Source organism: Eucalyptus grandis, chromosome 8 (assembly GCF_016545825.1).
Source record: "Eucalyptus grandis isolate ANBG69807.140 chromosome 8, ASM1654582v1, whole genome shotgun sequence".
NCBI lineage: Eukaryota > Viridiplantae > Streptophyta > Magnoliopsida > Myrtales > Myrtaceae > Eucalyptus > Eucalyptus grandis.
Genome location: NC_052619.1, coordinates 22,431,419 through 22,503,507, shown reverse-complemented (window position 1 = coordinate 22,503,507; position 72,089 = coordinate 22,431,419). Strand labels below are relative to the sequence as shown.

Genomic DNA, 72,089 nt, shown 5'->3' with positions numbered 1-72,089 from the left:
CAACCCTGGGGCCTTTAAGTTTCGCCTTCGACTTCAATCCCATGTCGAAGGTGCGCGCATGAGGATGTGGATATGTATTTGTGTGCTGAGCCATTTTCTTTTTCGGTCGGCAATTATCTGAACGAAGGCTTCCATGAATTGATGGCAATGGAAGAATTTTCAAAAGAGCTTTAAGTTCGAGACAGTGTTTTACTTGGCCAAATGGCTGATGTTGCCCTCAATCAATGGAGTAGACCCCTGGACTGAGGGAAACGGTCTCTTTGGGGAATCGAAATCTTCTGGCAAGTTGCGTGTTCAAGGCCATTGATTGCTCCATCCGTCTCCTTGACAGGACGGGAGGAAAATTGTCAAAAAAAATTTAAAAAATAATTATACGAATATAAATTTAATTCTAAACATATTAATTTATCCAATTTATCTTTATATTTTTTTACAATTCAGCAATACCGACGGTACTGCATAGCATACTTAGTCCTTATGTAAATAATTTTTATAATTTGTTTAAAAAGTTTCCAAATATATGTATTTTTATTTTATGTACTTTTTTTTTCCAATTATAACCAACAATATTGGATGAGAGCTTGTAGGCCATTAGCAATCTAGATAAGTGCAGCCTCGCTTGAGGCCGACCCTGCCCTCATCCAGTGGTCAATGAGCGCTAGCTGTAATGAAATAAAAAATAACATATCAAAAAATACAAAAAAAATTTGTCCGCATCAGATGTCAATTGTGCCACGTAAACTAATTAGTGTTTATATCAACAATTTTCAGTCAAAATTGGATTGAAGAATTGTATTAATTTTCAAAATGTTTAAAAATTTTAGAATTGAATTCACGTTCATATATTAGATTTAGAAGATTTATTTTTATTATTATCTCGGTCGATGGGAAGCCCAGCTTCCGACCTTGCAATTAACTCTTTTTTTTTTTTTTGGGGTCTAAAACGGTAGTTCTATTAACAACGCAAAGAAGAGGAACCGTTCAACAGGATGTCCGAATAAATAAGATCTAGCAGATAAAGAGGAGAAGAAATAGGCCGGTTAGGAGGAAGTAAAGAAGTCCCATGGGCTTTGGCGGCCCAATCAGCAACACCGTTCGCTTCTCTTCTGCAGTGTCAAACCTGCAAATTAGGGAAACATGGCAAAAGTGCCGTGTAGTCATCGAATAGAACTCTATTTTCCCAAGGCGTCAAGTTAGGGTTACGGAGGGCTTCCACAAGAACTCAGCAGTCAGATTCCAACACCATGTGATCTGTGGATTTCCCTTGCTGCCGCAGAAATTGAAGAGAGAGATAAAGGGCGAGCACCTCTTGCTTGCAGGGCTGAGAAGGCAGTAACGGTGCTTGTGACGAACACCCCTGGTCAAAAAGGCCTTCATGGGAAGAGTCAAGTCGTGATCCCTTTTTTTGTCCTTTTCCTTCTTCTTTTCCTAACAATTGCCCATTATGACATGTTCACGAAAAGGACCCAAACACAAGATTTTGGAGAAGTCTTCCTCATGAATTTGACTCACCGCAGCGCAGGATAAAATTCGATACTACATGGTATATACCCGGAGTTAATCGAAACCACAGAAAAAGAAGAACATCGTCCTAATTACAAACGATGTGCTTGTGCTCTAATCTTCTATGATACGAATTAGCGTTTATCTATTCAGTACATATATAAATATAAATCCTATCAGAAAGTGCCGCAGGACACTTATTAACAATTATTGCATTTGATAAATTTGTATTCTAAACAATTAAGTGAATTTGACTTATCATGGTGGAGATAAATGCACAAAAGCGATACAATTTAAACAATTTTTGAAAATTTTGGTTGAGATAATTGCGCTATATATGTATGAAGAACGTATATATAGATCATATTACTAACTATTTTGGTCACGAATAGCAATTTCCCTCTATATGGTGCTACGTGTCGATTTAAAATACTTTAATTTAGGGGTAAGTATGGTTCTAGGGTAGTACCATAAATTGCAAAATTTAACCAGCAGTCCAAACGGGTAAGTTTCAAGAACAAGTTTTTGTATTCTTCTTGTTCTATGTCTTCACACAATCCTACAGTATTTCATGGCATTCGATGATGAGTATGAAACCAGGAGCCACTAATCTAAGATTTCATTTTCTAACAATATTCATGATTGAGAGTTTTACTTTGTTAATATTTCATACTCTTTATTTGTCTAGATATGAGATGTGGTCAGTGAATTATGACGGTAAATGATAGTCGTTAAAGGTGATGATTCATTATAACATGTAACGGGGTAAGTTTAGATTATAAGGTATGCAAAGCAGGTTGTAAGTTCCAAAATTTAAGAACAAGTTCTAATGAGTAGATTCTAAATTGTAAGTGAAATCTAGACCAACCTAGAACTACCCAACCTTACTTTAATTGATGCATGAGTAAACACTGTTGTCGAGTCATTATCATGCTTGTGCGTATGCTTAGCATTTTCTTTTTTATCTTTTCTCCAAAAGGACCTTCCTTGACCAAGTAATTCAATGTTTGACTTGATTAAAGTAAAAGCCAATGAGATTATTTAACTTTTTGGCTCCAAAAATTTCCATGTCAACGGGCACATTGCTCATCCTACAACAACCCACCTCGATGGGGTAAAAGATGAATCCAGACAGAACTTCAGGACTGCCATTATCTATTGGGCAGCACATCTGAAGCTCCGAACCGTGGCTTGAAACATGCAACTTGGCGGGGACTCGGACAGCCACTCGAACCCCAACTTGTCTCGTTTGTGCTTCGGTTTGACATCATCAGATGGCGGTGACGAGGCCAATGGATTCAAGGCCCCATTTGAACCGTTAAGCAGATCTCTGTACGTACTGAAAACTCTCGCAGAAGTTGGTCAAACGGGGCTCAAGCTTGCACTGAGCTTTCTCACTCGTGCGAGACTTTCCCTTCTCGACAAGCCCACATGCATCGCAAAAGGGTTTCCGTATGTGGAGATCTCTTCCAATATTAGTGAATTCTAAAAGGCAGAAATAGTTTTGGGAGAAACCAATCGACTCATTTAGTCATAGATTATGTCTTGTGGATTGCCACAAAGGAGTCGGTACCAATGGAGGTTTCTCTCTGTTAATGGTTTTAATTCTTCTTCTTCTTCTTCTTGTTTTCCCGCTATTCCACGAAGACACGTCTTTAACACTGTATTATCCTTTTAATGTCGTCATGTTATCGACAAGATATTTGTTCAAAAATTCTAAACTTATTGTACGGCCATCAATTTAGTTCTAAATTTTCCAGTTTGATCATTGCAATCTCAAGACTTTTGATAATTTTCCAATTTAATTTTTGAGCTTATCCATGTGGACTAATCAATGTCATTTGTCCTATATGACACAGTCAACAATCTAATATGTCCAACAGAGCTCAAAATGGAGTCGTTTTGAGAAAAAATTTCAATTTTTCATTTCTTTTTATTATTTTCCTCCATCTTCCTAGATTCTAGGGGTCGGGGCCTTGGCGATGGCTGCCAACCCTTGTCAGATCTAGGTGAGGGCTGCAACTCTCACCTTTGACCAATGAGAGTTGTACCGCCCTTGCATGTGGCTCGGGATCAGTTGGGAAGAAGATGAACCGTACAAAAGGAAAAAAACGAAAATAAAAAAATTATAAAATTTATAAGAAACTACAAAACGGTGTTGTTTAATTTAAAATCATCCACGTTAGTCGCCAATTATACCCAATGCTAACCAAACTACCATATTGGCAATTTGCGATTTAAATAAGCTGAATGGACTACATTAGAAGAATCATTATAAAATGTTTAGGACTATGTCGGTCAGTATAAAAGGTTTAGATAAAATCGGTGACCGGCCAGTAGGTTCAAAATCTTTTGGACAATTTCCCTCGCTATACCGTGTCAATCTCGCCGCACGAGATACTTTAATTATCATCATCGCCCATCATGAAACTTAAATGCGAACGTTGACGAACGCAGCTTCTTGCAGCGTAGGCAACAGTCACGTGGACGAAGACTTTGGCGGTAGCAAACTAGCAATAACTTCAGCTAACGGGATCGATCGCAAGCAACGGACTTTTCAATACCTCGTGCGAGCTTTACAGCGAACGAGACCGGGACATGTTTGGCCGTATTGGACCGATTTCTACCGGTCAACCAACTTATAGACTTGGGCGAGCCGTTGGGACCGCAATCCCAGCCAAATTAGAAGATAAGATCAGTAGCTTTTGGAGCTTTCGGGTGGTCACCCTCCACGCATGGTGGAAGTGTAGAAGCTATAATTTTCACGTCTTTGGAGCACGCGGGCACATGATAATGTAGACCTGATGCACGGCAAATGCGTTAATATAGTTCGCAATTTCCCACAGCTGGGCTTGCCCGTGATTGATTTAATGATTAATGAGAAAGTGGGTGGTGAAAACCTTCATATCAATGATGGATTGAATTGTTTGCGTAAAATTTTCTTTATGCAAAGTGACCTGTTATGCATGCGGAATTATTATATCGAAGGAAGCAAATACTATAAAAGAAAGAATAATTCTCTCTTCCGAAAATCCAGAGTCTATTTGGTTTTGCTTTTAGCTTCTTCTTTTTTTTTTTAACTCCTTTTCCTTTTCTTTGTTTACCATTTGATTTTAAACCAACTGTTGAAAGCTCAAAATATCTTTTATTAGATGTCGTTGTGCATGGACGGAGTCATGCGAAAGTTTTCATGACGTTTTAAAACGTAAAGAGTACGGCGGTCCTAAAGTTCATAGACAAACTCCGGAAAAATTAGCATGGCAGTTTGAAAGTCCACGTCGCGTCTCCGTCTCGAGACTCCGAGACTCCCAGCCATGACGCCCACTTGATGAGGCTGACAAGAGAGGACAATGAATGGGCACATAAATGATAAAAAAAAATATATGGGCACATAGCAACTTGTAAAAAGTGGGTCCTAGTGTTTCTGTAGAACTTTCTCATGCCCCTTGGTTGAATTCTCCATTATAATAGTCACTAGTCCGGGAAGATGCATATGTAATTGTACCCTTATACAGCTCTATCGTGTTAGATACTTCTTGATTATGGTACTCGTCTTCGCTATAAATACCGCTTGCACAAACCCATTCATGCAACACAACCCAACACAAACCCTCTTGCTAGGTCCTCTCTCTCGCTTGTCCTAGAAAAGTTAGCCATGCAAACCCTAAAGCCTCATGCAGCTCTCCTCGCCAGCCCCGGCATGGGCCACCTCATCCCTGTCGTGGAGCTTGGGAAGTGCCTCGCCGCCCACCATGGCTTCGATGTCACCATCTTCGTGGTGGCACCTGACTCGTTGATCAGGGAATCCCCTGTTTTCAGCTCGGCGTCGGCTCTGAACCACCTGAAGCTCGTCTTGCTCCCCCAAGTGGACATCTCTGGGCTCCCCGACTCGACCTCCTCGGTCGTGACCCAGCTCGTGATGATGATGCGCAAGGCCTTGCCTTCGTTGAGGGCTGCAATCTCCTCCATGAGGGCACGTCCAACGGCTCTCGTGGTCGATTTGTTCGGAACTGAAGCTCTGGCTGTGGCTGAGGAGTTTGACATGCTCAAGTACGTTTTCATCACTTCGACAGCGCGGCTTCTCGCAGCCACCATTCACTTGCCCACCGTAGATGGGAAAGTAGAACAGGAGCATCGTATCATGAAAAAGCCTTTGCAAATTCCAGGTCTTGAACCAATCCAATTCGAGGACACCTTAGACCTGTTTTTGGACCAGACCGATAAGAGTCTTTATGCCGAGTATACTCGAATTGGGAGGGAGATACCGACGGCCGATGGAATTCTAGTAAACACGTGGCAAGATCTAGAGCCTTCAGCGTTGCATGCACTGGAAGATGACAAGTTCTTGGGCCGCGTCACTAAGGCGCCGGTTTACCCAGTCGGTCCATTGGTCAGACCGGTTGGACCGAATTCAAAGAGTGAGGTGATGAACTGGTTGGACATGCAACCAGTCGAATCGGTCATTTACTTTTCTTTCGGGAGCGGCGGGACCCTATCGGCTGAGCAAACCACCGAGCTGGCCTGGGGGCTGGAGCTGAGCCAGCAGAGGTTCGTTTGGGTGGTGCACCCGCCCATGGACGACGACGCGTCCGGGAATTTCTTCAACGGGTCCAACGGCCAGGATGGGACTCCTAATTACCTCCCCGAGGGTTTCTACACCCGGACCCACGATAGGGGAATGGTGGTGCCCATGTGGGCGCCGCAAACCGAGATCCTAGCCCACGAGTCCGTGGGAGGGTTCGTGTCGCACTGCGGCTGGAACTCGACCTTGGAAAGCATAGTGAACGGAGTTCCCATGGTGGCGTGGCCACTCTACGCGGAGCAAGGGATGAATGCCACCATGCTGGTGGAGAAGCTCGGCACAGCGGTCCGGTCAAGGACGAGGCCAGCTGGCGGGGCGATCGGGAAGGAGGAGATAGCAGACATGGTGAGAAGCGTCATGAATTCGAAAGGGAATGGGATGAGGACTAGGGCCAAGGAACTGCAGCGTGGTGCCACGGGAGCCGTACTCAAGGGCGGCTCCTCTCACAATTCACTGACCCGAGTGGCCAAGGAATGTGAAGTGAAGCTGCACAGCCTAAGTGCCAGGGCTCTTGGCGCTTAGAAATTGCATAGATTCAGCTTCCTTTTTTCTGTTTGTCCGATGCTTTTCGTGATCATCTTTTTGTTCTCCTTCTTTCGGTTTCGAAACGTGCGGAACGGCGGCAGTGGATTTATCTATATGCATAGAATCATCTCTAGTTTTGTCGTACCGGTTTTTCTTAATATATATGCCATGGTGACAGGAAAATGGACATATAGACCGACGCCGCAAGAGGACAAGGCACACCGTAACTCAGACAACTCCACACGCACGTCGTATTGAGTTTGTGATTACGTTTGCTAGAGAGTTCATATAGGGTTTCGATGTCTATATCAGTGGGTCGGCGACATTCACTTTTTGACCCGGCCAGAAAAAGGGTATTGGACCATCGCGCTCCGTCCCTAGTTCCAGGCCCCTTGTTCCTTGGGCGATGACTGAGATGAAAGAGAGAATGAATGTCAACGCAAATGAATGAGCATGGATCTTCTTTGTCCCTAATGTCCTGTGCCCATATTAGATGAGCCACCCTCACGGGTTCTAGGCCTAGACCTTTTGTCTCAAACATCGATCCATGATAAAGATCCATAATTGAAAAATGATTGTCGTACCTATGTAAAGAATATGTAATCGAGTTGATCGATTTTTTTAATAGATGTGAAAGGGAAAATTTGTCAAAAAAAAAATCTAAACTTATTATATGATGATTAATTCAATTTTAAACTTTTTAATTTGGTTAATTTAGTCATAAACATTTTAATTATTTGCCAATGTAGTCATTCTAGTCAAATTTGACCAAAAAAAGTTAACACGGATGCTTGATGTCTTACATAGTTTGGGACTAAATTGGCTGCTATATAATAGGTTTATGATTTTTCGGATAATTACCCCAATGTGAAAGATTTTTCCTTCTTTATTAATATTAGTATGTTATATGCTATGTCAGCATTTTGCCCAAAATTGGTTATATAAAGATTACGAAAATTTTGTTATTAGGTGATTAAATCAAAACTTTTTTGACCAAAAAATAAATTAAATCAAAATTCGGAGCTTGATCGCAAAATCCACCTATAGCCTAGAGAACATCGATTGAATTCACTTGTATCATAAAATGCACCACTGCTCGAGATTACTTCAAGTAATCTAAAAGTTTAATATAGACATGATTTCACATCCGAAGACGGCAACAACAAGCTAAAAGTACTATTAGGGTCAATCGGCATGATGTCAACGGACATACTTTTCCGTGATATCAAAGTACATCTTTAGCTTAATCAAACCTAGAGTTTCAAGATTCTCATGCCGTGGGCATTGGAGTAAGCCGTTTGGACAACAAAAAATTCAATAGATAATCCGACGAGGTCGCATGCACACACTCTTTCCTCTTGGATTTTCACCATCCATCTGTAAGAGTTTTTCTAATATAGACTACATTAATTGATATTGTAATTTACAATTTTCTGGTTATTATAAAACAGGGGTTGGTCTAAGGTGAGATAGAAGGTTTCTTAATTAGTCTAATATGGGGCTGGCTAATATGAGCCGAGTTGAGCTTGGCCCGTAAAGAGGGGGTCTAGTTAAAACTCTATAAATAGTGCTCAAGTCTCTCCTCTAACCTTAATTCTCACATATATCCTCACATAAGGAGCGTTAACCTAACGCATGAGGGGCCATCTCATTGAGCCAATGATATGGAGAACAATATAGGAGAAAGACTTACGCCTTCATTGAGCCAGTAATACGGAGGATAATAGAGGAAAAAGACTTGCGCGTAGAATATTAGTTTTCCGCTTCCGCTTCAAGAATAGATCCCTCCACTTCCACTTCAAGAATGGATCCCGATACAGATGAATTAATTTTTCTACTCAATTATACATGTTCTTATTTTGGCTATGGAGATCTTGGAATTGTGCAATTTGCATCCAAGACCATCTTCCAAGCTCTTTCCTCTACAAAAAGAAAAAAAAAAAAAAATCTTTTTCACCTATTCAAAACTCTCTCCCTCTGGACGGATAGATGGTAATCTAATAAATATATAAATTAATCGGAAACGACAATGCATGAGAATGAAACAAAAATAAAATGAATCGAATTGGAGGATTACGGGGAAATTTCGTAATTTGTATATGTTACTGGACACGCGCATGCGCATGTGGCCGACGCCACTCTCGTCAGTGGAACCCAACAACGGATGTTCGAGTATTTCGTGAAAAGGTCTGGCCAAGCCCAAAGATTTGTATACATAAATTTTGGGATTGTGGACTTGTAGAAAAAATTAGGCTGACATTAAAGCCTGATCAATGCGGGCCCAGCCTATCATCACTTCTACCTTGTTGCTAGGGCAAAGAACGAGGTGGAGAGAGAGAGAGAGAGAGTGAAATTGAACGCAATTAAAGGTTGAACCAATTTTGAATGAGAGAGATAGATAGATAGATAGAGAGAGAGAGAGAGAGAGAGAGAGAGAGAGAGAGAGAGAGAGAGAGAGAGAGAGAGAGAGAGAATGAAATTGAACACAATTAAAGGTTGAACCAATTTTGAATGAGAGAGAATGAAATTGAACGCAATTAAAGGTTGAACTAAGATTTTGGTCGGCAACTTTCTATGGTCTGTGCACACATGAAGTTGTCTTTTGGTTCCAAGGCTCCAAGTCTATTTCATCTAGAAATGCCGGTTCCAAGGCCACATGATCATTGATTCCATGATGATCACCGAGAGAGAGAGAGAGAGAAATTGAACGCAATTAAAGGTTGAACCAAGATTTTGGTCGGCAACTTTCTATGGTCTGTGCACACATGAAGTTGTCTTTTGGTTCCGAGGCTCCAAGTCTATTTCATCTAGAAATGCCGGTTCCAAGGCCACATGATGATTCATGATTCCATGATGATCAGAGAGAGAGAGAGAGAGAGAGAGAGAGAGAGAGAGAGAGAGAGAGAGAGAGAGAGAGAAGGTTGAACCAAGATTTTGGTCGGCAACTTTCTATGGTCTGTGCACACATGAAGTTGTCTTTTGGTTCCAAGGCTCCAAGTCTATTAATGCCGGTTCCAAGGCCACATGATCATTGATTCCATGATGATCAGAGAGAGAGAGAGAGAGAGAGAGAGAGAGAGAGAGAGAGAGAGAGAGAGAGAGAGAGAGAGAATGAAATTGAACGCAATTAAAGGTTGAACCAAGATTTTGGTCGGCAACTTTCTATGGTCTGTGCACACATGAAGTTGTCTTTTGGTTCCAAGGCTCCAAGTCTATTTCATCTAGAAATGCCGGTTCCAAGGCCACATGATCATTGATTCCACGATGATCACCCCATAGGATCAAAAATGAGGTACTAGTAAAGTCTAATTAGGATTACACTAAACTTGATATAATAGTTATAATACCATGTTGCGTAGTGTTAATTACAAAATATAAACTACAAAGAAAATGAACCCACATTATATTTTCTTTTTTAGTTTTTATCAATATATTGTTGTAGAAGACCTCGTCTCATAGCTCACATTTGATTCTTTGCTAAGCAAGAATAGTTAGTCTTGCATGCAGTAGTGACACTGGAAGCAAAATGTAAAACAAACAAAGAGTGACGCTGAACCACTGTACTAAGTGACGCTGCTGGCTTTGGGCTTTCTCCTCCTCACAAAAGGGATAAGTTTGAATCACCAACACGTCGCAGGTGGACTTACTCGCTTCACGGCAGTGGTGGGTTCCTCCGTGGGCCCTAGGGTTTGCCCACCAACTGTTAGCTTACGGGTTTCATTGGGTCATAAAATAAAATAAAAAAGTGACGCTAAGAAAATTACCAAAAAAGTTATAAACTTATTTGTCAGAAATCACTAATATAGATGCTGGCCATCTTATGTAGTACAATTTATGCAAATACAAACAAAATTTATAATTCTTTAATTATTTTTTCTATTTTTTCATTTTCTTTCCTTTTTTTTTTGGTGGTTGGCTACCTCACCAACATTGAGCAAGGGCTCGCTATGGTCGGTGAGGGCCTAGGCAAGGGCCATAATGCCCTAGCTAGATTTGGGCTAGGCAAGGGCATCATGTCGGCCAAATCCAATAAGGGCATCTTGGTCCCCACTTGTGGCTGGCAAACTCCGCCAACTCCTATTGAGGCCGTGAACTAGCAAAAGGAAATAAGAAAAGAGGAATAAAGACAAATGAAATAAAATAAAAGGAGAAAAAAGAAACAATTCAAAAAAATTATTAACAATTTGCTAAAAAAATTGTCTAAGTTAGCTTTAGCTATGTCATATATGATGGCTATCATCCACGTCATTTTTTTTCAAAATTGGCCAGAAGAACTACATTAATAAATTGTTAAAAGGTTTATGTCTAAATTGGCCAAATTGAAAGATTCAGAATTGAATATCCCGAGTTACACCTCTTACGAATTAAGCGTGTAGTGGTGAGTGAAAACCGATAAAAAAGAAATTATCAAATTAAGTTAGTTTGGTTGCAAATTTTGGATAACGAGGCCTTCCCACGAGATCACTCCAATCCATCAAGGCAGACATCACGGTAAGTTGGAAATAAGAACACCACAAGTGTCATATTTTTTGTACAACGCTCACTTAAATGTCATAATTTTTCTTTTGACCACCTAGTTGTCATAATATCTAAAAAGATATTTACTTAAGTGTCATAACTTTCAATCAATTACTTGAATATTAAAAATTTCTAAAAATGTTCGCTCAAGTGCCGGAAATCCGACATTGCATAACATTAATGATAAACATTTTTAGAAAGTTATGACATTTAAGTGATCGATTGAAAAATTATATGGCACTCAAGCGACTTCATATATAAGTTTGGAACTCAAGTGATCTAAAAAAAAAATTATAGTACTCAAATGAGTACCATACGAAAATTATGATACTTGTAGTGTTTTTTTTGGTGTGCTTTATTTCTATTCTGTCTTCAACACAAAACGGCAATCTTCACCTATTCAAACTCTAGTATGTGAATGGAAATGGAGGCTACAGAGAAATTTCGCTGTTATTATGGACGGCTACGTGCTTAAAAGCGAAATCTCCATTAACAAACGAAGACGACAGCACATGCATAGGTTACAGAAGAATTTCGCTGTCTATTGAGGCCTCGAACAGCTATCAACCCCACTTTAAACCTTTGATACCATTTGAGAGAATGAAATTGACCGCTATTGAAGGTTAAACCAAGATTTTGCTTGTCAATTTTCAGAAAAATTATCCAAAAAATCATAAACTTATTATATGGCGACCGGTTCAGTCTTAAACTTTTTAAAATTTCAATCCAGTCATAAACCTTTTTACAACTTGTTAATTAAATCCTAAACATTTTAATTATGTTAATTCAGTCTTAAACTTTTTAATCATTTGCCAGATAAGTCTTAAATCTTTTAGCGAATTACCAATTTAATCATTTTGATCAATTTTGGCCGGACATTGCTGACATGGTAGCCTAGTTAGTGCCAACCATCCTACTTGGCACGGTTGATGCGACATGAATAATTTTTTAATTTTTAAAAAATTCCAAAATTTTATATTATTTTTTATTTCTTTTTCTTTTCTTTTCTTTTTTCCCCTTACAAAGGGCCAGTAGGGCGATCAGCCACTAGCTGATAGCTGATGGAAGGGCCTACAACCCTGCCGGCCCTTTGGTGAGGGTCACGACCCTTGCTAGGTCTAGCAATTTGTTAAAGAATTTAGAACTAAATTGGCATAATTAAAATGTTTAAGATTAAATTGGTAAAATAAAAAAGTTTAGGAAACCACACCAAACATCAATACATATTGTGAGTGGGCAGCAATCAACCATTGGCTATTATATCAATTGTTAGGAGCACAAGCAAAAGCACAATACATTTGTTTGGAAAGATCGCCAAAAAAGAATCCAATGTCAAACCCATCAACATATGCATCTGAATTTACATTTACTCAAAAGTTTAAATCAATAGGTTATGAGCCTATTAAAAAATATCTTTCAAATACGAGAATTTATTAACAAAACTCATACGTACATTTCAACAATTTTAACAAATAATGGATATTTATCACACAAGGAGAATTTTCCTGCCGTCCTTCACAAAATTAATTACAATAACTGTTTCCGCACTAAGCCAAATTCATGAGTCTCTCCAACATCGTGTGTTTCGGTGCTTTTCACAGAAAATAAAGAAAAAGATGAAAACGGACAAAAACTGATTCGTTATAGACCATGATTACATGTAATTAGCAGTACGTATGCAGGGCCAAGTATCCTTAAATAGGCCTGATTTGACGCTTACCACCAGCACCTTTCTGACCAGGAGGTTCACCACATTTCCAATTAAATACCATAGAATTAATTGAGTTCATAGTCATTTTCAATCCGTGGATGTTAAATTAGAATTGAGGGTCAAAAAGAGGTAACTTGATCCTGAAATGAAGACATTATCGTAAAAATAAACGGAAAGAATCACACACACAAAATGCAGAATCCATCTTCTTCAACCACCAAGAGCCATAGCGCCCAGGCGATGCAGCTTGAGTTCACACTCCTTTGACACTCTTGCCAGTGAATTGTAAGAGGAACCACCTTGCGTTAGCACTCGCTTGGCACTTGCTTGTAGCTCCTTAACTTTACCTCTCATCTCATTGCCCTTCAACTCCATGACCCTTCTCACCATCCCCGCTATCTCCTCCCTCTCAATCACAGCAGCGTTCAGCTGTGTCTTTGGCCGAACCGCCACCCCGAGCTCTTCCGCTAACATCGCCGCGTTCATCTGTTGCTCAGCATAGAGCGGCCACGCCACCATTGGCACCCCGTTGACCATACTCTCCAGGGTTGAATTCCAACCGCAGTGCGAGAAGAACCCACCAATCGATTCATGCGCCAAGATCTCGTTCTGCGGCGCCCACATGGGGACCACCATGCCCCTCTTCCCGATTCTAGTGTAGAAGCCGTTAGGGAGGTAGCTCGGGGTTCCATCGTGGCTGTTCGTCACGTTGAAGAAGTTGGCGGACGCATCGCCATCCACAGGAGGGCGGACCACCCAGATGAATTTATGTTGGCTCAGCTCCAGCCCCCAGGCGAGCTCAGACGTTTGCTTCGCCGACAAGGTTCCGCCGCTTCCGAACGAGACATAGATCACCGACTCCGTTGGTTGCATGTCTAGCCAATCCATCACCTCACTTTTGGAACTTTGCCCGATCGGTCTGGTGAGCGGACCCACTGGGTAAACCGGTGCCTTGGCGACCCGACCCAGGGACTTCTCATCTTTGAGAGCACACAAGGTCAACGGCTCGAGATCCTGCCACGTGTTCACTAGGATCCCGTCGGCGTTCGATATCTCCATCCCAACGCGAGCGAAGCCCGAAAAGAGATTCTTATTGGTTTGGTCAAGGAATAGGTCCAAGGTATCCTCATGTCGAATAGACCGGCAGCCCGGGATGTCAAGCGGCCTTTTCATAATGCGGTGCTTGTGTTCTGCTTCTTCATCTATATAAGGAAAATGAACGGTGACCGCGAGAAACCATGCTGTCGATGTGATGAATACGTACTTAAGCATGTCGAACTCCTCTGCTATCGCTAAAGCTTCAGTTCCAAACATGTCGACAATGAGAGCGGTGGGGCGAGACTTCATGGCAGAGATGGCAGCCCGAAGTGACGGCAGAGCCTCACGCATCATGATCATGAGTTGGGTCACGAGAGAGGCGGTCGAATCAACTAAGGCCGAAATGTCCACCGGAGGAAGCAATTCGAGATTCAGCGGACTCGACTGTGATGGCTTGAACAGTGAAGATTTTGTTATGGAGGCATCGGCCGCGACCACGAAGACGGTCACGTCAAAGCCATGGTGGGTGGCGAGGCGCTTGCCGAGCTCCACCACAGGAATGAGGTGGCCCATGCCAGGGCTGGCGAGGAGGACTGCATGAGGGTTTGGGTTTTGCATGGCTGAATACTTGAGAGAGGACTATAAGCAGTACTTGATATGGGCCTCGCTGTGATGAATTTGGATGAGTTCGATTGAATGATATTTATAGCAGAATGAAGCATCCATTTCAGATTTTCGTTCGTTTATTCTTTTGTATATTAATCGTGCCACACGCGTTTGTGTATACATGAAAACTAGTGTCAAACCAGGTGGTCGACTAACGAACACCTGCTTGGCAATTTCTGAGGCCAAATTACATCACATGGTCGACTCGATACTTTTTGTATAATAAACTCTTCGTCTAATCCTCGTTGAAGTGGGGTCGATAGCGGTTCGAGGCCTCCATAAACAGCGGAACTTCTCCGTAACCTACGGACGCATGCACTGTCGCGCTCGTTTGGTAATGCAGATTTCTTCTGTCGGCGCATGACAGTCCAAATGACAGCGAAATTTCTCTGTAACCTCCATTTCTATTGTTCCTTTTCCTATTTGCGCTTATTTTCTGGTCGGTTTTCGTGCATACGTTTCAATTTTTCTTTTTTTCTTTTTTTGGTGAAGCATCTGTGAGAATTTGAACAGATGAGAGGTGTAACAGTACAAAAACAAAGTAATAAGGTTTCCTTTGTTTTGTAGAAAATTAATGATTTAAAAATATTTTTCTTAAAAAATAGATTGTATTGATTGAAATAATTAATCAATGAGAAATGTTTTCATTACTGACTACAATTTATGTCTCAATATTTTATGGATGATGAAAATATTTTTTGTTGATTTATTTTTGTATGTAATACAAGTAATTAATTTTTGAGAAATATTTTCTAAATCATTCATTTTCTGTGAAATAAATAAAGCCTAAGATGACAACGATGATGATAGACTTGGACCCTTGGAACCCAAAAGACAAATTCATGTGCGCATAGACCATAGAGGGTTGTTGAGCAAAATTAAAAGACTGTACCAAACAATAGCTTGTATCAATTGACACCTATGTGGCACAAATGACATTGACATGGACGATCTTTGCAAATTAATCAATCATTACCCATTACCCTTCTAACAAGGGGAAGGCGTCGCGGGGATCCAGGCTGACCTCCCTTCCCCCCGAAGGGGGGAGTGGAACGGATAGGCCAATGGGGTAGTAATCTTTTTTCGAGGCACTACCCGGCCTCTAGCCAGTCTTTCCTGGTTATTAGAGCCTTTTTAGGACCTGCTCAGGTCCAAAATTACCCTTCTAAGTTTTGAGTCGCTGATTTGGTAGTATAACTATTAGCTGTGGCTGTGATGCTTTTGTCATGATTGTTTTGGAGAACATGGTCTTCATAAAGCCGCTTCCACGTTTGAGACTCCACAACTGGACAGCTATTATTGAATAAAGCATCTCCTCCCTTATTTGCGTGCAAGGTGGAAACGATGTGCGAATATAGAAAATTGGTTGCGAGTGCGCCATGTTCGCATTTTGCTAGAAAATGGTTAGATTACGATTGTGAACGTTTAGTTTGTCAGGTGATTGAATTAAAATAGGGCACTTGATTGCAAAGTTGTAACTATAGTCTAATGAATATCAACAGGCGTTACTTGTTTGATGAAACGTATTATTGTATAGAGAATACTATCAACTAATCTAAACATTAAAAAAAAAGACAGTTTAATATTTATTGACTGTAACAACTAACTAGAAGTACTGTTAGAGGCACATTGCACGACGTGACTTTTGGAGCTACCTAAATTTCCGAACACGTACATAATTTCCCAAGTCACTAATGACGTTGAAAAGTACATGTGCAGCTTGATCAAACCTAGGATTTCAAGATTCCCACGCCGTGATCAATGGAGTAGCTGTCTGGGCAACGAAGACTTCAAACATATAATCCGAGGAGGTCGCCGTGTTCAATTCAGACACACTGGTATTCTCTTGAGCATCAAGAGCAATTTACCACCTGTTCAAACTCTCTTACTCATGACTGACAGACGATAATCTAACAAATAATTTAATTAATAGGAAACGATAACGCACTAGAATAAAACAGAAATATGATAAGTTGAAATGGAGAGTCGATGCTCTAACATGGAGGATTAAGGGGAAATTTCTTAATTTGTATGCCAAAACCTTTAATTTCAACGGAACCCAATCGCGGATGTTAGGTTAGTTTTTGGTCTAAAACAACTCATATATTAAACTCTTAGCTTTGAGGTTACACTTAATATAAGGTCGGAATACAAAAGATCCTGCAGAAAAAGGAGGAGGATAAAGGACCCAATTAGGAGGAAGAAGAGAAGCCCCATGGGCCTTCGCGGATGTTAGGTTAGTTAGGGTATGATAATTCGGACTTTCCTATCTATGTGGAGGTTTTTTACTTTTTATATTTGTCTTTCATCATTTAAGAGTTGACTAGGACAAAAAAATAAAAGATAATATTTTAAACGATGAGAGACAAATATATTTGTCTATCTAGGTGTGGTTTGTCCATGCTTGCATCGATTTAAAATGCTTTGTGCAAATTCGAGATTATTCAAGACTTATCAACCAATATAACAAAATAGACGCGGGTCGTGTTGGATTGGAATGTATCCGACACACAATGCCCCCGCCCTAGCTTTGACATCATTAACTGCAACCTTAATACTGTTTGCTCTAGCTAGGGCTCACGTGTGCTCCCAAGACTTTGAAATGTGTGATGCTAATGTGAGATCACACAAGACTTATCAATGGTAGGACTGATTGGTTCTCGATTCCCAAATTCCAAGACCCGGAACTAGACCGACCGGTCCTAGAACTAGGAACCGGACCTATCGATCGGTCCGGTCTAGTCTAATGGAACTGGTAAATTTATTGTTTTGGACAAAAAATAAAATGAAAAATGAGAAAATTTTGTAGGAATTAGGGTTTTTTTTAAGAAATTAAAAAATATATACTATATATATAATTAACCGATCCGGTTCAATCAGTCCAGTGCCCACCTTGAAATCAGGAACTAGACCAACCAGCCACAGGTTCCGAAAGTAGGAACTGGGAGCCGGACCGCCCTCTTTGGGAACTGCCCAAAACCGGCTGGTCCGGTCCAGTTTGAGCGGTTCCCGGTTCGGACGGCTCCCGGTGCACACCCCTAATTAATAGGTACAATAAGCTAAGCACGAGCGTGTGTTTGCTCAAGACTTATTGTTGTCCTGGCTAGTTAGACCGGATCATAGGCTCGGAAACTCATAGGTCTATTCAGGCCTAACCTGAGCAACAATGGCCCAAAACAATTTGTAGTGGGTTTGTTCAGGAATTTAGTGCAAAAGTCCAGCCAAGTCCCGAGATTGTATATATAAATTTTGTGATGGCCAAATTTGAAAAGAGCTTAGGTCAACATTAAGCCCAATAAGATGTGGGCCCAACCCGATAAAACTGGTTGCTGGTTGACCCTCATCGACCAAATGGCAAGGGCTTCATGTGACATCCCGATTTTCCACTTCTATTTTCAATAAATTGAGACGGGCATTTCGTTGGCACACATATAGTTCATTTCCTTGAGTCGGCCACTCATGTGAAAACTAGTCTATCGGGTGAAGCCGTTAAGAGTTTCTAATGCATTCGACTCGAGAATTTGGCCGAAGCGATCTTTCGGACCGAGCTAATGCAAGGGTCATTACGGCACAATTAAAAATCGATTAGAGATCGGAGATAGGTCGACTCGACAGAGGCATGTGATCGAGGTGTGGGTGATTCCACCGATCGCACGATTCGTGTCGATCGGCACTAAACCGACTTTTCTATCGATTGGGTACCCTGTGTTCGTATTTGAAACCTTGAGATTACCCCAACAACCGAAAGCCGCCAATGTTTCAAAGATGTACATTGTGGCTTGAGATGATCAACCACAGGTCAAATGCATGAAAATTTCTAAAAGCTACCCGGTAGGTTGGGTCGCGCTAGTATCGTGCCTAAGTGAAATTAACCGTGGAATTGAGATGGAATTTAGAAATTGGAAGTCTGGGTGTGTCACAAATCGTTTTAGGATCATTAATTCATCTTCGGAAGATTTTTCATGCAAGCCGAGTTTTTCGGCAAATTAATTAAGGTATGGCTAATTTGGCTCGAGAAATTAGTAGGCCCGCTTTTGGTCGTACTTTTGGGAATTAAGTTGGTTCTACGGATCAGTGAAGATGTTAATTGAAGTGTGGTGACATTGGATTAATTTTATGAACTTCAATTTGATTCAATTGGAAGAGAATCAAGTGGAATTGAAGAATTGGTTGTACAAAATTTTATGCCCGGAAAATGAGTGCAACCAGGTGGAAAAGGTTGTGGGGATTGGGTGAGTGGAGTGTGATGTCACCCATGGGTCATGTGGTGGGCCAATTTGTTGGATTAAAGAAAAAGGGAAAAAGGAAAAGAAATTGGCCTCCCTTCTTCTCTCTCCTCCCTCTCTTCTTCCTCTCCCGTGCGATTCCTCCATGGACGTTTTCTTCTTCTTCCGTGGACGCCGCCAGCAGCTCGCCGGCCACCCGCTCGTCTGCCGGAGGCTTTGCCGTCGCCGTTCGTCCGTCGCCCACCGCTCCGCTCGCCCGCGTGCGTGCAGCTCCGCCTTTCTTCTCTCCCTCCGTTCGCTGCTCGAAAATTCCAGATCTGGTCGGACGCCCAGCAGCAAGCCCGAGCAGCCATGGCCGTCGTGCACCGCCAGCCGGAGCTCCTCGCCGTCGCAGCTCGCCGCCGTTCGGTCCCTCGCCCGCTCGCCAGCTCGCGCCGTTGCCTCGCCATTCCGCCTTCGCCGAGCCTCCAGCACCGTCACCTGCATCGTCCAGCTGCTGCCGCCGCCGCCAAGGCCACCGTGCGCCCCCGCCTTAGCCCGCCGGAGCTTCGCCTTGCCTCCGCCGCCCTTGGCCGCCTCAACCGGCGCCGGATCCGCCATTCTCGGGCCCAAATCAGTGGCTGGAAAAATGGGTATTCCAGCTCGGTCTTGGCCCGTTTTGGCCGTCTTCCCGAGCCCGGATGCTCGGCCCGCTTTGAGGAAAGTTGTTCTCCTCGGCGTCCCCGTCGTTTTGGTCCGCTCGGCTCGCTAATCCGGACCCTAAACTCTCAGAATTTCGTGCCGATCGCTGCTATGCATTTAGAATTTGATATTGATGATTGGTTATGGCAAATTGAGTGTGATTGCGATATATAGGGATTCTTTATGAAATCTTAAGTGTAGAAATTGATGGGAGATTGGCCGTGATTGACCACCTTTTAGAGGTCGTGCCTAGTGAGGCCGTGATAAACCACCTATGAGAGGTCGTGCCCGATGAGGCCGTGAAATACCACCTATGAGAGGTCGTGCCCAGTGAGGCTGTGATAAACCACTTATTAGAGGTCGTGCCCGATGAGATCGTGAAATACCACCTATGAGAGGTCGTGCCTAGTGAGGCCGTGATAAACCACCTATGAGAGGTCGTGCCTAGTGAGGCCGTGATAAACCACCTAATAGAGGTCGTGCCCGATGAGGCCGTGAAATACCACCTATGAGAGGTCGTGCCCAGTGAGGCCGTGATAAACCACCTATTAGAGGTCGTGCCCGATGAGGCCGTGAAATACCACCTATTAGAGGTCGTGCCCGATGAGGCCGTGATATGCCACCTATTAGAGGTCGCGCCCAATGGGGCCGTGAATTGCCACCTGTTAAAGGTCGTGCCGAGTGGGGCCGTGATGCCACTGATTCTAATTTTGCCGAGTAGGGCCGTGATTGAGAGCAATGATTGATTTGCTAGAATGACATGTAATCGGCCGAGTCGATTGATCGCTGAGACGATCCAAGTGGTTGAATTGTTTGATAATGTGATTGTGTCATGGTTGTTTGGTTATCATAATTGCACGTGGTTGGTTTATATAAATTGTGCTAACTCGAGATAAAGGCCGAGGCGAGGTAAGTCTTACGTGTAATGTGGCTAGGCCACCGGGCGTATTTTCTTTCTAATAGGGGTTTAGGGGGTTGAACTTGCTGAGACATCGTCTCATCCCGGTTGTGGGATTAAAATTTCAGGTCCCTGGTGGATGGAGCAACCAGATAGCTTTGGTTGGCTTTGAGGAGTTGCAGACGTGAAGTCATAAGGGTTGGAGAGCGTGTCCTGCTATCCCGGTTGTAGGATAGTTCCCCTTTTGTCGAGCTGGTCTATTTTGTAGAAAGTCCAGTGTTGTATTTAAACCCTTTGTGTTTGTAAATGAGTGTTTGGTATTGTGATTGATTGCCTACTTTTCTATCCCAAGTTAAATGTTGTCAGGGGATTTGTTTCGCTTCCGCATGCGTAAAGAAATGAATGGGTCGGCGACATATCCTGGGATGTCGCATTTTTGATTGACCGTAGTGGGATGTGCGCGCGCTCGGGGTTCGGGGCATGACACTTCAGCTGTCACTTAGACCTAGGCAAGAGTCGACCCCCTTGTAGGCGAGTTTATCGAGGGTGCAGAGGCCCTTCCCTATGGCCAATGAAGGTCAGCCGGCAACCTCACCCATACCATGCGAGGGTTGCTAGCCTAGGGTTAGGGGCCAAAAAAAAAAAAAAAGAGAAAAGGAAATAATGATAATGATATTATTAGATTAAAAAATATTAAAATATTTTTAAAAATTATTCACGTTAACGTTAGTCGAGCCACATAAGATGGCAAGTATCTATGTCAGTAATTTTTCAATCAATATTTGATTGAATTAACATAATTAGCAAAATATGAAAAGATTTACCAAAGTTTCAAGATTTTTTGGACAATTTTTGTCATGTCCTTCCTACTGCGGTTTTGAAGTTTCAAATTGTGCTCAAGCTGAGACATGGGCATGGGGATACGGACTACCTTTTTTAATTATTTCATAGATTTCTTCTTTTGGTCAGTAATTATTTCATAGATTCCGAGCTGAGCAACTCATTAAACTGCTCTCTCGGAAATGATGGGCAAGCCCTAAGGAGGGGCTTGCAACTGATCCGGGTAAGGTTGCCGGGCCTCCCCGACCTTAAACTAAGGGAGGTATTGGGGTGTTACCCACCCAAGAAAAATATATGAGGTAACTGAACAGGTGAAAGGCCTTACGAGCTGAGCAGTTGGTTAAACTGCTCCCACATAAATGAGGGGCAAGCCCTAAGGGGGGCTTGCAACTGATCCAGGCAGGGTTGCCGTGCCTTCGCCGAGCCTCCCCGACCTTAAACTAAGGGAGGTATTGGGGTGTTACCCACCCAAGAAAAATATATGAGGTAACCGAACAGGTGAAAGGTGGACCTGAGCATGTCCTTAAAAGGCTCACGGAGGAAACAGGCGGGAAAATCACCCTGGGGTGAGAGACCCCGCGCCATCCTCCTATTCCCTCTTTGTAGGGAAGACAATAATAGACAAAAAATTTGGGGGTCTCACGGCAGTGAAGGTAGACACTATGTCAGAATTTCGATTTTGGCTACTAGAGTGAGTGAGAGTGGGTTAAATGGTCATAGCTGGGTTGACATGCCTTACGGACTACCCTTTTTTATTATTTCATAGATTTCTTTTTTTGGTCGGTAATTATTTCACAGATTCGTCGGGCAAAACGTCAGGACCCTTCGCAGTTACGGGTGGCCGCAGCGACAATATGCGAGGCGCAACAATTAGGCATAGTAATTGCAAAGAACCCGCTTCTCTGTATTTCCCATTTCTCTTTTCGACCTTCCGCCCCTTCTTCGTGAGATACTCACCGCCTTTTATACTAATTGTTTACGTCTCCATGTATGGTCAGAAACTCTGCTCCTCGATTCCCGAGATTTGAAATGCCTTCCTTGTGCATACTTATTTCCTTTCGGATTTCATTCAGTGGAATATTGTGATCAATTCTCGGCCTTCTCTTTATTTGCTTGCTCAAATTGCTCCTCTTGGCATGGCCGAAATTGCTGAATTGATTCGTTTCTTTCCTTCTTTCACAATCTTTTCCTTTTCTGCTTCACTTATATCGCCTGTCCAGATTCACTCATTATCATTTATGATTTCACGGGCAGCATTATCTCCTTATTTCTTCCCTTAATTTCCTCTCCGCTCAATCTTTCCAATTGGCTTTTCTTTGTTGTATTGCCTTGCGCATGAACGTCCAATATTCAGCCGAGTGAGTGTCAGTTCTTTCCATATTGCTTGACAAGTCTGATTGATTCCTCTCTCACTATCTTCACGATTTCATTACAGCAGCGCAGACCTTCCATGAACGCTTTGATTTCTTTCCTTTATTTTGTCCATCTTCACCGATTTGTCTCTTAATTGCTACATTTACTTTTCCTTTCAGCCCTGAATCTCACTGATTGCGATTGCTTATTCAGAATTTGCTCTTTTCTTCTTGGCTGAGAATATCTCCCCCCTTTCTTGTCCACATATGTAATCTGGCTCGATTAGGGAAGGAAATTTCTTTTGACATCGATGAATACGACCAACTTTTCTTCACCAAGTTCGTGCACTAATGAGATTTTCAACCCCTCATTGCATAGCCACGTCGGTTTACGAAATGCAAATACTCTGAGATATTAATATTTTTATTTAGGATTTGAACTCGATCCCTAATTTTTCATGTGATGAATGACTAAGAAAAATCAAAATTTGTGTGTCGACAACCACAAAAAATTAAATAATAAATAATTATAAATTATTATGAAACTCACTTTTTCAAAATTTATATTTCACAATAAGGTGTTATTCTCATAATAGTGCAAAGACTATTATACTAACAAAACCCGTTAATATAATACTCGCCCATCCCTATATATTCCACTTGCACGAACCCAACCATTCATGCAACACAAACGCAAATCCAAACCCAAAATCCTCTTAAGTCCTCTATCTTGCTTCGTCCTAGAAAAGCTACCCATGCAAACCCTAAAGCCTCATGCAGCTCTCCTCGCCAGCCCCGGCATAGGCCACCTCATCCCCGTCGTGGAGCTCGGGAAGCGCCTCGCTGCCCACCACGGCCTCAACGTCACTGTCTTCGTGGTGGCATCCGACTCGTCGATCAAGGAATCGCCCATTTTCAGTTCGGCATCGGCTCTGAACCGCCTGGAGCTCGTCTTACTCCCCCCGGTGGACGTCTCTGGGCTCATCAACTCAACCACCTCGGCCGTGACCCAGCTAGCGAGGATAATGCGTGCGGCCTTGCCTTCTTTGAGGGCCGCAATCTCCGCCATGAGGGCACGTCCGTCGGTTCTCATAGTCGACATCTTTGGCACTGAAGCTCTCGCTGTAGCTGAGGAGTACGACATGCTCAAGTACGTGTTCGTTACTACGACGGCGCGGTTTCTCGCGGCCTTCATTCACTTGCCCAACATAGACAGGAAGACAGAACAGGAGCATCGTATTTTGAAAAAGCCTCTGCAAATTCCGGGTCTTGAACCGGTGCGGTTCGAGGACACCTTGAACTTGTTCCTGGACAACATCGATCAGTGTCTCTACGCAGAGTATACCCGCTTTGGGAGTTTAATCCCGACGGCCGATGGAATCCTGGTCAACACGTGGCAAGATCTGGAGCCTTCTGCATTGCATGCGCTGGGAGATGAGAAGTTCTTGGGTCGGGTCGCTAGGGCGCCGGTTTACCCGGTCGGTCCATTGGTTAGGGCTGTTGAACCGGATTCGAAGAGTAGGGTGATGAACTGGTTGAACATGCAACCCGTCGAATCGGTCATTTACGTTTCTTTTGGGAGCGGTGGGACGCTATCCACGGAGCAAACCGCCGAGCTAGCGTGGGGGCTCGAGCTGAGCCAGCAGAGATTCCTTTGGGTGGCGCGCCCGCCCGTGGACGACGACGCGTCCGGGAATTTCTCCAACGTGTCCAACAGCCAGGACGGGATGCCGAATTATCTCCCCGACGGGTTCCACACCCGGACCCACGATAGGGGGATGGTGGCGCCCATGTGGGCCCCACAGGCCGAGATCCTGGCCCACAAGTCCGTGGGAGGGTTCGTGTCGCACTGTGGCTGGAACTCAACGTTAGAGAGTATAGTGAACGGAGTGCCCATGGTGGCGTGGCCGCTCTATGCGGAGCAGAGAACGAATGCCGCCATGCTGGTGGAGCAGCTCGGCACAGCGGTCCGGTCGAGGATGAGGCCGGCCCACGGGACGATCAGAAGGGAAGAGATAGCGGACATGGTTAGAAGCATCATGAGCTTGGAAGGGAATGGAATGAGGACCAAGGCCAAGGAACTGCAGCGTGCTGCAGCGGAAGCCATACGCAAGGGTGGTTCTTCTCACAATTCACTGACCCAAGTGGCCAAGGAATTTGAAATTAAGCTGCACGGCCAGGCTCTTGGTGATTAGAAATTGCATAGATCAACTTCCTTTCTTGTTTACCTAATACTTTTTGTGATGGGCTTTGCGTGATGGCCTTCGCTAGTATGATGGTATTTGGATTATTGTAAGAACAACAAATACAATAATACATCTATAATTTTTGTGATGGGCTTTGCGTGATGACCTTTTCCTGTGTGATGGCCTTTGAATTACTCTGGAAGTAATAGCTTACTATAAATCACAAATACTTAAAAAAGTGGATCCTATAATAACAGTTTCTAGGCTATTGTTAAAATGACAATATGTTGTGAGTAATAAATTATTTAAGAAATGAATCTCACAACGATTTCTAATTATTTGTTATTTATTTTTAACTTTAAAAAGATATTATTCTTACAGTTGATTAAAGATAGTCGTACAAGCATTTCTCTTATAATTATTTTTTATTTGATTTTTTGTGGGCATAAACAAGTTATTAGTCTCACGGTAAATTAAAGAACGTCACACAATCATTTTTCTTTCCTGACTATCTTTCCTTCTCCTTCTTCTGGTTTCAAAATGTGTGGAAATGCGGCAATGGATCCATGTGTTTTGTCATAATAATTTGTCTTAATATTGGAGTCTATGGGATAGGAAAGTCCTCATAGACAGATCCCATGTGATGATAGGGCACATTATATCTTCTTCAGAGGTGGACTCCCCGTCTCTTCTTCAAAGGGTATGATAAGCATAAGGCGCACTGTATCTTCTTTAGAGGTGGACACCCCTCTCTTCTTCAGAGGTGGCTACCGTTGGGTAGATAGGCATGGTAGTCTCCCATGCCTAGGGTGAGATGGTGGAAGTCAGCAAGACTTTCTGCTGGGTTGACCTGTGCTTATAAGTGACTTATCGCCCAGTACCTCTAGTTACAAGACACTATGCACACATTTTGCAGTCAGTGTGAAGACATTGAAAACTTCAAAGACAACAATTCATGCCGGGTTCCAAGTTCCAGGTCCCTTTGTTACTTGGTCAATGACTGAGATGGAAGAAAGAATGGAAGTCTGCGTGAACGAATCGGCAGAGATGCGGTTTGCTCCAATGCTCTCTCCTTCACGGGTTCCCGTCGATCATATAATATATGACTTACTAAGTATACCCAGCGGAAAATATTGCAATGTTCAATATATTAATTTGCCATAGTATGAAGAAACTAATGTATCCCAAATTACAAAACATTTACATGACCGATTCATCGAAACACTAGTGAATGAAAGTAGAATGGCCAACATCCCATGGTCCATCTAGTATGATCCCATTTAGATATTTCAAAAATTTTACGGCCCTCTTCTCTTGATGAAGTGATTTTATTAATCATTACCTAACATTATCCTTCTAAGTTTGAGTCGCTAATTTTTTTCAATCGAAAGAAAAATTGTATCCATTACTCAAGAGAATATAGAAGTACATATTTTTTACGACAAAAAAAATTGAAACAAAGTCAAAGCCAAATCTAGAAAAAAAAAATGAGGAGCATCGGCAAAGTGAAGTAGACACTCGTTCCACAAGAATGGATTTGTCAAGCAAAATTGGCAGCCAATCACTAAATCTCATGTTCTAGTTAGTGATGACTGCTATGTAGCACCGACACGGACACGTGACACGTGACACGACACGACACGACACATCGACACATCATTTATTAAAAATAGAGAATTTCGACACGTTATATATTAAATATATTTGTATATATAAATACATAAATAATAATAATAATAATAATAATAATAATAATAATAATAATAATAATAATAATAATAATAATAATAATAATAATAGCCTAGAATTAATTTACACAAAAATATTAAATAATATCATTCATTATTTTAATTTGTTACAATAATACACAAAACTTAGAGGAAAAAAACATTGTTTAAAGAAAAATGCTGAAATGATATTTTTAAATCTATTTATTTATCATATATAGCATTTTTATTACTTCTTTCAGAGTAAAAGACTTTTAAAAAAAATAAAACAATTCTAAAAAAATAAAACTGAAAAAAAAAAAAATTGACCCCGTGTGTGTATATTTATAGCAATTTTATTACTTCTTTTATTACTTCTTTTGTGTATATTTATATTTTGACCCCTCAAGTATTAGAAATTTTTAAAATTGAACCCGTGCATGTCGGAATTATGGACTCGCGTGTCGGAGCGTGTCGGAAAGAGTTGACCGCGTGTCGGATTTTTCGACACTCGTTGACCGCGTGTCGGGACGTGTCGGAGCGTGTCGGACACGTGTCGGAGTGTCGGAGTGTCGGACACGACACGAAGGCTTCTGGAGAGTGTCCGTGCTACATAGGTGATGAGCATGTGTCAGCAATTTCTTCTCCAATCACTACAATGTTGCCAATTGGTGGTGTGCGTCTAGGTTCAACTTCCTTCATACCATTGTCATACAAAGATAACCAAAATAAATTAAATAAACACAGATTTAACATGTCATGGAGTAAATTTTCATAATTTAACGAAAGGAAAAAAACTCCTACGATCAGTATTAAAACTAGAGGCAAAAATACTTGTACACAAACAAAGTAGAGTGGCATCGAATCCCCAAAAGAATATATATTAAAGCTTCCAAATTTAGATTGGAAGAAAATAGCACCTAAATCTAGAATTAGATCCAGGCAGTTCAAACCCTCAAATCAAGAACTAGATGGGGAGAAAAGAGCTCCCAAATCAAAATTGGGAGAGAATAAAAAGCATGAAAAGAATAATGAAACGTAAACAAAATTAACAAAAGAGAGAGGGATCCTCTTCATGGCTGAAGGTCGGAAAGAAAAGAAAGAGAGGAAAGAGAAGAGACTTTAAAGATTGCTCTAAGTCGCTGATTTGATGTAGCAATTAGCTATGGCTGTGATGCTTTCGCCATTTGGAAAACATCCTCGTCGTAAAGTCCCTCCCACGTTCGAGACTTTCCAATTGGACAGCTATTACTGAACAAAGCATCTCTTCCCTTATTTGCGCAAGCTTCCGTCCTAGTTAGCACTTAGACGATCATCAATTAAGGACAAAAACAAAGACACCGTGTAATAAAGTCTGGCCTACATATTGTCTTCAATGTTTCCCGATTTCCTACTATGGCGTAAAGTCACCGCAGAAAGGACCTTTGCTTATTCTTGATAGTTCATTCCAAAAACAGAGCAAACATGAGCAGGAGTCCCAAAATGGTGCACTCTCCCTCTTTCTTTAACCTACCAAGAAATACCAATCGAAAGGCAGGCAATGCCAAACTAGAGACCAGCTAGCAGGGTTTGCTGCTCACGTCTGATCTTTGCCCAATTGATCCACATCCTTCCCATGCAAGGAAACGAATTGTCTTATCTATGATGCCTACAGTCGATGGTTTACATGTACGTGGTATCCAAAACTTGTGACCCTCCGATCAGAGATCTCTAATTAGGAATGGAAGACAATGTGGACCTTTCCAATGTAATGCAATGGTCACGTGGCAACGATATGGAATACAAAAAATAGGTAGTCGTGAGTGTGCCATGTGCGCATTTCGCTAAACAATGTTTAGATTACGGTTGTGAAAGTTTAGTGTATCGTGTGATTAAATCAAAATCCAGTAGTTCGATTGCAAGATATTAACTTTAGTCTAATGAACATCGACAGAATTTACTTGTCTAATGAAACGTATCATCGTACGAGGTTACTATAGACTATCTAAAAGTTTGGTAAAGACACAGTTTAATATCTGTAGGCCATAACAACAAGCTAGAAGTACTGTCAGAGGCATATTGCAAGACGTGATTTACGGAGCCCGCAAATTTCCAAACACACATGATTTCTCAACTCATCAATGACGTTGAAAACTACCTGTTCAACTTAATTAAACAGGATTCTCATGCCGTGGTAATTGGAACAAGCCATCAGGGTAACAAAAACTTAAATAAATAATCCAAGGAGGTCGCGTGTTCAGTTCAGACGCGCGTCTTCTCTTGGGTTTCAAAAGCAATTTTCATCTGTTCAAACTCTCTATATCATGACTGAGAGATGTTAATCTAAAAAATAATTTGATTAATAGGATAGGACAATGCATGAGAACAAAACAGAAATAAAATGAGTCGAAATGGAGGATTACGGGGAAATTTCGTAATTTGTAAATTGGACCGAAACCTTTGTTATCAAGGGACCCAACGGCAGATGCTGGGATAGCTAGGGCATGACAATTCGGGCTTTCCTATGCAATAGTTTTTCCATTTTATATTTGTCTCTCATCGTTTAAGAGATGACTGAGACAAAGGAGAGGACAATGTTTTGAAAAGGAAGGTATTTGAGCCAAACGTGTGACACGATTAGTCGAAAGCAGCTCCACTCGGACGCATTGCTAGCACCATATTATCCATTCTGGTTCTTGTCGGTCCATGCCCGCATAGCTTCAAAACGGGTTCTACAAGTTGGAGGTTATACGATACTTATTTACCAGCGAAACAACTCAGACGCCAGCGGTGTTGGATCAGAGATATACCCGGCACCCAACAAACCCACCTTGGCTTTGACATCACTGACTGCAATCTTATCCGACCGAACCACCAACGCAACAATATACGCTCTAGTTGTAGTTCATATGTGCTCGCAAGATTCTGAAATATGTTGTGAAATTGCACAAGACTTCTCTACCAGCACAATAATCCAAGCGCGAGCATAAGTTTGCTCAAGACTTATGGTTGCCCCAACCACGTTAGACCTGATCACAAGCCCGGAAACCCGTAGGGCCCACCCACGCCCAGCCTGACCAAAAAGGGCAAAAGAACAATTTGCAGTGGGGTTTGTTCAGGGATTTAGTCCAAAAGTCTAGTCAAGCCCCAAGATTTGTATATCCATATATTGTGATGGCCAAGTTTGGAAAAAAGGTTAGGGCGACATTCCCGCTCTGATCAGATGTGGGCCCGGCCTATTATCACTTGTAATTTTGAGACAGTTGTATCGATCGCTCATTTTCTCATAGTTATGTATTACATAAAAGTAAGGTACATGAGTTATGAGAATTCCACACCAGCTTATAATCGAGTTGTTGTAGGGAAGCCAAAGGTCAAAAAACTAACGAAAACTAGAATTTATGTGTCTGGTCATGGACTCATCTAGAAGAACCGAATCCATTGGAGGAAGACTAGAACTCCAATTCTAGATGATGCTCTAAGTCCACCCCAACCTTGTTTCTTGGGCAAAGACCGAGATGGGAGGAAGACTAGATTGGACTATACTATAGAGAGAGAGAGAGAGAATGACGTTGAATTCCATTAAGGGTTTAACACGAACAGGTCTTTTGGGTTCCAAAAAGTGTCCAAGTCCGTTTCATCCAGAAATGCGTGATGATCACCCCCATAAGGATTTGAAAATGAGGTGCCAATAAAGTGTGAGAATAAAGTTTTGCACGCTAGATATGATGAAAATAAGATTTAATACCATGTCACGGAGCTGAAGTCCAAAAACCGAGCTATTAAGAAAATGGATCCACGTTGTAAATTGATAAAGAAAGGCCTCCTCTCAAAGCTCTCGTGCGTTTCAAGCTCTACCGTGTATTATCGTATTTGTAAATCCTTAAACGTCCCACACCTTCATCTAATAATCGATCTCATTTTTCATCATACGCGTTAGTCATAAACCTCAATCACGAAAAAGGTTCGAAGAGCATATTATGACGATATGCTACTAGCTAAGGGTGACATCCGAAGAACAAATTCCATGATGTCATTCATGAATCCGGTCAAACTTTACTAATTATTATATTAAGAATAAGGCATGTCTCTTTTCACTTATTTAATCATAGTAAAAGCCTACTAGACTTTCTGAACACGGATTCCACAAATCTCGTACCGTGGACGTTGGGTCGAAACTTTTCAGCTTACTAATAATTACAAAGAAAATTCCAGGGGGCTGCGTCTTTCTTATCATCACCATCATTATCGTCATGGTGCCTTGCATCATTCTTATGAGATTGTCAAAATATTCTAAAAACTTAAACTGTTAAATGAATAAGTTATTTTATTATTTAAATATTCTAATACTTTCTTACACTTAATCTAAGTATAAAAATATTTAATTACGAAGGTTAATAGAATCTGAAAAGATTTGAACTCAAGATTCTGTTTTGATATTATGTGAGATTTTATTAACCCTGTCGTTTATGTTCTTTGTCAATTGTCACTAACACACGAGAATCACAAGCGCATGTCTATATTCTGTATCCTTGTAAGGTTTTGAGCTTTATCTCCTTTTTCATTGTTTATTGAGGCCTTGGACCGCCGTGAATCCCACTGCAAAAGTGGATCATGTGTGATTCACGATAAAGTGTCAGACAATAGGATCGTACGGACATGGAAAGGCCAGTGTGGAGTCGACCCTGCGAAGAAATTTGGCCGCAGAAAATGCCAAAACAGGTGTCTGATTGTCGACCACCTGGTCTTAGTTTTCGATGTGAACACGACCGTGTGTCTCGATTACTATACAAAAAGTCACCAAAGAAAATCTGAATTAGAAGCCTAATTCTGCCTATAAGTATCATTCAATCGATCTAATGCAAACTCATCACAACGAGTCCCCCATCAAGCACTGCTTATAGTCCTCTCTCAACTATTCAGCCATGCAAAACCCAAACCCTCATGCAGTCCTCCTCGCCAGCCCTGGCATGGGCCACTTCATCCCCGCGGTGGAGCTCGGAAAACACCTCGCCACCCATCATGGCTTCGATGTGACCATCTTCGTGGTCGCCGCCGATGCCTCCATAACAGAATCTCCACTCTTTAAGCCGCCACAGACTCCAAATCCGCTGAACCTTGTGTTGCTCCCTCCGGTTGACGTTTCTGCCCTCGTCAATTCGACCGCCTCGGTCGTGACCCGACTGGTGATCATGATGCGTGAGGCTCTGCCATTGCTTCAGGCCGCCATCTCTTCCATGAAGTCTCGCCCCACCGCTCTCATAGTCGACATGTTCGGAACGGAAGCTTTAGCGATAGCAGAGGAGTTTGACATGCTTAAGTATGTCTTCATCACATCGACAGCATGGTTTCTCGCGGTCACCGTTCACTTTCCGTATATAGATGAAGAAGCAGAACACAAGCATCGCGTTATGAAAAGGCCGCTCGATGTCCCGGGCTGCCGGTCCATTCGACACGAGGATACCTTAGACCTATTCCTTGATCAAACCGATAGGAATCTCTTTTCGGGCTTCGCTCGCATTGGGATGGAGATATCGAATGCAGATGGGATCTTGGTGAACACATGGCAGGATCTCGAGCCATCGACTTTGCGTGCACTAGAAAATGAGAAGTTCCTGGGTCGAGTCGTCAAGGCGTCGGTTTTTCCGGTTGGTCCGTTGGTTAGACCTATCGGGCAAAGTTCAAAGAGTGAGGTGATGGATTGGCTAGACATGCAACCGATGGAGTCGGTGATCTACGTCTCTTTCGGGAGCGGTGGAACCTTGTCGGCAAAGCAAACGACCGAGCTCGCCTGGGGGTTGGAGCTGAGCCAACAAAGATTCGTCTGGGTGGTGCGCCCGCCAGTGGACGGCGATGCGTCCGCAAACTTCTTCAACGTGACAAACAGCCACGATGGCACCCCGAGCTATCTCCCCAGTGGCTTCTTCACTAGAATCCGGAACAAGGGCATGGTGGTACTGATGTGGGCTTCGCAGACCGAGATCTTGGCGCATAAATCTATCGGCGGGTTCCTCTCGCACTGCGGTTGGAATTCAACCCTAGAGAGCATGGTCAACGGGGTGCCTATGGTGGTGTGGCCGCTCTATGCCGAGCAACAGATGAACGCGGCAATGTTAGCAGAAGAGCTCAAGGTGGCGGTCCGGCCAAAGATACAGCCGAATGCCGGCGTGATCGAGAGGGAGGAGATAGCGGGGATGGTGAGAAGGGTCATGGAATTGAAGGGCAATGAGATGAGAGATAAAGTTAAGGAGCTACAAAGAAGTGCCATCCAGGCACTGATGCAAGGTGGTTCCTCCTACAATTCACTGGAAAGAGTATCAAAGGATTGTGAACTCAAGCTGCATCGTCTGAGCGCTACCGCTCTTGGCGCTTGAAGAAGATGGATTTTGTATCTTGTGGTTTTTCGGAGATTCTCGACAACGTCTTCATTTCGTTATTAATCTACTATAATATTGTAGACATGAGAGCTGTTGATTATGGCTGATGATGATACGGATGATAGAATGGTAAGCAAATCATAAGTCGAGATGCGTATTTGAATCCGATTCCCAAGTCTTAGTCATTCGATAGCACTGTAAACGTTGAAAGAAAATTCACTCTTCGGTCGAAGAAAAAGGAGAGAAACCGTACTAGATTAGTATCTATGGGATTCGATTAATACAGAATATAGGATATGTACGGAAAATCTGAACAATCAGGCGTTAAAAGTTTACAATTGCCAAATTGCCATCACAATGATACCATGCCAAGTCCGCCAGACCTGGGGACCTCAGTGACTCCTACACTAGCAAGACTCATAGAAGCACGAAATTAATTCTAAAACATATGTTAGTTTTGACATCTAATCTAAGATAAAATCCTTTGAAACTTTCAAGGTTTTCACGTCTAATCTAAGATTAAATTGTCTAATCCAAGATTAAATTCTCTGAAACGTTTTTGAGTGTTTCACACTGAAAAAGGTCGAGCCGAACACCGCAAACTTCCAAAGGACAAAAAGAGTACAAGTAGCAATTATATTCTTCAAAAGCATGCCCTCGGTATAAATTTAAATTTTGCAAATGCTTGTGCGTGGGTATCGCCGTGAAAGTTCAATTTGTCGAATGGCAAGTTGAATGGTTCAACGTGGAATAGGGAGACGCATGGTATAACTCGCTGACCAGCTTGACCTCAATGATCGTAACAACATACGAAAGTCCGAAATCGATTCTAGCCGCTTGGATTTGCCTTCTGCCTTTCGGCTTTCTCACTTTTCATGTTAAATGCGTCACCTCTCTCTACACTAAATGCCCAAAAGCCTTTGAACCATACATATTGGCATTTAAAGTCACTCTAAATTCTTTCTAAATCTTTTCATAAATCGTGTAATATAATTACATTTTGATGGAAATTTCAGACTCGACGTACTGCATGTCTTAAAACCATTTAAGGGTCCACCCAAACGCCCTCGAAAGTACTTTGTTTGGAGCGAATCTCACATGAGCTACTGACTCTTCCATTAGCAACTTTTAACAATAGAATCTGACCTACCACCCAAAGCCTGAGTATCCAGCCGAATAACTTTCAGCTCCAATTTAGGCCAAGCTTCATATTCACAGAAATTGGCAATTTCGAGGGGCTTACTCTAAGTTGAGGCAGAAAAGTATAGAGATCTGTAGCCAATCAATGGAAAAGCACTTTGCAAGTATGAAACATATATGATGCTCGAGAGAGAGAGAGATGGATAGCTATTAGCTCCCAGATGAAACCATGGAGACAGATCAACTTTCAAATCCAGGCTCCACTGTCTTCTAACTAATTAACCACCGCTAAAAAAAAGGCAGAAAATAATTCTTCCATTCTTTCCTTCTGTTAGTCTATTCGTGTGCGTTTTCTGTTCACATACACAGATCAGGAAGAACAGAACCTCGGCTGCCTGCAAAATTCAATTGTGTGGATGATGGTCTTAACGAAATTGACGGCCCGGACTCAATTCTAATTTTCCCTTTTATAGAGATGACTGTACCTTCGGCACCGTGACTCATTTTCTGCACAATCTGTCTCACCTAGCTCGAGTTCTGCTCCAATTAAAGGCTAACCCGGCCCATTCACAAAATTATCCCCAAAAAGACTGCTAAAAGGTCAGATGATGTAACCATAAGAACTGAAGTACAAATTTGTAAAGGGTAATTAACATTCAGGGTGAAAATAGAATCAACAGTTTCTCTAACAAACAAGTCTCTCCGAAACATCTAAAAACACATTTTCCAAGTGTCACAACACATGATTAACATATGGCAAGATCAGGGTCTAAAGAAACATACAAATATGCAGATCAAAGTTCACCATGATCCTTCTGCACCAACAGTGGGGTTCTTATATGCTTCAAAGCCCCAGAAGGTTTTCAAAGAGTACGGTGGAAAAAGTGTTGCTCCTTCTTCAGTGATTTTTGCAATCTGCAGATCAAGTGCACCATGTCATTTAGATGTTTCAAAATCAAGCTACCGTCAGTACTATGGAGAAAGAAAGTCAAAAAAAAAAAAAAAAAAAAAACATGGGAATGCCCATAGACAGAACTACATATAAGCAAATGCAAGAGAACAAACAGAAGAGCATGTGAGACAACTGCAACAAAAGAGAGCGAAATGAAGTCATGCACCACAGGAGATCAATCACTGTCCATAAGGAACATGACCAACCAGAAGCTTCTCCACCATCTTAATTATGATTTAATTTCTCTAATCATTGTAACCCCTAGTTGTCAAAATTTACTTTTCAGCCCCAGGCACCAGGAAACCGACTTGTCAGCCACCTCCTTCTCTCCCTTCCTGCTCAGTCCTCAGTATACTTCATTAGTTTAGAGTAATTGCTCAGAAGCAAGAAAAAGAAACACCTCAAATAAACTACAAATTCAAGCTCTAGCAGTTCTCAAATGTCAAGATAAAAGGCTAAAATCCTTTAAAATAGCCAAAGAACAGTATGATATCTCTTAGCTTCCAATTATGACTTAGAATCAGGGTTTCCCGAATGAAGTTCAAAAAGTAATAAACTGGGAAGATTTGGGGGACAAAGAGTTTGAAACAACTTGACATTAATCTTCAAATCTCTCTGGAAACATCTCCTCAGAATTTTTAAGATACAAACCAATACAAGTCATCCATGACTAATAATTGTACAACCAGGTAATAATCATGCATCACAGATTGGTTGGACTGCTTAGGTGAACATGTGGAGAGAGCATGGATCATATTGGCAATGATGGATCTAAGAGGGATCGGAGTGCAGGTTTTTCTAATGCAGGGGCTGGATGTGCAATTACATAATCCACAAAAGAGTAATCTGTAATTCTCCCTCTTAGCCCCAGATGGGACATCCTTTCCTTAACAAAAGGAGGAAGCATAAGTGTGCGTCAGTTCACCAAAATCACACAGTTATACGAGGAAGAGAAAGAACATATCAACAACTGATACGATACAATCACGTCCCAACCTCACACTATGCTGTTATATGCAACCATGGAGAAATAAAGACAGCCATAAACAGAGAAGACTAAAACCTGAAGCTTGTTAACTGCAGATCTGTCACGATACAGAAGCACACGCATGCACTTCTCCAATAGCTTAACACCATCTTCAAAACTCAAGTCCTCATTCCACTCATCACGAAGAATTGGCCGCGCAAGGTGATTGCCAAACCCAGTTGCGACATGGTTATCTTCAAAATTCACACCTATCATGCTAACCTGTTTTAATTTGCACGACAAGTGAATGCATATCCAACAACATTCTGAAAAGTCAAATGTATCTAACCAAGGGTTGAGACCTACCATGCCAAGATATTTTTGTCCATTCTTAACTCCACCTAGAACCAGTGAGTTCCACAATGGGTTGAACTTGTTCCGCCTATTGTACATAACCCGAGTAAGGTAATTATGCACCTCTTTGGGCCCCAAGGAATTCCCATCATCCCACATGTTGTCATAAAGACTGCAAAAAGGGACCCCAGAATCAACAGTCTTGGTCAAAAGCAGCCTCAAAGTTTAAAAAGCAGGGTAACTAATATTCGGCAATAAAAAAAGAACCGGTGGTAGTAATCTTGATCAATTGATACATACATCAGTTCATCCAGATATCGTAATATCTCCTGAAAATCACTTATCTCTCCACTTGCCCCCAGGAGAGAATGTTTTCCAATAGGCTTTATTCTCTCGACAGTTTTGTATCTCAAGGTGGATCCATAAGATCCTGTAAAATATTCATCACTATCAGAACACTAAAATAGTCACGATTAAGGAGAATGGAGGACTCAATAAACATGTTACTAGAAGCAAACAACAAAGGAAACCAGATCAATCACTACACTATCTAAAGTTAAAGAGCTTTGAAGATAATGTAGTTATGATAACTTAACTAGGTAGAAATAGTTGAAACAGAATAATATACACAAGCAGTAGAATGCTTCCTTCTAGCATGGCTAGTCAAGGCTAATGAACATAATGAGCAGATAAATAGCATGCCAGAACAAAAGGAGCTGTGAAGCTTCAAATATCTTTAGATTATCAGGGTCCCTTTCAGATTTAAGCTTCACGAGAGCAGGTTCCTCTATTGCCTTTGCCTTATAAATATGGCTCGACACAGCTGCAGGACTACTACTGTTCGACGCAATGGTGGCGGTGGCAGCGACGGTGGCAGCATGGCAAAATCTGCGAACGGGATGCAGAGAAAGCATATTCTGGGATTCTTTTCACATGGAAACATACCCACCAAGCGAACTCAACAAACCAAGCACAAACTCCAGCCACCAACAACGTTGGCTGCCCATAAATTAAACCCAAAAACACAAGAACCCGAATCCCCCCCACACACAAAGTCCAGCGCAATCACCCAATAACATCAAAAATGCCTCCTTTCCAAGACTTCCCGTGAGCCCAATGCCGAATAACATATAACCCCGAGCAGCAGTATGCCTTTCTCTTATCTCACACCAAAAAGAATTCAAGAAATCAGCTGCTGCTGCTGCTGCTGCTGCTAGAAGAACGTCCTCAATGTCAGACAAAAAGAGACAGAACAGAGCAACCATTCATCGTCCGAAACCGATTGAGAAACTGGGTTTTCTCGGGCTCGACATGGAGAACGGACGACGACCCAAGAGAAGCGAATCGGCAACGGGAAAAGGGTATCGGGAAATCACCGCGGAGCACGGCGGATCTGGGAGCGGCCCAAATTGCTCAAATCAAATATGTTTTCAAATATGTTTTCCCCACAGCGAAATTCCCCAAATTGCTCAAATCAAAGCGCAGCACCAGCAGCAGCACCAGCAGCAGAAGCAGCATAAGCGAATCGCAAAAACCCGATCGAGCGAAGAAGCTAACCTCCCATGTCGGCCGCCATCAGAATCCCATCCCGGTACTTGAAAGCCACCACGGATGTGCCCGTCACGTACGGATACCTGCACAGATCGCGGCCGCGAGCGAGCCATCGACGAAATCACGGTCAACGACAAGCCATCCGGAAAGCGCACATCGCCCGGAACACTAGATGCGCGACGACCAATCGAAGGCCGGGGGGTGGGAAGGGGTCGCTTACAGGGTTCTTTCGGAGTCCAGCGAGAGAGACGAGGCGTCCGGGGTTTGGTTCGCTTCCACCAGCGGCATCTTGGAGAAAGACATGCTTCGATCGGCGGCGACGGCGGCGGCGGCGGCGGAGGGAGACGGTGGAGGGGGTAGAGGCTCCGCGAACTGTCTAAATAGCAGAAAGGAGTTTGCCCCCCTGCTCAAGCCAGCAAGCGGCTTTTTTACTAGTGAAAAGGCTTCGCTCATTTCAGCAATAAATTTTTTTTTTTTTTTGGGAGATCAAAATAATGTCTTTTTAATATAAATTAAAGAGAGGGGAAATTAGTAAATGCGTAATCATTTCGAATTTTTTATTGGGCAAAATGTTTTGTAATTTGCAACAACTCGTAATTAAAACTTTACCCAAAAAAACAACTTTTGATTAAAATATTACGTGCTTTTTTTCTTTTTATCTTTGTTAGTGACATAAATGGGTATAGGCCGAGTGAATGTTTTGTTTCTGTAATCTCTTCAATGGAAATGTGCAATTTCGTGAGACGTCGAAAGGAAGTGTAAGATAATAAATAAATCACCAACTTTTTATGTAAACAAAATCAGCTAGGTCTAATAATCAAATTAATTGTATTTTACATATATTTTCTTATGACATGATTAGCATGGATCTATATAAAATGTTTGATATGGGTTGTAGCTATTTCACATTAATTGTGATATGAAGATTCGAGATAAGTGAGTCCGTTATCGTAAGGTAGCATAAGTAAGCAATTTCTCCATGAGTCATGCCACAATTAGACAACACAATATGAGTCACTAAGAGGTTTCCTAACGATATGAATCGAATTTATGATTTTGCGAAAAAAAAAAAACGTGACATCATTAATACAAGGCCGACCATTTTGTTGGTATACCCATTTCATGATTATTACAAGAAGAAATTGTCCCCTTTTTAATAAATTATGAATATGTAGATCACTATGAGGATTACTGAACATTTATTACATATAATATAATATAATTATGTGAGGAATTTAGGCTTTTAGGAAAGCATGTTTGATTTGGACTTAAAAAGAAATGAAGAACCAATTTTCATATTCTCTGTGACGAATTCAATTTCAGTTGATACACCTAAATTTTGTCAAACTACCTTTATTTAAATATTTTTGGGTAAAATATTGCATTTTCATCCAATTTCGTTAATATGCATAAAATTCTTCGAGGATGCTTTTATCTGTGTGAAAACGAAATTTGTGAGGTCGTGGTTTTGGAAGGTTGGCTTGGGCTTTTGGACTTGGATCCTACATATGGGCTACAACTACAGGTTTAGTGGGTGGGCTTGACATGGGCCTTCATAGTCCATAGATTGCTGAGAGAAGCACAAGCTGCTCATGATGAGCCTAGGCTCTTTATATATATATATATATATATATATTTCAGCCTAGTTGGGTGATGGAGAACTTGCTAATGAGTAGATCATTGGTAATTTAGGGAGGTTTCTAATGTGCTCTCAAGGTGATATTCAGGTTAACTTACCCATTGGACTAGATCCACCTCCTCGGATGGTTGCAAAAGCAAGCCATCCATATTGAGATTGCAGATTCATAATAAATTACTTCTTCATAACCCGACCCTAATATGTTGTGTTGAGTAAGAATTAATAAATCAAAATCTTACATTTTTTGAAATGCTAGATTCTCTTAGATTTTATGCTTAATCGACCCTCAATCGAGCATTTAATGTTATTGTTGCCATGGTTATTTGATAGTTAGTGCTAGCTTTACAATTGATATTCAAATGTATGTAAAACAATTTAAGATTTTGAATATAGAATAAAAATGATTATCTACTCAATCCTGATGGATAGAGATCCTTTTGGTTAAGCACGATTGGCATACTAAATTTTGCGCTCACAACAAATGGGAATTGCGATTATCTCAAATTTTTTACTAAAGACCTTGAATGGAATGATCTTGAGTTAAAACCCATTAAGGTGTCGGTTTAGATGGCACCGGAATTGGCTCCTCTCTTTGTAGTCTTGAATTCAAGTCTTGCTAGGAGAGTTATACAAGATTAAATCCTGAATGCACAATGCCAACATGAGAAATTATGCTCTTAAGATCATCAAAGGAGGTGGATTAGTCGAATATGTAAGAGTTGATCCAAATATCACCCGATTGTCAAAAAAAAAAAGAAAAAAGAAGCCCACCGCAACATTTTATGTCCTTTATTATCCTTCCCTTTCTTTTTTTCATACCCCTTTGAAGAATAATATATTGGCCATTTTGGTGTTCATATTTCAATTCTCGGATTACCTCTCCATCTAACCTTTTAAATTAAGAATAGAACGAAAGTGAATGTCAACAAGCATGCTCAAAGTTACATTTGATAATGGCAAAGCAAAGTGAGCATTTCTTAAACATAACGAGAGTGGCGACAAATTACATTTCATAGACTCAAGAGTAAGAAAATTAGTAGGCAAAATCAGAGGCATTGACATCCGTTTGACAAAAGGAAGAAATATCCTATCACTCAACCGATTTAAAAAAAATAAAGGTTCGATTCCTTCTTACCAAAAACAAATCATCCAAGACATAAGACATGAAAAAGAGCCAAGAAATGCCACAGGACCACTCTCCAAAACCTTTCTTTAGACTTTCCATCGCAATAAGGTAAAGAAAGAAGACTGTCGTCACATGTACAAATCTGTAAAGGGCAATTGACATTCAAGAGGAAAACAGCACAAGCAGCTTCTCTACCGAAGAAGCCTCTCCGAAACATCTGCTGGCACATTTCCTAAGTGTTACATCATATGATTCACGTAACAAGATAAGGGTCTAAACAAACAGAAGAATATGCAGATCAAAGTCCAACATGAATGTTCTGCACCAACACAACACTTGTTGCTCCTTCTTCAATGTTTTTGCAATTTGCAAGTCAAGAGTGCCGGGTCATTTAGATGGTTCGAAATCAAGCTACTGTTAGGAAGAAAAGAAGATGCCCGATGCCCGTAGAACGAAACATATAAGCAGATGCAAGGGAACAAACGGAAGAACACGTGAGACAATTGCTTTCTATAAGAAACATGAACGCTTGGAAGCTTCTCTGCCGTCTTGAGTACGATTTAATTTCTCTACTCATTGTAATTACTATTCGTCCATTATTTGTGAAGCAACTCGTCAGCCCCCTATACTTTATTAGTTTATAACATGCTTTTTGTAGTAGCTCAGATAAATATGAGACTCCCAAATTACCTATAAATTCAAGCCCTAGCAGTTCTCAAATGTCAAGATAAAAGGCTAAAATCCTCTGAAATGGCCAAATAACAGTATGATAAATGTTGTTTTTCCCAGTTGTGACTTAGAATCTGGGGCTTCCCGTGAAATTCAAAAAATAACATGCTGGGAAGAAGATTTGGGGGACAGAGCTTGAAGAAACTGGACATTTATTCTCATTAATCTTCATCAAAATGTAGACTTCAAATCTCTCTGTGGGTCGGACTGCTTAGCATGAAAATGTAGAGAGGACACGGACCGTATTGGCAATGGTGGATCCAAGAGGGGTTCAGAATGCAGGTTTTCTAATGCGGCGGCAGAATGTGCAATTACGTAATCCACAAAAGGGGACACTGCAATATTTTACCGTGAAGAGGAAGAGAAATTAAGATAGCGCATGAGAACATTTCTGTTTCTCAAGATTTCTGTTTCTTTTGTTCCCGGAACAAAAAAAAAAAAAAAAAATAGAAATCCGTTTAGTAACGCCAAGTTGCTTTTCTATTCCCGAAAATAGAAAGTTAGCTCAGGAATAGATTTGGAGTAGAAACGAGAAATAAAAAAAGGTTACTTCTTATTCCCGCAGAACCACTTTTAGAAATAAGCTAATTTTCTTTTTTTTTTTTTCTTTTATTTCTCTTTCTTGCTGTAGCCACCGTCAACCGCCCGAAGCCATTGCCCACCGCTGGCCACCGCCGCCACGCCGCCGAGCACTGGGTCACCCACCGCCGCCGTCGGTCATTGGTTGCCGGCCGCGATCTGCCGCCGCCGCCGCACGACCGCCGGCCACCAACCGTCATCGCCAACCATCGCCAAAAGCCCATCGGCTGCCCCCTCCTCATCGATAGCCGATGGGCTTGCGGCACGGTCGGCGGCCGACAGCGGCGGGCGGTGGCGATAGAATAAAAAATGAATAAATACAAAAATGAAATTGTTGTGTTACCAAACGCATTTCTATTCTTTTTCCATTCCAAAAGTATAAATTTTGTATAGTTATAAAACGGGTTCTTTTATTCAGAAATTGTTCCCCATAATAAAAATAGAAAAGAATTATTTCTGAAAAAAAAAAAAAAACTCTTCCCCAGCCAACAAGTATTGTCATGTGCTACCTAACTTGCCAACAACTGATAGCAACACAGGCCCTCCTAGTCTCATCCTATGCTGCCATGTGCAAACATTGAGCAGTAAAAAGAACAGTAAACCGTAACACAGAGAAGACTAGAACCTGAGGCTTTGTTGACTGCAGATCCGTCACGATACAGAAGCACACGCATGCACTTCTCCAATAGCTTAACACCATATTCATCAAAACTCAAGCTCTCAGTCCACTCGTCACGAAGAATTGGCAGTGCAGGGTGATTGCCAAACCCAGTAGCCACATGGTTATCTTCGCAATTCACACCTATCATGCTAAACTGGATAAAACTGCACAACAATAATTTGGCAATAAAAAAGGAAATCGCTGCTTGTAATTGCATCAGTTCATCAAAGCAGTGCAATATCTCCTGAAAATCACTAATTTTTCCACTCGCACCCAGGAGAGAATGTTTTCCAATTGGCTTCATTCCCTCGGCAGTTTTATAACTCAAGGTGGATCCATAAGAACCTGTAAAACATTTGTCGCTATCGAACACCGAGATGAGTAGAACACTAACATAGTCGCAATTGAGGTGGATCCATGAATTGTATCTCGGATAGAGATGTATTTGTTGGCGATACTATATTAGATATTCTTAAGATTGTCTATAGAATATTATCCTATATTAGAGACAATTATATTGATGGAGAACTCTAGTAAGGCCAAGAAGAAGAGAACTCAGCGAGCAGACTGCGATGAGTACATAACTTCATGTTGCGCTGATATGCAAATTTGTGAAATCGATTTTGCACACGCCAGGCAAAGATGTCCCTGTGGTCTTAACTCGAAACAATACTCAAGGACCGATCAATGTACCCAGTAGGACCGACCAGCAATGATACCATCACACTGAGGAACTAAAACCAGCAAAAAGCGTGGCGATTCCAAACTGACAAGGATGTATCGAGATGGGGCGACGGACGCGGGTCGTAGCGCATGCAATGAATGGCGGCGAAAGTACACATGAACAAGGGCAACCGGGGAGGGAGGGAGAGAGAGAGAGAGAGAGAGAGAAATGCGATGTTTCATCTACCTTTATTTCATTCTTTTCTTGTGAATTAATTGCAAATGTATTCTCACTCAATTTCATATGTGTGGAAACGAGGTACGATGATGTCTGATGAAGTAAGTAAATTTGACGTGAAATAAGAACTTCACTAACTTGCAAATCTTTGAAACTCAATTTTGCACCCGGGTAGGCGGGAAATATGATTGGGCTTGGATCAAGAGTCCCTTCGACTCGGATCATCCGTTAAAAGGAGGTTGTGGTGTTGGACGGTGGGCTCGGGCTTCGGACTCGGGTTGGGTGTGGGCTGCAAGTTTGGTAGGTGAATATTATATTATTGAAAATAATGCGGACGTTAAACAGATCTTACCATCTATAAAGCTTAAAAGAAGAAATTACCAAGGAAATCAACGAGAAACGATGGGACATCGAAAATTTATGATGGTTCCATAAGAGTGTCAATACCATAACCCATTGCATATATTATCTTTTAACCTAAGTAGGAAACCTATTTAATTTAGGATACCATTCAAACTAGGAAACTTACTCGAACAAGGAGTCCAACTCCAATGTGAAAGATATTTCGACAACTTTGAAATGAATTTTTTAGGAATAATGACACAGATAGTCCCTAAATTTTAGTTTAATGTGCAATGTGATCCATGAATTTTTCATTTATTCAATATGGTCCATGAATTTCAACTCAATGTGCAATATGATCCTTGAATTTTTAATTCGTTTAATATAGTTCTTAAATTTGTTATACATATTAAATATAGTCTCTAAATTATATAAAAATGTTCAATGCCATTCTTTCATTTTTTTTTCAAAATAAAAAATAACTGTGAACGTTATCATATTATTTACAAACTAAATTGAACATATATTAAAAATTCAATGACCACATTAAATAACTTAAAAGTTCATAAATTACATTGCACATCAGGTTAAGATTTGGGGGTTAGGTGTATCGTTTTTTAAATTTATTACTTGCATCGGATTTGGCTATCCTATTTGGATTAAAAATTTTCACTTTCATTGAAACTTGCGCGCATACATATATATAATGTCCCTGTCGCCTTTTGCTTAGGAGTTAATCCACCTTCGACCAACGCAGGGCATGGCATGTTTACAAATCCCGAGGGCGAGCCTTGCAATTGTTGCATTATCTCGACTCCATCCATCCCCACTAAGCAGGCGAAGTCGGACGCATGGGCATCCCTTTCAACAAGAGGAAGCAAAATCCTATTGCTCCACCAAATAGAAAACAGTTTGATTCCTTCCGAGCAAACACAAAACATCCGAGACCACAAGCCCTTAAATAGAATATCCAAGTAATGCCACAGGACCACCCTGGGAAACCTCCTTTACACTTTCCATCGCACAATGCAAAGAAACCGAAAGGCGTCGCATGTGGGTCGCACGTTAGTTGCACATCGGTCGCTCTTAAGCTGCCCCTTGCTTGGATCACAGCCCTTCATTGGACGTCTAGGACCATGCTTGTCCTTTGGGCTGTCTCAGTAGCATGCATTAGAGCTTGGGCCATCGGCCGACACTGATGACGCAAGATAGGTTGGCCTGCCATAATGACTGGGTTGGCCATGACCCATTAAAAGTGTCGACGCCCCCCAGCATCATAGGTCAGTCCGAGATTTGACACAGCCTAAATCCAAGACTTTCGGAGAGTATGAGAAACTCACATAGGAAAATATGAAATGGAATGGAATGGCAGAAAATCCATTGAACATGCGGTAATTTGGAAGAGCTACATCCATTGAACACGTGGATAGAAAAATCCTGAATGACATATCATGGAACTCTTGATATTTTATTACAAGATGATCATGCGCACAAGGAATCCCCGAAATGAGAACCTGCCCATTTTGTTAATATGGCCAAAGAGAGCTCGGCGTCGTGCTCTCATCTAAGTGAGCTGAACCTATTGCCAAAACAAAAGATTTCGACCAAAAAGCCCTTCCATATCTCTCTAAGATCGATCACTAGACAGAAGTTGAGTGCGTGAAGAATATGTTGCCAAAAAAAAGGAAAAAAAGGAGTGAACTCCACAAATACACCTCACTTTTGACCTAATGACCACCTAATATTACTGTTTTTCAAGTGTCATTCTCTTGCCTCTAAATAAAACCCCACATTGAAAAGATCAAATTGCCCTGCAACCTCATTTTGGCAACTCATTTGTAGTCTGGACAATTTGTTTTTTAATTGGCTTGAGTGTTTTCGAGAACGTAAGACTTGGAAAATGATATATTTAGAAGGATAATTGGTGTGAATGTGCAAGTCAGTGTCTAGAGATAGAATCAGGCATGCATTTGGTACTTAAAAAAAAAAAAAAAAAAAAGTAAAGCTATATATCGATATGGTTATTGGGTGAAAAGTAAAGTGTGTTTTTAGTAATTTTGTTTCATCCAAGACAAAACTTTTATTTAGCTATTGATCTGCCATCGACTAATCTTGGATGAGTTATATGGTTGTTGATAGGCAAGTCATCCTCTTACCTGAAAATTAGTGGGTTTTACTTACTGAGTCCATGATTCACCTCGTTGTTTTTCAGAATCGTAGGCATTGAGGTCTCCCACTAGTACTAGAGTTGTAGTCTTGCTAGGCTATGGTTGTTGATAGGTTAAGGTTTACCAAATCTTTGAAACGTAGAAAATGTGATGGTTGTAAATATAATGGCCTGTGACAATGGGGCTTGTAAATGTTGATATAATTGCATATTTGCAAGTGGTTGTTTTCTTGGCTGCTTATTGTTGTTTAGGTGTTATTTGTAAAGCTTCCACATGTGCTTAATGAAAAGATAAAAAGAATGGGACGGCGATGTGCTTGGAACATCGCTAATAACCCCCGTCGCTCATGACCCTAGAGATGGAGTTGGGGTCGTGACAGAATCTGGTCGTTCTGACATAGTTATCTTGATGACCTATCGCATGTTTGTTCTGCTTCGTTCTGCTGGAATTCTACCTATCAAAATCTATTTGTTTTACTTGTTTTTGCTAGAATTTCCTAAGACGGAATCTGTCCATTTGTGAGTTTACTCAAATATGTTCATTGGTGAGTCTGTTCACATGTTGAATCTGTAAATTTGTGAATATGTTCATTGAATAGTCTTTTCATTGGTTTAGGCAGACTTTACTGAATATGAATCTATTTCTCCTTGAATCTGTTCATCTGTTGATTCTATCCATTGCAAAATACTTCAATTTGTAAGCATGTTCATTGTTGGATTTGTTCTTTTATTTTATTTGCTTTTATTAAGCCAAAATTTACCCTTTTGATAGTTTAGACCTTCCCTTTAAGAATGTACTTATTCATTCAGATTCATAATATACCCATTTGATTTACTAGATCTTAATGTCCAAAACCTACTCGATGTCCAGATTCAGAATGTATTCATTTGATTGTCTAGATTTTCATAACTAGAATATGTTTGTGTTGACAAATGTATTAAATTGAGTTGAGATAGGTGTGTTATGCTTGAGAATATGCATATATCATGGCTTGGATGAGATTAATATGATTCTGTCACTTATATAGTGGTGAATGACGATACCCCGTGTGTCAGGATGTTGCGGGGAGTGTTTCGGGATGCCTTGGTAGTCGAGATGCCCCGTGAGTCGGGATGCCCTGTGGCGGAAGTCTACAAGATGCTTTGGAGTTGAGATGCCCCATGGGTCGAAATACCCCGTGTATCGGGATAATGAAGCATTATTGAATAAAATGCGTTATTATGAGTAAAACCACATCATTGTGTGAAATATGATGTGCACGTGCATAAATCTAGATGGACGGTCTGTTGGTTAACAATTTCCATGGTAGATCGAGATGATGAAGTATTAATAAATAAAATGCATTATTATGAGTAGAACCGAATCATTATGTGAAGCATGGTGTGCATATGCATAAGTCTGGATGGACGGTCTGTTGGTTAATAATTTTTGTGGTAAATGAATATAAAATGTAAAGTCTGTTTATATTTGTATCATACTTATAGGATGATTATGCCTTCATTTTGTGTATATTAGGTGGAGTGGTAAGATGATTTTTCTAACTTAAAACTAGAAATTTCATTTACTAAGCTTCGGTTCATCCCTTTTATTTTTTTAGAAGTGTAGGATGGACACCCTTCAACCCTTGCATTATGAAGTCCCTATGTATAATGAAGTTTTTTATTTTTTTAAAAGTGTGCTTGAACCAGAGTCGAGAATAATATATACCAAGTGTAGTTCTATGATATGGGTTGATAAAGGAGACTTCGCGAAGTGGGTTCCTTTCCGGTTCGTTCATTGCTTGGTACCGGAATCTTAATGGAGAGTTAGTTGGTTCGTTGAGTAGCTTCAATTTGGACGTTGAAGACGCAGTAGAAGAAGAAGTTATCGACCCATGACTCAGTCTTAAACATTTATATAGGCAAACTTTTGAAAGTATAGTATAGTTTAGAGATAGGTCTCCCTACCCCTACTTAGATTTTGTTTTTTGCTCGAAATATAATGAAATTGTGAACTCATATGTCATATAAATAAAAGAAGCAAAAGTTTGTTTGTCATAATTGTAAGGTCTTAATCATTAAAAGAATATTCGTTAATGTTTGTTTTCGCTTCCGCACATTAAAAGAAAGTAATAATATGAGAAACATGTGTCGAGTAACGTTTTGGGACATCACAATATAGATGATCATTCCCCTCGTCAAAGATCTCATAAATCATTCAAACAAAGATACGATGAGAGAGATCCGGCCATAGATACATGGGGACAACCTAGTGGAAAGTTCAACTATCATATAAGTTATATACTCTCTCCCTCCTACTCCCATAAGGTCATTCCTTCTGGTTAGGGAGATGAATTTCATGATGACATCGGGATTATCACCGTACTATAGCATAGTCATATTGTCGAAGGACTTTGAAGGTGCCTCATGACCCACCAGAGGGTGAATCGTATGGGTGTTAGGAGGTCCAAAGCGGTACTATGACCCAAACCTAAAAAAGAAGAGTCCAAAGGAAAAGGAGAATGCGTCAATTGCAGCAGCAAGTCAATCAAATCCATATCACCCAAGTTGAGCCAACTCTAATTATGACAAACAGACCAAAGCGCTATAAAATCAAAAACCTGGTTTGGAAAAGAAAGCCAGACATAAATGGAGCAACAACAGAATCAGGAAAAGACAAAATAGCCGTACAAACTAAGAATAAGGGTGAAGAATGTATGCTTAGATAGTTGTCCAAGTCAGTCTTTCTTTTAAGTTCATATATGGTCCAAGTCGAGTTACTTAATGAATTCCGAATGAACCAGACTACCCCTAGAGTCATTGAGGTGGATCTAGCTCATGAAAAGGTAGGAGCACAGTTTTCCTTTGACAATAAAGAAGTAATGGAGTTCAAGAAAGAGAAACCTCCTGAGAGCCTTTCTGACTACTTGAGGGCTTTGAATATTAGTGCTAAATGAATGACCGTCCGGTTACTAGAGTATTGATGGAGGATCAACTTTGAACTTTATTCCATATAGGTTTTTTAGGAAACTAGGTAGAAAAGATGAAGAAATCATTTCATCAAATATCCAACTCTCAGACTTCACTGGAGAGGTTACTAAATTCAAAGGATTATATGTGGCCAGCTTAATGGTAGGGTCTAAGACTTCAAGAATTTCTTTTGATGTTGTTGATGCTGATAGGTCATACAACCTCTTACTGGGAAGAGATTGGATTCATGAAAATTAATGTGCGCCATCGACATTACACTAGATGTTGGTCTTCTGGAATGGGGATAAAGTCGAGTATGTCAAGGCCAATACCAGGTCAAATGGTACGTTGGCATAAGCATAAAGGTTTGCTAGGGGGCATCGGATGATAACGCATGCATTTACAACCCCCTAGAAATTGATCCTAGTAGTATTGCGTTATGTTGTTTTAATAAGAGAAGTGTTGAATGAGTCTAAAAAAAGGAACTGGTAGGGCATCTTAATAAGATTGTTCATGGAAAACCTTATATTATCATAAAACCTCATTAAGAGGTACACGACCTATCGAGTCGAACAAGCCAAACAACCAATAAATGTTGATGATGGCATTTTAGACTTTGATGAATCACCAATTAAAGAAAATGACAATGTGCTTCAATCCTAAGACTCATTAGAGGAAATCAACCTCAGAGATGAGTTCTACTCTCATCCCATCTATGTAAGTAAGTTGCCTGATGATGAGTTTAAAGCCCAAATTACGAAAATACAAAGACTATTTTCTTTGGGACTATCATGAAATGCCAAGTCTAGGAAGAGAGGTAGTGGAACATCAATTGTCAATTAAGAAATGATTTAGGCCGTATAAGTAGGCCCCAAGATGTTTCATTCCAGAGGTTGTACAAAAAATAAAGGAAGAAATTGAGCACTCATTATCCACGGGCTTTATAAGGATTGCATGGTATGCCAAATGGCTTTCGAATGTGGTCTTGGTAAAGAATAAAAATGGAAAGTTAGAGTATGTATTAATTTTCGCAACTTAAATGCTGTAACACCAAAAGATAAGTATCAAATGCCAATGGCCGACATGTTAGTTGATTCTGCATCTTACAATGAAATTATGTCCTTAATGGATGGATATTCTAGATACAATCAAATATTCATAGCAGAAGAATATGTTCATAAGACAGTATATAGGTGTCCATGAGCTATCGATACATTCGAATGGTTAGTGATGCCTTCAGCTTGAAGAACACTTGAGCAACATACCAAAGGGCCATGAATTTGATCTTCCATGACATGATTGGCAGCTTCATGAAGGTCTATATAGATGATGTCATCGGCAAATCTAATAAGGTACATCATCTAGATTACTTGGAACAGGTCTTTATTAGGATGCAAAAATTTAAGTTAAAAAATGAATCCATTAAAATGTGCTTTCAGTATAAAAGTTGGTAATTTTCTAAGCTTTCTAGTTCACCAAAGAGGAATAGAAATAGATATAAATAAGGCGAAAGCTACCCTAGAATTGTTGCCACCTACTAATAAAACCACTCCAAATGATACTTGAAAAAATAAATTTCTTGCGTTGTTTTATAGCTAACTTGTCAAGGAAGATCGAATTTTTTTCCCCATTGCTCAGACTAAAAAACCAAGAGGAATTCATCTAGGAAGATAAGTATCAACATGCTTTCAATAATATAAAGGAGTATTTTACTAAGCCACCCGTTTTGATGCCACCTAAGATAGGTAGTCTGTTGAAACTGTACCCGCCGGTGATCGATATCACAACTGGAAACATATTGGCACAAGAACATGATGAGAGAAAAGAACAAGCGATTTATCATCTAAGCAAAATGTTAAATGATGCTAAGACAAGATATACTCCCATGAAGAAGTTGTGCTTGTCATTATACTACGATGTACTTACATCGTTATATGTTAATGACAACGGTACATGTAATTTGTAAGATTGATGTGATTAAGTATATGCTAACTAAACCAATTATAAAAGGCCGGATAGCTAAATGGGCGTTTGCTTTATCTAAGATCAATCTAATATACGCGCCGCTTAAAGCCATAAAAGGGCAGACAATAGCAGATTTCATTACAGAAAACTCACCCACTTTAAAGATTGAAGAAGATGAGAATTACATTTGAGTACTACCATGGGTTGTATTTCCATGGATCAAGCATGTCTAGACCATTAGGAACTAGGATTGTGATCGTGCCTCCACAAGGTCAAAAAGCTAAACTAATATTCAAACTTAGACTTCCTATGCTCATTGGTGACAAGTTGTATCGAATGATAGTGGATGGGCTACTGCTAAGATATCTAGGAAGGCAGGAATGGATACTTGTAATGGCCAAAGTACATGAAGGAATTTGTGGCGCAGACCAAGCCAAGATAAAAATGAAATGGTTGCTGCGTTGACATGGTTACTTCTAGCCAACTATTACAAAAGATTGCATTGATTATGCTAAAGGATGTGAGTCCCATCAAAAGCATAGTCCACTCCAACATATGCCGATTGTAATAATGAAACCCATTATTAAACTATGGTCATTTCAAGATATAATAGGTAAAATTTACCCCATTCAAAGAAGAAACATAATTTTATCTTGGTGGCAACTGATCACTTTACAAAGTGGGTAGAATGGGCTTCTTATAAGAACGTAGCACAAAAGGTTGTCAAGGAGTTTATCAAGGAACGGATTATCCATCGATTTGGGATTACTGAGTCCATAATGGCAGACCAATAGACAATGTTCACAAGACAAGAGGTGTTAGGATTTTTGAAAACCAAAGGCATCAAAATGGTTCATTCAACACCTTATTATCCTCAAGCTAATGGTCAAGCCGAAGTTTTGAACAAGATCATCATTAATTTTATTAAGAAGCACTTGGAGGAAAACCCACAAGAATGGGACTCCTTATTATCAATAATCTTATGGGCCTACCGAACATTGAAAAAGATCGAGTATTGGGATTAGCCCATGTATGCTAACATATGGACAAGAAGCGGTCCTCCCATTTGAAATTACAGTACAGTCATTTAGGGTGAAATTACAAGATAATCTGTCAAAGGAAGAGTATGACGAGTTAATGTATGGCCTTGTTAATGATCTTGGTGAAAATAAAGCTTCAGCATTGGAAAAGTTGGTTAACCAAAAACGAAGGGTTGCCAGAGCGTACAATAACATGTGAAGCCTAAGTATTTTGACATTGGTGATTGGTTTGGAAGACCATTTTACTCACAAGGGCTGATAATGAAAGACTTGGTAAATAGTCATCAAACTAGGAAGGCTCATACCTAGTTAGTGATGTTCTTACTGGAAATACATATCGATTAATAGAGTTAGATAGAAAAGAGTTTCAGCAATCGATTAATGGCAAGTTTCTGAATAAATACTATCCAACTATGAGGGAAATGCAAGAGATGGAAGGAAAATAAAAGGCCAAAAATTTCTTTAAAAAAACTTCCTTGTTATTTATTTTCATTTTTACATCTCTCCCCCTCTCTCTTTCTTCCTTCCTTCTTTCTTCTTTCCTTCCTACTCTTGCACTTCTGGCCTTGCCCCTAGTGTAACCCGCTTAACCCAAGGTGTTGCCGAAAGGCAACTACGAAGTGGCGCAGCTGTGTCTTCAGGTGGTTGTTGGCATTTTCGTTGCATTCCTTGGGCTTCTGCAGCTCATCCATCTCTGTCTCGAGAGCGTCTCTCTCCTGCTCCAGGCGCTAGAAAAGAAGTAGTTGTTCCCCAACCAATTCTTCGACCTTCTCAAGCAATGCCTAGATGTCTTTGATGTTGGAGTCCTTAAAGAACAGGGTTATCGCCGGCATGGCCTCATCGATCCCATACTCCTGCTGCTCCATAGGGGCCAGTCCTTTCTTTAGTCGTTTCTTCAGTGTTTTTGGCATTCTGCAAGTTAAGTGTGCCATGTCATTTAGATGGTTCGAAACCAAGCTACTGCCACGAAAAAAATAAAAACATGTCTGATGCCCAGACAGAATTACCTATAAGCAGGTGCAAGAAAACAAACAAAAGAACGCGTGCGATAATTGCAACAAAAGAGTGCGAAGTGAAGTCATGCACCAGAAGAGATCAGTTGCTGTCTATAAGGAACATGATCAGTGAGAAGCTTCTCTGCGGTCTTCAATAATGTAATAATTTCTCTAGGCATTGTAATTACTATTTGTCAAATATTTGTAAGGCAACTTGTCAGCCCCAGTACAGAAGAAGGATGCATTAATGTGCATCAGTTCCCCAAAATCACAGGAGTTATATGAGGAAGAGGAATTAAGTTGCCAACAGCTGATAACAACACAGCCCATCCTAGTCTCATCCTATGCTGCCGTATGCAAATATTGAGCAGTAAAGAAAACCATAAACCATAACACGGAGACAACTATAACCTGAAGCTTTGTTGACTGCAGATCCGTCACGATACAGAAGCACACGCATGCACTTCTCCAATAGCCTGACACCATCTTCATCAAAACTCAAGTTCTTGTTCCACTCATCGCAAGGAATTGGCAGGGCAAGGTGATTGCTGAACCCAGTAGCCACATGGTTATTTTCGAAATTCACACCTATCATGCTCACCTGGATAAAACTGCATGACAAGTATTCAGAAATAAAAGAAGAAATTGCTGCTTATAATTACATCAGTTCATCAAGGCAGTGCAATATCTCCTGAAAATCACTAATCTTTCCACTCGCACCCAGGAGAGAATGTTTTCCAATAGGCTTCATCCCCTCGGCAGTTTCTTAACTCAAGGCGGATCCATTAGAATTGGTAAAACATTTGTCACTATCAGAACATCGAGATGAGCTGAACTCTTAAATAGTTGCAATTAAGGTGGCTCCGTGAATTGTATCTTGGATACAGATGATTTTGTTAGCAATAATACATTAGAGATTCTTAAGATTTTCTATACAACATTATCCTATGTTAGAGACAAGCACATTGATTGAGAACTCACATTGGTTGAGAACTCTGGAGACCAAGAAGAAGAGAACTCTCCGAGCAGACTGCGATAAGTAAATAACTTCATATTGCACTGATGTGTAAATCTTTGAAATCGATTTGGCACACCTCAGGCAAAGAGGTCCCTGTGTTCTTACTTCGAAACAATACTCAAGATCCCCTCGGCTCCAAAACACACGCAGGATCACCAAATACCTCCAAAAGGGTCTTCAAACTGACAACGAAACCTATACAGCTCGATCAGTAAGTAGATGACGAGACAACTATAGGAACGGAACAAGGCCGAAACCCCACAGACTGATCAATGTACCCATTAGGACTGACCAGCAATGATACCAGCTCATCGAGGAACTAAGGCCAGCAAAAAGTGCGGTGAATCCAAGCCGACAAGGATGTATTGAGATGGGGCGAAGGACGCAGGCCCCTAGTGCATGCATTGAATGGCAACGAAGGTACACATGAACAAGCGCAGCCGGACAGCTGAGACAGAGAGAGTAATGTGATGTTTCAGCTACCTTTATTTCATTCCTTTCTTGTGCATTTGTACTAATTGCAGATTTTGCATCCTCACTCAATTTCATTTGTGTGGAAACGAGATACGATGATGTTTGATAAAGCAAGTGAATGTGATGTGGAATAAGAACGTCGATGACATGCAAATCTTTGAAGTCCGATTCTGCATCCGGGTAGGCAGGCGGGAAAAACGGTTGGGCTTGGATCAAGAGTCCCTTCGACTCGGGTCATCCGTTAAAAGGAGTTTGTGGTGTTGCAAGGTCGGCTCGGGCTTCGGACTCGGGTTGGGTGTGGGCCGCAAGTTTGGTGGGTGAATATTACATTATTGAAAATATGCGGATGTTAAACGGATCTTACAATCTATAAAGCTTAAAAGAAAGAATTACCAAGGAAATCAACAAGAAACGATCAGGACACCGAAAATTTATGAGGGTTCTGTAAGAGTGTCGGTACCATAACCCATTGCATACAGTATTTTTTAACCTAAGTAGGAAACCTATTTAATTTAGGGTAGCACTCAATCTAGGAAACTTACTCGAACCAAGAGTCCCACTCCAATACGAAAGGTGTTTCGAAAACATTTCACTTTCTCATTTGGAAATGAATTTTTTAGGAATAACGGCATAAATATCTCTAAATTTTAGTCCAATAAATAATGTGACTTATGAACTTTTCATTTATTCAGTATGATTCTTGAACTTTAACCCAATGTGTAATATGGTTCTTGAACTTTTAATTTATTTAATATAATCCTTAAACTTGTGGTACATGTTCAATATAGTCCCTAAACCATATAATAATATTTAATGCCATCCTTTAATTTTTTTTTTCAAAATCAAGAATAACATTGAACATTATTATATAATCCACAAACTAAATTAAATATGTATAAAAAATTGAATGGCCACATTAAACAAATTAAAAGTTCAGAAATTACATTGTACATCGGATAAGGTTTGGGAATCAAGTGTGTCGTTTTCCTAATTCGTTACTTGCATCGGATTTTACTTTCTTATTTGGATTAGAACTTCTACTTTCATCGGGTCTTGAAACTTGTGCGCATATATTTATATCATGTCCTTGTCACCTTTGCTTAGGAGTTAATCCACCTTCGACCAACGCATGGCATGGCGTGATTACCAATCCCGAGGGCGAGCCTTGCAATTGTCGCATTATCCCGACCAATGCATGCGAGTGGAATCAAGTGACGTGGGCGGGTACCAAGTAATTTAGTGCCCGTTCACCTTGGGTTAAGAGCCCCATAATACGACACTCGACTCCATCCATCCCCACTAACATATATATAGTCAAATCGCCCCTAAATCAAGGCGTAATTCAGGGATTGTTCATGTCCGACTTAGAAAAGGAGGGGTTTTCTTCGGGTTACGTTGCCGAGAGGCCCTTTGCCTTTGCATGCGCGACGGCAGAAATTGATCCGGGCGCGCCTGAGAGGAGAAGAAGACAATAGTCCGTATTGTTACAATCCCATCACATCACATGATAACATGGTCACTAAGCATCGATTTGCCAATGTTAATCGTGGAACATAAGTCACTGTGGTGCAAGAGTAACGCTTAATTGGTCAGTGACATCACATCGATGTGTCACGTGTCATCATCGTTTGATTCCGGATTTTTCTTTCCTTTTAATGAGAGAGAGATCGCGAATGGAAAGGATGCATGGCAAAACCGGTCCATGCTTATGGCATTCACGTTCGAAAGAAACAACTTGATCAATCTGTTGGGGTTAGTCAAGAGACACGCACCTGGATCTTCTTAGTTTATACATTGGAGATAGAGGCGTAGATGACCAAATCCCGATTATAATTATGCTGACAAAACTCAAGAGCATGGAAGGTTCACCTACAAGAACTGCTCATCTCGCCGGCGGAAAACTAGCTACTGAGTGAATTAGTGGCAATGTAGAGAGTTTTCTATTGTATCCTAAAGGTGATATCTCACCTCACTCTCGCTTACCGGACTAGATCTACCTTCCCCGTTTAGTTGCAAAGACATGCTATCCCCACAAGATTTAGGGATGCACAAGGGATTACTTTCTTGTGGTCCGACACCACGAGGTTGGGATGAGCGAGGACTGATCGATCTACGACCTCGCTTTTTGAAATGCAAGATTCCTGGTTATACTCCTCGACCAACCCCTTGAATATAGAAAAAAAACTCAACTATGATTGGCGCCACTAATGATCGATAGCAGGTTGCTAGCTTTTATGATTAGGAATTGAATGTGTCTAAAAAAAAATTTATGATTGTGATTATTGGACCTAAATGATTATGCACTCTTTCTGACCGATTAAGATCCTCTCGATTAATTATGATTGATGCACTAAGGAGGAAGTTTCCTTTCTCTTCCTATGTCATGCTAAATCTCATGGACATGACAAATTGATATAGTGATCATCTCAATTAATTCACGAAAGTCCTCGATGGAAATTGCAAGAGCAAAATCCTGAATACACTAGGCCAACATGAGGAGTGGGCTTTTAAGATCGTCTGAGAAGGTGGATTGGTCGATGTGTGTGAAAACCGTCGCAGACACCAGCCGACTGCTAAAACAAAAGACAAATATTAACCGCCCTAGAGCAACCTTCCCTTTCTCTTTTTTATACTTATTTTAGGAATATATTGGCCAATTTGGCGTTCGTTTTCCAATCCTCGCATCCCTCCCCTGTCTAACCCGAAACTTAGGGACAGTATGAAAATAGGTGTTGACAAGCATGGTAGGTTACGAAGAACCTAAGCAGGCGAAATCGGACGCATCGGCATCCCTTTTAACAGTAGGAAGCAAAACCCTATTGCTCCACCAAATAGAAAACAGTTTGATTCCTTCCGAACAAACAAAAAACATCCGAGACCACAAGCCCCTAAATAGAATATCCAAGTAATGCCACAGGACCACCCTGGAAAACCTCCTTTACACTTTCCATCGCACAATGCAAAGAAACCGAAAGGCGTAGCCTAAACAAATCGGCGCCACACGTTAAAGAAGATGGCCAGTGACGAGCCATTGGCACTTGGGGATTTGTTAATTTTCCCCCCTCGAACTGCCTGGAAAGAGAGCATGATTAGCCCTTTAAACAATGCAATTGGGAATCTGATCACCCCCATTATCGTGCCGATACGGGAGGGTTGGAAGATGGGGAAACCACGTCTCCATGTGTCGGGGGGAAGCACGACACGCCAATGCGCGACGTTTTTAAATTCGATCACTTAGTACGAAATAATGCGGACCCGAACTCGTAGAAGAACTCGAAAGCATGTGAGGGGAATCAATCCCACGCCATGCGCATCTTCTTCAAACTCTTTCTTTAATGACAACACTCTCTCCCCTCGTTCCATCCTTATCCTTCCTTACTTACCTTGAATATCGTTGTTCGTACTATCTTACTTTAACCATAAGCAGTAAATTACCTCGAAAGTCTTCTAGGGTTATCTGTCTTCTGCTTAATATATAGCATTCGACTCTAGCTGGAATTTACCAAACCCAGGAAGGAAGACCCTTATTTCGCGTTGGTAACAAGGAAAGTTGGTGACGTGACAGACCCGCTTTGCTATGAAAAGTCGAGTTGAAGAGATAGAGGGAACAAAAGAATAGGGTTTTGAAGCAACAAACAAAAGCAACGAGCCAAACATATCGTATAATTGCATTGTAGTGGCAACATATTTCGCCCTCCAATATCATGCGAATAAGATCCGTATCTTGACTTGAAGCTACATGGAGATATATGAGCATGATACAAAATCTAGTTAACTGTTAAAGGGTCTAATGCTTGAGGGATGCAGGACACGCCCACAAGAGACGGGCAACAGGCACAAGCATGGTAGCGTACATTAGAGCTTGGGCCATCGACCGACACCAATGACGCAAGATAGGTCGGCCTGCCATATAACTAGGTCGGGCATGACCCATTAAAAGTGTCGATGCCCCCTGCATCATAGGTTGGTCCAAGATTTGACAAGGCTCAAATCCAAGACTTTCGGCTCAAATCCAAGACTTTCGGAGAGTACGAGTAACACAAAGCAGAATACAAGATGGAATGGCAGGAAAATCCATTGAATGCGGTAACCTTTTGCAAGACCTAAATTCATTGAACATGTATGTGGGTAGAAAAATCCTGAATATGACATATCATGGAACTCTTGAAATTTTACCACAAGATGATCATGCGCACAAGGAATCCCCGAAATGAGAACCTGCCCATTTTGTTAGTATGGCCAAAGAGAGGTTGGTGCCGTGTTCTCATCTAAGTGAGCTGAACCTCTCGCCAAAACAAAAGATTTCGACCAAAAAGCTGTAAAGCAGCTTGTGTTTCCACCACCACGGCACTGTACCTAGACAAGGTTGTCTCTTACTCTTGGTGGTTAATAATGGCTTTTGCAGAAGCCCTTTTATATCTTTCTAGGATCGATCACAAGATAGAAGTTGAGTGCGTGAGGAATATGTTGCAAAAAAAAAAAGAAAAAAAAGGAAAAAGGAAAAGTAGCGAATACTACAAATACACCTCACTTTTGACCTAATGACCACTTAATATTACTGTCTTTCAAATGTCATTCTCATACCTCTAATTAAACCCCCCACCACGTTGAAAATATCAAATTGCCCCTCCCTACAACCTCATTTTGGCAACTCACTCAGAGTTTGGACAATTTGTTTTTTTAATTTGCTTGAGTATTTCCGAAAATTTAAGACTTGGAAAATGGCATATTTAGAAAGAAAATTACATTTTCGTAAATAAGAACATAAGTATAATTGGTGTGAATGTGCAAAGTGATGACTAGAGATAGAAGCGGGTTTTCCTTTGGTACTTAAAAAAAAAAAAAAAAAAAAAGCTATATATCAATATGGTTATTGGGTGAAAAGTAAAGTGCGTTTTAAGCTTTTTTTTTTTTTTTTTGCTCTTTTAAAAATGTTCATATGCATGTTTTGCATGTGAGTGTTTGCCAACCATATTCATTTCCACGATTCATGTCCTTGAACCATGTGACCAACGCACGGTAGTAACTCGGCAAAAACGCTTTGGGTTACCATGTATATACACTATATACACAAACGTAGGATGGTCAACAACGTTGGGCTGATATAGTTCGATTCACTGCAAGGCATTGGACTACGTAAGTGAATGTTAAAAAAAAACTAAAACGGCCATGTCGCTAGAGCAACACGTGGACGATCAGCAGGTGTGGACGCGTTGAAGCTCTTGTCAGTCGACACTTAGCCTATGTCGGCTGCACCAAACGTGGTCTTCCTTGGTTTCTCTCTCTCTCTCTCTCTCTCTCTCTCTCTCTCCAAAAGGACGTTTCCGTCTTGCCTTGCTCCATGTCTAAGGCGAATCAGCTCGTGTGTCGATTCTTTACATGGGGATTTGCGCTTCAACGTACGACTTCTCAGTGTTATCTTTGATTTCAATAAGGTTAGGCACGTAACGTGGAAAAGGACGGCACGGACGCAATGCCGATGGAGTTAGGTGGCGATTTTATATTTGTGATAGGATATTTGAATTATCTGCAATTGAATGGTTAATAAAGTTCAAGTTGCTAATCTTTGTTCGACTTTTGATGTTGGTTAGAGTAAGTAATGTTAGTACTTAGTTCCATACAACAAACCAAAGTTGCGGGAATCGTGGGATAGTCTAATGCCTCGATGGAAAAGGTCAGGCGTTGACTTTTGCTAGTAAACTTGTGGATTTCCACAACGATACTACGGGCGTGGTGAGACGTTGCACATGTTCATACTTGGCAACAACCTATTAGCAAAACATGATTATAGCTCACAAATGAGAGAGTGAGAGATAGGTTGAGGTCTCGTTCCGGCGACCGTCATTAGTCACCACTAAGGTCACCCAAGTGCAATGGGGGTCGACAGATGGACCCTCATGCACAAACGGTGTCGAACCATTTGCTGCTTATTCCCTCTTTCTCAAGTTAACTTACAAAAATGACAAGGTGAACATGCACATTAAGCAAGACGGCGCAAATGATGTTCAAATTGGTCACTAGAAATGTCAAAAAGCAATAACAAAGTTATGAAAAGTAGTAATATCTCTAGGAATAAAGTGCATTCCGATTTTTAAAAAAAAATGATCATGGGCCTTCTCTAGTACTGTCAGGTACACAAAAAGGAGAATTTTTGCCATTTACCCACTAAAGTAAGATATAAGATAATATGAGTAGTCTCTTATCCAAACTTGACGTGAATTGGACGTAAGTTCAAATTACGCGAATTAGCTACCATGTTATAAGCATGCTGGTCCCAATCCAATGATGAGTCAGATGATCAAACCAACCTCCTTGTCTTGCGCCCTTTTCCCTTTCTCTATTGTCTTTTCTCTATTGTCTTATTCTTTTCTTTTCTTTTTTCATTTCGTTGATAGCTATAGAAATCGACAGAATCCAGGTAGCATGTTCCCCAACCACAAATAAAGCAGCTATCCCTTTGCTAATTGCAAAAAAATAATTAAAAAAATAAAAACCTTTTTGATACCAAAAAGATTAAAAAAAAAAACTCAAAAGATACAACCGTCTATCTATTTACAGATATGCGTGTGAGAATGTTAATGAAATGAAATCTCAGATAAAGATAAAAACCAATATTTTAAGAAGAGTGTTAATGCACATGGTTAATCCATAGTTTGTTGCTCTAGTTTGGATTTTCTGTCGACTCTCGAATGACGATTTTACAAATTAGGCTTGTCCCTTGTTTTCCTAAAAGCTAATGAGGATAATTACCTAATCAAACTTAGATCGGTTGCACATGTGTCAACTTTAGACCAATTGCACACATGAAATTTAGTTTTAAATTTTCAAATTTTCAAATTTAATCCTAAATCTGACCATTTTTCAGAAGTGAATTCAGTATTCACTCCCTCTCATCCCTTAACCGAAGGGTAAACCCACTTATGGCGGTCTGCTGGCTCCGTTTCCCAATGGGCGTGTACGATCGTGGAACTTTTGGGTCACTTTGCGTGTACAACTCGAGCAACGCCATGTGCGAATTTGTTAAATAATTTGCAAACCCTAAAGCCAAAAGCTGCGCTTAAGGACGCGAGCAACCCCAATTAGCCACCAAAAAGATTAACCCTTTTATTTAATTAGTTAACCAATACCGAGATGGTCGGTTTGCGGATCTTAGCCATCCACGAAGCCCCTTGTTCACACATTAGGGTATGCTACACGATCTCGAACGGTAGTATCCTCGACTAATCAATTTTTTTTCTTTTCTTCGTTAGATTTAGTGGATAAATCGAATTGGCACATGGAATAACAATGAATTAGGTACGCTCTAACACAGCATTTGCATGTTACGTGAGGATTTGAAATTTAAAAATCAAGAATCACTTATTGTAATTGCATCTTTCGCTTGACTTATCTATGATTTCATTACAATCATTTTGTGTCGTGAATATCTAATTTTGAGCTCGACCCTAGATTGTTCATCTATTTGATGAAATTGAGTTCCGAGAATGAGCACTAGTCATAATGTGTTATTGCATGCATATCTAGAGAAACGAGGCATCTATAAATTGAGCAATATTTGAAATTCGTAAATCTGCTGCTCTTGATGATTCATTCAATGAATCTTCCGTCTGCTCAGATGGAATGATATTCGTAAACGGTCCACAATTTTTCTTATTAATTTCGAAAGGTAATGTTCTATGTTCATCCAAATCAATCATCGCTCGTCTGTGATTGATTTGTTTTTCTTTTTTCTTTTTTCCGGTCGAAGTCTAAGTGATTGATTGACTTGGCTGACATCAACACATGACATGGTCCCCGAGTCCTGAGCTACTGTAGGTTATAACTTTCCTCCACCAGTGGCAAACTCGAGATTTCGATGCACAGCGGGGGTACTTTCAAACTTGAGCTCTATAAAACTCCTCTCCCTGATCGATCCAGCTCTTCAGTCAGATGGGACCAAAGCCTTTTCCCTGCCAGGCAAAACAGCAACTTCGTCTCTGATCATTCAGAAGAAAGAGAGAGGATCGCCATGAACGACCTGAGCGAAGATGACATGGCGCTCATCTCTGAGCTTTACCCTGGAGTGTACATGCGACCATCTCCTCCTCCACAAGGTTTTTTTCATACGGATTTCCACATCCTCAAGCACCATCATGCTTAGCGTTGACTTGCCCTAACTTCTTGGCTTTGACGCAGAGGCAAAGCCGCCGCGGCGGAGGCGGAAGAAGAGCAGAGGACTCGAGAACCCGGGGGAAGAAGGAGGAGGTACAGGAGGCGAGGGGCGGGGGAAGCGGAAGCTGACCGCGGAGCAGGTGGAGCTGCTGGAGCAGAACTTCGGGGACGAGCACAAGCTTGAGTCGGAGCGGAAGGACCGGCTAGCGGCGGAGCTCGGGCTCGACCCGCGGCAGGTGGCGGTGTGGTTCCAGAACCGGCGGGCCCGGTGGAAGAGCAAGAAGCTGGAGGTGGAGTACGCCAAGCTGAAGTCCGTCCACGAGACCGTCGTGGTGGAGAAATGCCGTTTTGAGTCCGAGGTCTCATCATCCCTCTCTCTCCATTTTCTTTTGTAACTTTGAAAAAAAAAAAGAGTAATATTTTTAGTTTTAACAGCAAGATAAGTACATACTTTTTCTTAATTTTAAGCGCAAAGAATGAGGCCCAAAATATTTCCCTTTTTTTTTTTTCATAAAACGCATGATTTATAAATTAATTATTTAACAGTAAAGCACAAATATTTGTTCCTCCTTTTTTTCCTTTTCATTTCTCCTTTTGATTCGGCTCTGTCCAATACCAGACTAAAGCATCCTCGTCTCAAGCGACACCTCAAGAACGGAGTGAAGTGGGAGTTAAACGTTAATTAGAATGCCAGAGTATAGAAATGAAATGTTGGACGATAAAAAGAGAAAAATGATTAACAATTGTATATTACCTTTTTCCCTAAAGTTTAAGATGATAAGTTTCCGAAACGAAATGGAATTTTGTGGATAATGGGATATGATAATTTCTCTTTTATATGGAGATTTTATTAAAAAATATTGGATATACAACTTTGGTTAGGTGATGATTACTCCTTTTTGGGTAGATATCCGGGTTTTCCGGCAACTGCGCCAATCACCTGCCATTTTCAAATCTATAGTTAATCTCGGGGTTTGACAATTTTTTTTTTCATTTTTTTATTTCTTCGGACGACGCTCCAAAACTTGAATGTTTAAATATGGGCGATATGTCTGCATTTGAACTAGGCAAGATTGAGCTCTTGCCATGGAAGAAATTAGGCAATTCGTTTGCTTGGCCATTGATCTGCCGAAATTACAACTTCGAAGGGGGATGTCGGGTCTAAATTTCGTCACGGTCTATGTCAAAGCCCCCTTTCATCTCGTGTTTCGTCATGGATCGAGCATGCTCTTGACTCAACCTGTCCCATGAGACCGTCCGACCGCACTTCGATTAGGCTCGTGTCAGGCATCTTGGAAGGCCACCCGGGGTTGCACGTGAATGCCCATTTTTTTATTTTGTTTTCGGGCTCACGGCTTAAATCAAAACCAAGTATGATCTTTATATGTTATTTATTGCACTTATCGGTAGTCTTGTTTGCAGGTGCTGAAGCTCAAGGAGCAGCTTTCGGAGGCAGAGATGGAGATCAAGAGGCTGTCGGAGAAAGCTGATCTCGGGCTCTCCGGCAACAGCCCATGCTCCTCCGTCACGGCCGATGCTGCTACAGACGATCCCGTGTGGGGAGATTTTGGAGTTGCTGGAGAATGTGATGACCAAGATGTGCTGTACTACATGCCCCAGAATGCTTATTTACAGGGCTTGGAGTGGTACAATCAATATGTGTAGTTAGAGGGTTAATTTTCTAGCGAATGATTGCTCTTAGGATATGTGTAGATACTGACCCGTGCGCTGTAAAATTCATCTTCTAATATATGACTTCTAGCTGTTGTTAAATATGCGTAATCAATGGAGATGATAATTGTACTCGAGCCATCGAAAAGAACTACCATTGATGGTCGAATTATATAGAATTTTGCACGTCTCAACTTCATGGTAAAGTCAATTTGGGATGATGAGCCTATTAGATTGACGTTATTGATATTCAGTTTATGTTGAGCATTTTTAATTTAAGTCAAAACTTTTGACCTGAATTCGTTTTGTCACTCGTGCCTTTCTATTCCTAAGAAAAAAGGGTCTTGTTGAGACCCAATTGTCAGATGAATCTCATGCGTCGCGGACCACAGCTCAGGCATGTGCCATTTGAATTTGTTATCGAGATGTTCCGCACGAAACACCCCATACATATCGTGTTTGTGGAAGCATTCAAAATCGAAGTCCACGTTTCCCGATGATTTCTTGCTTGTCATTTAGTTCTTGTGTACGAATCCCACGTTTCCCGATGATTTTTCATCTCTGTATACAAATCCTACCCGCGGAGGAGCTGCAGTTCCCGATTCTTAAGTGTAGAACATTTCTTAAAGGGAAAAAGCCATGAAAAATCTTAAACTTTGCTAAAAGTGATACATTTATCCTAGATTTCTTTTTTGTGACGTGAAAAACTTTGAACTTTGCTAACCGTAACACATTTACCTTAAACTTTTTTTTGTGACACAAAAAATTCCGAACTTTTGTTACGTGACACATTTACCTAAGAATTATAGGGCATTTTGGTCTTTTTTTTTTTTTTCATTTTTTCATTTTTTTTCTTCTCTCTTCTCTCTACTGGCTAGCCGGCGTCGGGTGAGGGTTAGGCTAGGGCGGCCCTCGCTGCGTCGGGCGAGGGTGTCCCCGCCCTCGCCGGATCTAGCGAGGGCCGTCCTCGCCCATCACCGGCGAGGGTCGCCCTTGCCTGCGTCTGGCGAGGGTGTCCCTACCCTCACCAGATCAGGCGAGGGCCGCCCTCGCCCGACGCCAACGAGGGTGTCCCTACCCTCGCCTGTCGCTGGCGAGGGCCGCCATCACCTGCGTCAAGCAAGGGTGTCCCTGCCCTCGCCAGATTTGGCGAGAGCCGCCCTCGCCCGACGCTGGCTTCCCTCCGCCGGCTCCACCATGGCTAACGAAGGGAAGAAGAAGAAAAAAAGAAAAAAAAGAAAAAGGAAAAAACAAAATAAAAAGACAAAAATGCTCTTGATGGGGTAAATGTGTCACGGCTTGAAAAGTTTAGAGTTTTTCACGTCACAAAAATTTTTTTGGGATAAATGTGTCACTTTGGGCAAAATTCAGGATTTTTCGTGACTTTTTCCCTTTTTTAAATAAATAATCTGTTGAAGATATTTGAATATTTTTATAAGAAATTTTTATATATTTGAAATAATCAAAATATTTATATTAATTATCCATATCTCTTGAGATTGTATATATATTACATGAATGTTGCATGCATATTTTTCTTTAATTATGCATATCTTGATTGAAATATTATTTAAAAATACTTATATCTCTTTAATTATGCATATCTTGGTTGAAATATTATTCATAACTCTTAAGATTACACGTATGTTTCTATTTTCTTTTCTTTCGTTCGATTTAGTGGGTAATTCGAATTCACACATGGGATAGCAATAAATTAAGCACGTCGTTACGTGTTACATAAGGATTTGGAAATTAAAAATAAAAAATTACCTATTGTAATTGCATTTTTCGCTTAACTAATCTATGATCTCGTTATCATCATCTTGGGTCGTGAATGTCCAATTTTGAGCTCGACCCTGGATTGTTCGTCTATTTGGTGAAATTGAGTGCTGAGAATGAGCACCAATTGCGATGTGTTCTTGCATGCGCGAGTAAATCGGCATGCACCACGTTTTCCTTTTTTATTTTTTATTTTTTAATCGGTTATGACTAGGGAAAGGAGGTGTCTCCAAATTGAGCAGTATTTGAAATTCGTAAATCTGCCACTCTTGGCAATTCATTCGGTGAATCCTCTATCCGCTCAAACGGGATGATGTCCGTGAATGTTCCACGATTTTTCTTATTGATTTCGAAGTGCAATGTTCTATATCCATCCAAATCAATCATTGCTTATCTAAGTGACTAACTGACCTAACTGACCTAACTGACATCAACACATGACATGGCCTTGAGTCTTGAGAGACTGTCGTTATTATCTGTCCTCCACGAGTAACAAAACTGAGATTTCGATGCACATCAGGTGTACTTTCAAACTCAAGCTCTATAAAACTCATTTCCAGGATCGATCCAGCCGGTCCAGCCAGCTCTTCAGTTGGACGGGACCAAAGCCTCTTCCTTGCCAAGCAAGACATTGATCATTAGAGAGAGAGAGAGAGAGAGAGAGAGTCGCCATGAACGACCTGAGCGAAGATGACATGATGCTTATCTCTTAAATAAACAATTTAGTAGAGATATTTCTATGTTAGAGATAATTATAATATTTATATTAATTATTCATATCTCTCAAAATTGCACGTATGTTGCCCAATATCTCCTTTTAATTATGCATAACTCAATTAAAATATTATTTTAAAATAGTTATTTAATAAATCTTGTAAATAGACTATTGTATTCTTCATTAATAAATATACCAAAATATACAAAAAATCCACAATTCTATTTTTCGCAATTCTCATCTCAACAATCAGAAGGAAATTCACGTTTATTCATGGAAAGAGTACATTTATCAAAATAAAATAAAATATATACTAGCAAATTATTGCAGGTGCTGAAGCTCAAGGAGCAGCTTTCGGAGGCAGAGATGGAGATCAAGAGGTTGTCGAAGAGAGCTGATCACAAGCTCTCTGGCAATAGCCGATGCTCCTCGGATGTTGCTATGGACGATCCCTTGTGGGGAGATTCTGGAGTTGCTGGAGAATGTAATTAACAAGATTCGTGAAAATGAAGAGGAATTTTCTGCATTCTGTATTTCTCTACCTGTACTACAGGTATATGAATATATTTGTAGTACAGTAAATGAATCAGAAAATATTTACACAATATTAATTTTCCTAAAGTAAATCGTATCTACGATTATCTATGATTTGCTTAATCAATCTTCAGACTAAATGAAATTCCTCCTCCAACATTCCCCCTCAACCTGGCGGCTTATAAATGTCAAAGGCAACAAGCTTGCTTAATAGATATATGTGTTGTCTTTGGCATAAGGACTTGGTGAAAATATCTGCAGGCTATTCCACAGTTACGATTCCTCAAGTGGCAATGATCCCTTCTTGAATTTTCTCTTGAGTAAAATGATAGTCAACCTCGATGTGCTTTGTTCTTTCATGAAAAACCGGATTTGCAGCTAATTTAAGAGCCGCATCATTGTCACAAAACAATTCACTTGCACCGTTCACTTGCACACCTAGATCTAAAAGTAATCCCCGAATCTAAACTATTTCGCACACAATTTTCGCCATGGCTCGATATTTTGATTCAGCTTATGACAATGAAACTATCGATTACTTCTTTGTCTTCCATGAAATTAAGGACTTTCCCAGCTTAATACAGAATAATGGATCTTCTTGTCATTGGACAAGTGGTATAATCTGTGTCACAATAGGTCGTCATCTTCATGTTGCAATCACAAGATACAAAATTCCAAGTCCCGGACATCCTTTCAAATACTTCACAACCTTCAGTGTTGTATTCATATGTGATCGCTTTGGGTTGTGTATAAACTGACTGAGTATTTGTACTGCATAACATATATCAAGCTTAGTCATGGTGAGATAAATCAATTTTCCAACAAATCGCTGTTAACTTGATGAATCCTTGAGTAATGGATCATTATTTAGAGAAGGAGAGCTCGCATTATGTTCATATGTTGTCAATTTGACATTCTGCTCAATAGGTATAGCAACCGGCTTGCATCCTGATAATCCTCCATCTGATATGATTTCCAAGACAAATTTTCTCTGACCGAGACAAATTCCCTCATTGGATCGAGCTATCTCAATACCCTGAAAATATTTGGGAGGTCCCAAATCCTTAATATGAAAGGTCATATGCAAATATCATTGAGCTTCCGAATTGCAACATCATCATTTCTCATAATAAGTATATCATCGACATAAATCAATAAGTAGATCGATGAAGTACCTTTGGTCCATGTGAACAATGCATAATCATATTTGGAATGTACAAAGCCTGCATTTGTGAGTGCTGCAGTAAACTATATATACTAGCAAATTATTGCAAGTGCTGAAGCTGAAGGAGCAGCTTTCGGAGGCAGAGATGGAGATCAAGAGGTTGTCGGAGAGAGCTGATCACAAGTTCTCCGGCAATAGCTGATGCTCCTCGGATGTTGCTACGGACGATCCCTTGTGGGGAGATTCTGGAGTTGCTGGAGAATGTAATGACCAAGATGTGTCATACTACATGCCCCAGAACGCTTACTTATAAGGCTTGGAGTGGTACAATCAATATGTATAGTTAGCGGGTTAGTTTTCTAGGAAATTATTACTCTTAGGATATGTGTGGATACTGACCCCGTCCGTTGTATACTTCGTCTTCTAATAATTGACTTTTTGTTGTTGTTAAAAATGCGTAACCGGCAGAAATGATAACTGTACTCGAGCTATTGAAAAAAAACTACTGTCCATGGTCCAATTTTATAGAATTTTGCATGTCTCAACTTCATGGTAAAGTCAATTTCGGATGATGAGCCCGTTAGATTGACGTTATTGATATTTAGTTTATGTTGAGCATTATTAACTTAAGTCAAAACTTTTGACCCAGAATGGTGTTGTCACTCATGCCTTTCTACTCCTAAGAGGAAGAGTCTTGTTGAGACCCAATTGTCAAATGAATCTCATGCATCGCGGACCATGGCTCAATCGGGTCTGTGCCATTTGAATTGGTTATCCAAACATTCTGCACAAAACACGTCGTACATATCAGGTTTGCGGAAGCATCCCAAATTGAAGTCCGTCAAACCTTTAGGCTCACACCTGCCACCACTTGCCTCACACAACCTACACTTATACTATCATCTTTATACATATGATCTTTAAAAAAAATAAAATGAAATCAAGTGTGTATTTCTAAGCACCGGTGCTGATGAGAACGATGAGGCTTAACGCAAAGGCAAAGCCATAGGGGAGGCGGAAGAAGAGCAAAGGACCTGAGAGATGGGACGAAGGGCCAAGACGGGAAATGGAAGCTGAGCGCGGAGCAGGAGGAGCTCCTCGAGCAGAACTTCGGGGCAAGCACAAACTCGAGTCTAAGAGGAAGGACTAGCTAGCGGCAAATCGCCGTATGGTTCCAAAACAGAAGGGCTCGATGGACGAGCAAAAAGTTGCGGGTAAAAAAAATGGTTCCAAAATAGATTTTGGAACTTGAGAACTGTACTGGGTTCCAAGAAATGCACAATAGGTTTCAAGTTTATTTCAATGGATAGATTCTAGGTTCTTAATTAGAAGAACTTGAAAATTGAATCTTATAACATAGAACCTGCAACAAGTTTTAACATTTTTCTTAGTTCATGTTTTCGCGCAATCTTTGATATTTTATAACATTAAATGATGAGTGTATAATCTAAAAGTACTAATCTAAGTTTTTATTTTATGACTAAGACTTTTACTTTATTAATATTTATATTTTTCTCATTAATACTTGATAAATTTTTTCCATACTAGTTGGATTTTCCTCTTTTAGAAATTTTGATTTGTTCATAGCACCCAATCATGATAAATCCTTATTGACATTTTTTTTCTTTTTTTATTTTGGACGGATCTGAATGCTATTTTTTTCTACTCTACTTCATAATTTCACCTAAGTGTAATCTTTATGTCTCGTAATCCTTCAGTAGCTCAAACTATTGATGTTTGTCTTTTATTTATTAATTTTGTTTTCAGAGGCAAAATTAATACGTAATATTTATTGTTTCTCACCACGAAATATTGGAGAGAGAACAATGACATTGAGTTGTTTCTCACAAAAATTAATAAGTTAACAATCTCTAGCCAAAATTGGCAAGATTCAATTAGCAAAGTATATAAAGGTTTAAAACTCAATTGGTAAGAAAATTGAAAAGTCTAGAACCAAATTGATAAAAACACAATAAATTTAGGACTTAATGGACAATTTCCAATAGCTAGAGTCGGTTATTAGGAGATACATTTACAATAGACGGTTGGGATCTACACACATCCTAGGGCAATAATTGCTAGTAAATTTGTCGCATGTAATGCAAACACATCTTGGTACCGCACTCTTCAGCAAACATGAACAGGGGCTGGTGCTAGAGAAGCCCAAAATCAACTCTCTCTTGGGGGACTCTTGTTGGAGAGAGAACAATGACATAAAGTTGTTTCCAACCACAAAATTTATGAGCAATAGAGTATTTATTGGTCATTGCCCATGAAATTTTACCTTCACAATTAAGGGTGGGCTTGGTTTGGATTGGGATAGTCCAATACCTAACTTATGGACTAATTTGCATAGTGTTGGTCCCTAATTTTTGGAACCGATAGCCGATCCTATTGAGCTTGGGATCGAGAATCAAACTAGATCACACAGTGTTGGTCCCTAATTTTTTAGACCAATGACCGACCCTATTGAACTTGGGATTGAGAAGCAGACCAACCATACTGTTCTATCCGGTTCCACGATCAACCCAAGACCAACCATTTTTTTTTTGTTTCATTTTTTTATTCCTTATAAGGATAAACATACTATTTCAATCGTTAGCTGCCTTCCTTTCAGCTGGTGCATGTTGACTAAGGCCTTCGGAGCAGTGGCTTTTGCTATTTGCTGTGTTTCTTTTCTCCCGTCCTAAGGGCTTTTTGTATTTGTGCATTGATTGTTCAAGCCGTGCTTTTCCTTGGTGGTTGTTTTGGTTGCCACGGCTGTGGCTTTTACATTCCGGCATCCTTCTACTCATTATGATCTTTCGTATTGAGTGTAAGTTTTAATGTCAAGATCTTTTGTACATTTAATCTTTGCTCTATATATTAATTACCTTTCACCCAAAAAAAAATACTATTTCAAATTGTATATTCATTAATGATGCAATATTGAACAACCGAACTATGAATACCTATACACATCAAATATAAGTATAAGAGAAAGTAATAACAGAAATTTACACTTGCTAAAAGCAACAAACCATTAAAAAAAGGGAAGATAAGTAAACAGAGGCAAGCGGCGATACGAGCGACAAAACGAGCTAGGCAAGTAGTGAGCAAGGCAAGTGAGCAAGTGAGGCCACATCGAGTGAGCGAGGTCAAGGTGAGTGAATAGGGTTTCTTTATTTATTTTTATTTTTTTTTTGTCAAATTAGAGGAAGAAGTACAATAGAAGTGCCTTAACTTGTGTACGACGCTCACTTTAGTACCACAAATTTTCGGTAGCTCATTTAAGCACCACTTTTTTATAAAAAGAAAATGCACTTAAGTTTCAACTTCGATCTGAATCACTCAAAATCCAACATGGCAACAATTAATTAATTGCTTAATTCTATGTGGCTTGCCGGCATGCCCAATCAGTATATAATCTCTAAATGACTTCATATAGTAAGTTAAAAAGTGATCACTTCAGTGTCAGTTATTGTAAAAAAAATGGTTAATCGTTGTTAAAAAGTGATCACTTTAATGTCAATCTTAATGAAAAAGTGATTACTTTGGCGCAAAAAAAAAAAAAAAACCCTAAACAACGTCATATAGCAAGTTAAGAAGTGATCACTTTAATGCTAGCCATTATAAAAAAAAAATGATTACTTCAATCCCAATTGTTATTAAAAAATGATCACTTTAGTATCAATCTTAATGTTAAAGTGATCACTTTAATGCCAAAAAATGCCACCTCAAATAAATTTTTAATTATA

At 40.6% G+C, this 72,089-nt stretch overlaps 6 protein-coding genes across 6 annotated transcripts; 4 read left to right on the top strand and 2 right to left on the bottom strand.

Moving 5' to 3' along the window:
* The first annotated feature begins 5,032 nt into the window (after window positions 1–5,032).
* Window positions 5,033–6,793, top strand: LOC104456857 (UDP-glycosyltransferase 72E1). The gene has a single exon (XM_010071731.3). The coding sequence runs from the start codon at window positions 5,159–5,161 to the stop codon at window positions 6,605–6,607; it is 1,449 nt and encodes a 482-aa protein (XP_010070033.2). The 5' UTR covers window positions 5,033–5,158; the 3' UTR covers window positions 6,608–6,793.
* A 6,256-nt stretch (window positions 6,794–13,049) lies between these two features.
* On the bottom strand, window positions 13,050–14,495 carry LOC104416468 (UDP-glycosyltransferase 72E1). Its single transcript, XM_010027861.3, has one exon. It carries the CDS (start codon window positions 14,493–14,495, stop codon window positions 13,050–13,052), a length of 1,446 nt encoding a protein of 481 aa, XP_010026163.2.
* Window positions 14,496–23,295: 8,800 nt separating this feature from the next.
* LOC104416469 (UDP-glycosyltransferase 72E1) lies at window positions 23,296–24,735 on the top strand. Its single transcript, XM_010027862.2, has one exon. The coding sequence runs from the start codon at window positions 23,296–23,298 to the stop codon at window positions 24,733–24,735; it is 1,440 nt and encodes a 479-aa protein (XP_010026164.2).
* Window positions 24,736–31,299: 6,564 nt separating this feature from the next.
* Window positions 31,300–32,951, top strand: LOC104456858 (UDP-glycosyltransferase 72E1). The gene has a single exon (XM_010071732.3). The coding sequence runs from the start codon at window positions 31,337–31,339 to the stop codon at window positions 32,783–32,785; it is 1,449 nt and encodes a 482-aa protein (XP_010070034.1). The 5' UTR covers window positions 31,300–31,336; the 3' UTR covers window positions 32,786–32,951.
* A 1,583-nt stretch (window positions 32,952–34,534) lies between these two features.
* On the bottom strand, window positions 34,535–38,205 carry LOC104456859 (proteasome subunit beta type-4). The gene is made up of 6 exons (XM_010071733.3): window positions 37,973–38,205; window positions 37,759–37,835; window positions 36,502–36,631; window positions 36,214–36,373; window positions 35,944–36,129; window positions 34,535–34,843 (listed from the first exon to the last, which is right to left on the bottom strand). Exons 1-6 carry the CDS (start codon window positions 38,203–38,205, stop codon window positions 34,730–34,732), a joined length of 900 nt encoding a protein of 299 aa, XP_010070035.2. The 3' UTR covers window positions 34,535–34,729.
* A 24,068-nt stretch (window positions 38,206–62,273) lies between these two features.
* On the top strand, window positions 62,274–64,338 carry LOC104456860 (homeobox-leucine zipper protein ATHB-40). The gene is made up of 3 exons (XM_010071735.3): window positions 62,274–62,430; window positions 62,513–62,847; window positions 63,911–64,338. Exons 1-3 carry the CDS (start codon window positions 62,346–62,348, stop codon window positions 64,151–64,153), a joined length of 663 nt encoding a protein of 220 aa, XP_010070037.1. The 5' UTR covers window positions 62,274–62,345; the 3' UTR covers window positions 64,154–64,338.
* The last annotated feature ends 7,751 nt before the right edge of the window (window positions 64,339–72,089 follow it).

Coding starts and splice junctions, on each gene's coding strand:
- LOC104456857 (XM_010071731.3), top strand. CDS start 5,159: ATGCAAACCCTAAAGCCTCATGCAGCTCTCCTCGCCAGCCCCGGCATG.
- LOC104416468 (XM_010027861.3), bottom strand. CDS start 14,495: ATGCAAAACCCAAACCCTCATGCAGTCCTCCTCGCCAGCCCTGGCATG.
- LOC104416469 (XM_010027862.2), top strand. CDS start 23,296: ATGCAAACCCTAAAGCCTCATGCAGCTCTCCTCGCCAGCCCCGGCATA.
- LOC104456858 (XM_010071732.3), top strand. CDS start 31,337: ATGCAAAACCCAAACCCTCATGCAGTCCTCCTCGCCAGCCCTGGCATG.
- LOC104456859 (XM_010071733.3), bottom strand. CDS start 38,205: ATGAGCGAAGCCTTTTCACTAGTAAAAAAGCCGCTTGCTGGCTTGAGC. Junction 36,632..37,758: donor GATGGCGGCCGACATGGGAG/GTTAGCTTCTTC, acceptor AATATTTTACAG/GATCTTATGGATCCACCTTG. Junction 34,844..35,943: donor CTGCAGTTAACAAGCTTCAG/GTTTTAGTCTTC, acceptor CTTGATCTGCAG/ATTGCAAAAATCACTGAAGA.
- LOC104456860 (XM_010071735.3), top strand. CDS start 62,346: ATGAACGACCTGAGCGAAGATGACATGGCGCTCATCTCTGAGCTTTAC. Junction 62,431..62,512: donor ACCATCTCCTCCTCCACAAG/GTTTTTTTCATA, acceptor GCTTTGACGCAG/AGGCAAAGCCGCCGCGGCGG. Junction 62,848..63,910: donor AATGCCGTTTTGAGTCCGAG/GTCTCATCATCC, acceptor TCTTGTTTGCAG/GTGCTGAAGCTCAAGGAGCA.